Raw genomic sequence first — 71,016 nt, forward strand, 5'->3', positions numbered from 1 at the left:
CATATGACTGTAATTAGCGTATGCAGGAGCAAAGGTATTCAGAATGATTATCCGAACGAATGACGGATATATCAGTCATCGGTACGAACAAGGAACGAATTATTCGGTTAAGATGACGCGAGAAAGACGGAGTTGTTGGAACGTAGGTGAGGTTTTCGAGATGCTTGTATGAGTGTGCGAATGAATAAAAGGTGACTGAAGAATGAGGCAATTGGTCATAGAGTCGACAGTCGTAATGAAGAACAGTTGTAATAAATATATATTAGGATCTAGCGTTTCTTTCTTTCTGCCAATTTACATTCCCGACGTATATTTACTTATGTAGAGACGGATTGATTGGTATAAATATTTATTTAACCCTTTGCACTCGACGATTTTTTGGTTAAAGAGGAATAGGAGTTGAAGGATTTTCTGTTACAAAGTTGATCATATTTTTCTGAGCAGTGAATAAGAAGTTATATGATAATTAGCACGTAGAATTATTTGATTTCGATACCTTGCACACCGTTACATTATTTGAAATTTCACATATTAATGAATATCGAGCTTCGAAATTTTATCAAATTTGGAGGTGAGAGGCGCCTCTCGAGTCCAGAGGGTTAATAATAAATTAACAGTGGTAGAGTATGTGAGTAACGATAAAAATGCGAATTATTACAGCTTATCACAACGCACAACTCTCCTATTACAACTAAACAACAAAGACAGAAACAAAGCATTACGACGTGCGTGACACGTCTTTCCAGGGCAAGTGATTAAAGATCGGTAGTCCTAGCGTCAACGAGCAGATCATACATTCGATGATACAAATTCATTCATCGAAGCTATCAATGATCATACACAGGTGATCTCTCACGGAGATTCGAAAGTTGGCTGTTAGATAATGGTACCAGATTTCGATGATTCAAGTATACATGCAAAATTCCACGGGAATTGTCGGTTAATTTCATAATTAATCGGGAAATTCGATATTATGACCTGTTCACCCTTGCATAATCGACGTGTCCACGATACTCCGAATTTCAAATTACCTCAATAATCCCGCCACTGATTTTTCTTACTTCCTTCGTTGAATTCGAATTTCCATACCAAATTATGGCAAATAATAGCTGCTTGTTTGCAATTATTATTACGTATAAATTAACGTTTATTAACATTTCCTTATAGATTAACGTGTACAGTGATGTTCGAAACTCAGTTATTTTTCCGGTTCTTGGGTAAGTACGAGGTTAATGTTTCGCATGTCGACCCTAAAACTTCAATTATGTTCGCGTGTAACCAGGTCCACGCTTGATCGACTAATTTTTAAGCATAAACGTGTAATTATATACCACTTCGATTTTCTTAATTGCTCTTATTGCTGGTAAGACGGTATGTTAAATGGCGGTGATTATGAGAAATCTGTCACCGATCTATATATCCATCCTCGATTCTCCTTATGGGCAGAATTATTTTATAAAAATCGGTAAAAAATTCTCAAACTTTTTACTTCCTATTTTATTTTCTCCTATTTAAGTACAGTGAAAGAATACAATGAGCTATTCGATCCTATCTACATTCCAACTATTCCACAAATTCGTTGGATTTGAGAAGAGGAATCGGTAAAATAGGTACAGGTAGCCCTCCTATAACACGGTTTCACTATAACACGATTCATAAATTGCTGGAACCCTCCTACAACACGGCATCCTATAACACGGTTTCGCTTTAACACAATAAGAAAATTGCAAAAACCATTGTACAACACTGTACTTCCACATGAGCAGTGACGACGATGAAATTTATTAAACTAAAATAATATTTTTGTCTTTTTTTTGATTTTTGTTGTACATACATTTATATTTTTAATAAAAATTAAGCTGTTTATGTAGAATTAAAAAAAAATTTGTTTTTAGTAAATTTTCGGAACATAACCCTCTTTTTGTACTGGCTATGGGTCCCATGCAACACGGTTTCATACAACACGGCACTTTCTGGGAACCTATCTACCGTGTTATAGAAGGGTTACCTGTGCTCGCTTCTTTAGAAGGTCATGCGTGAAAATTTTTCGCGTGATACTTGTTTGGAGCAGTTAATGAGGGCAATTGGATTACTCTATTCGACGATTGGTCGCGAAGTGAGTCAAACAATAAAAAGACAATAGGGTTGCAATATTTGTCGATTGGTCGAGAAATGAGTCAAACGATAAAAAGAATTAAATTGCAATATTTGTCGATTGGTCGCAAAGTGAGTCAAACAATAAAAAGGCAAAGCCTATATACGAAATCGTCCAGATTTCGGGCCTTCGATCTCGAATTTTACGTGGTTCTCTCGAGTCAATCGGACAAGGTGGCAGCCCACTGCCTTTCACTTTTTCCTCTCTGTGACGTTATGAAATACCGCGAAATCTCGCTGAATGGCTGGATCAATTAAGTTACTTTCATTTTTTGAACGATCCGCGACGCCGATCGAGAACATTCGTTCCTGGAGGATCGAGGATCGAGGAAGAAACGAGAGGCGAAATTTATCCGATAACGATTGGAGGAAGGATCAATGGCGACGTTCCTTTCCTGGTACCGAGCAAACGACGTAACGACAACGACAATTAGTCCAGCTTTCACGATCGGCAAATCATCCTGTTAGCATTTAATAAATATACTTTGGAACGTCGTTGACGTATGGTTGGGTGGATGCACCGCGGACCAGAAAGAAAATACTGAAAAGTGCCACGCCGCTTTTTACTGCTCGAATGCGTCTGTTAGTACCTATCGGGACACTCGTGAACATCGATTTCTTTCATAAAGCCTGCATTCGTCATCGGTGACACGATCGTGATCCATGACGCGAGACGAAAACGAATTTCTCGTTAGACACGCGTGTTTCTTTGGTAGTTAGTATGGTTAGAATAGAATTGAGGTGAACAGATGAAATTGGACAAGATTACGTGGTAAGAAAATTGCAATGATCTCTATATAATATGATAATCATGTATATGTTTTCTCTGTTCACTCACTCATTTTAGGCATAGTATATTGTATTTTTTATCGGCTAACAACAACTCAGGATGACTCTGTATTATATTCTTATTTTTCTTGTTATTTTTCTTATCAGGGTGGAATTAAAGTGAGCAGATGAAATTGGACAAGATTACGTGGCAAGAAAATTGCAATGATCTCTATATAATATGGTAATCATGTATATGTTTTTTCTGTTCATCCACTCATTTTAAGCATAGTATATTGTATCTGTTATCGGCCAACAGCAACTCTAAATGATACTGTACTATATTATTATTTTTCTTGTTATTAAAGGGTTATTATCCGTTAAGATATGTAAATAAATAAATAAATAAATAAATAAATAAATAAATAAATATATTATAAAATGATCATGCGAATATTATAAAACGATTTTTACATAACCCAGTATCCCAGTACCTGGATCATCTACACGGTAGATTTCTTATTTAATGTACAACAGTACAATTATAATATATTCGCATGAACTTATACAATTTTCACGTTCCTCTCATTTTGGATTTAATGATTGGACTCTTAAAGTTGTACAAAGTATTTAAATATCAATTAATTTTTGTTACAGGACTCTACGAAAAGGCAATTTCAGTTTAACAAGGTACAGGAATTACAATTGTCTTTCTATAAAATATTTCACTCATTTTAGGCATAGTATATTGTAGCTTTTATCGACTAACAACAACTCTAGATGACTCTATACTATATTATTATTTTTCTTGTTACCAAGGAGTTATTATTCGTTAAGATAAATAAATAAATAAATAAATAAATATGTTATAACGTGATCATGCGAATATTATAAAACGATTTTTACATAACCCAGCATTCCAGCACCTGGATCATCTACACGGTAGATTTCTTATTTAATGTACAACAGTACAATTATAATATATTCGCATGAACTTATACAATTTTCACGTTCCTCTCATTTTGGATTTAATGATTGGACTCTTAAAGTTGTACAAAGTATTTAAATATCAATTAATTTTTGTTACAGAACTCTACGAAAAGACAATTTCAGTGTAACAAGGTCTTACGAATGTCTTTCTATAAAATATTCTTGTGAAACGGTTGCCATGTATAGCATAATTGCGAGTACCAGGTATCCTCGTACTGGACTGAGATAGCGTGAGATAATTAAACATACCGGGTAATTGGATTACATTTACATATGAAGCCATAAATATGAGGCATACGATTTGAAATATTTTCTTTGATAACATAGTAACACAATCTATCGATAAGAATGACATATGCAGAAGTAAAATGTATACACATAAATGTAGCTTTAGCATAAAATATTAGCATGGTTATACTTTAAAACATAGTGCGCGATTAGCTATTAGAAGTAAGTTGTGTAATTTGTAGAATGTAATGTTTCTTTGAGCCATTAATCAAGAAGCACTTCTTTTCGACGAAAAATATTGAAAATCGCTGCGATAACATGACGATAATAACGGTGATTCACGATGGTATCCTACCAACGGTGGTATCGTCCAATATTCCATTATTCAACAGTGCGTAATCTAACTCGTACACTCTGAGGAATTGAGCAATGACGAATTTAACGAGTTAATTAAAATCAAAATTAAAACCGAATAACAAGAAAATAGAATTGGGTTTCATTCGAATAAAACAATCGTCTAACAATTCGTTATTGTCCATGAACAGCCAAGGGGTAACGAAGAAGCGCATGAGAGCGATATTTGATTAGTATTGGTGGAAAAATTTGGCAAATCGATGAAAAATCGCATCGTCCTTAGCCAATTCCACGGAACATCGATTTCCGAACCATTTCATGCACAACGCGTTCACTTTTGTCGTTCTAAACATCAACTATTCGTCGAGTATCCATAGACAATGTTCTGTAACAAAGGCCGACAGACGCGTTCGACTTTCAACGCGAAAGGGAAACTACTACGAGAAAGACAAAGACGAAGAAGAAAGCCATTTATCGCCAGTCTACTTATTCGATTATCGAATAGAAACGAAGAAAAGTGAACGACAAAAAGAGGCATGAAAGAGTCGTTTCACAGCTCGTCGATCTAGTCGAGCTCATTTGAACCTACTTAATGAGCGACCAGATCTATACTTAACACGTCAATTAACACGATAAAATTTCCATTATTCTGAAAATATAATGAATTATCAAACGATATGACGAAAAAAAATAAAAAGGAAGAAATAAAAGGATTAAAATATCGCAATGTCTATTTCTCAATATACTCCATTTATTAACGTTGATTAAATTTTTAAGAAACGATTGGAATAAAAGAAATACGATAAAATTTCCGTTATTCTGAGAATATAATTAATTATCAAACGATAAAACGAAAAAAAAGAAATAATAGTAATAAAGAAATACAAATAGCATAATGTATATTTCTCTATATACTCCATCCATTAACGTTGACCAAATTTTCAAGAAATGATTGGAATAAAAGAAATATCTGAATTTAAGAAATCAGTACCATCGTGACAGTCAATGTGTTGAAGAAAAATGCCAAGAAATTTGTCGTTTCACAGCTCGTCGATGTAATCGAGCTAATTTGAACCTACTTAATGACAAAATATACTTAACACGTCCATTAACACGATAAAATTTCCATTATTCTGAGAATATAATGAATTATCAAACGATATGACGAAAAAAAGAAAAAAATAAGTAAAGAGATTAAAATAACGCAATGTATATTTCTCAATGTACTCCATTTATTAGTATTTGACAAATTTTCAAGAGCTGGTTCGAATAAAACGAATATATTGAATTTAAGAAACCAGTACAACCATGACAGTCATCGACGTGTTGAAACAAAATGGCAAGAACGTTGTCGTTTCACAGCTCGTTCGTCACCTGACGTAGGATCGAATCGAGTTAATTTGAACCTACTTAATCCAGAGCGACCGGGTCCATGGCTGAAAAATAGCCGGTAATCATGATCCATCGAAATCGGACGAAAGCTTGTCGCGATTGTGGCAAAAACTGGTTGCCGTGGAATTCGAACCAGAGAGACCAGGTCTCTGCTTAACACGTCCATTAACACAATAAAATTTCCATTATTCTGAGGATGTACAGAATTATCAAACGATATACGAAAAAAGAAATAAAAAGATAAAAATAGCGCAATGTATATCATTTTCTGAATGTGCTCCATTTATTAGCGTTAACCAAATTTTCAAAAAGTGAATTTAATAAAAGGAATATCGTGAATTTAAGACACCAGTATCTCCGATCACTGCTGATCACCGTGGCAGTCAACGTGTAAAAGAAGAATGGCACGAACGGTGTCGTTTCACAGTTCGTTCGTCACCTGATGCACGATCGAATCGAGTTAATTCGAACCTACTTAATCCAGAGCGACCGGGTCCATGGCTGAAAAATAGCCGGTAATCACGATCCATCGAAATCGGACGAAAGCTTGTCGCGATTGTGGCAAAAACTGGTTGCCGTGGAATTCGCGGGAAAATTTATCAGCTGCACGGTTCACAGCCGCGCACATATGCGCGTAAATGCAGGTAATTCACCTTTCATTCTCTGTCCGATCTGCGCCGAGGTTGTTACTCTACAGGTCATCGATCGCTACCGTACAAGCGACATTTGGAAGTTCGTAGTGCGTAAAAATCGGGAGGGGGTAAGGAAACAACGCGAAATTATCGTTGCGCAATTGTCGCCGTTATTACTATCACGGCGGCTTGCGAAACTCTGTTACCTTGCAGCGGCGCGTTAAATCAGTTCCTTGGCAGCTGCACGCGTCGAAATCGCGGAGCTGATCGATGGAGAATCGATATCGATCAAAGGGTAACAGACGTGTCTTCCTCTAGCGATCACGCAGAGAAGCAAGGATAATCGAGGGTTCTGGCGATCGATTCATCGATGCCCCCCTACGTCGTACAATAGGGTGCACCCAAATATACCAAAAAATATTTTTCAGCGGATATCATGTATATGCCCCTTATTTTTGTATTAGATAAATTTCAATATATATATATATTTAACCCTTTGTACAGTTAAAAATGGACGAATGTCCTGTTTAATTTGTTATTTTCGTTATAGAAATACATTGCTTTCTTGCTATTAACAAATAAATATATCAAACGTTTGATAATCTACATCGATGCTTTAGCACATGGCTGCTTCAAATATGAAGCATTTCCCGCGACAGCAACGCACAGCTCGCGCATGCGCAGCTAATATCAAGTAGTTGCCGAATCAAACATGCTGGTAACGCGCGTGGAAAGTCTTCGCGTGTAAAAGTAAAACTTTCAGGATTTGCACAAAACATTTCGAGATATAGTGTTATCACAAATAATGTACTAATAGTTGCAACCGACTAAATATATATTCGGAAACAATAACGTGTAGTATCGGTTATTACTTCGTAACATCGTGAGTTTAGGTTATATTTACAATATTGTCGTAATATTAACGAATGGACCACAGTCTGAATTTAAGAAATTGAGAGAACTTTACCAATATCTGGATATATCTGGATAACTGCCAATATTTGTTCGATGGTGATATAATATTCGTGAAACGAAGTGAGGTTACATACTGCGTATACAAAATAATAGTGCGTGTAAATAATAGGGAATATTGATTATAGATTCTAGACTTTGACTGCCAGATATAATATTTAATTAACATATCTGTAAAAAGGGAAATTTCGTATGATATTCCCAACTTTTATTCGACTTCAAAGTGACAAGTGCAAAATAAAGTGCCGAGAGTGTTAATCGTATAAACACAGTGCGTAGTTGATTAATATCGATTAGGGATTATAGAATTCGATTATCGACTGAGATATTTAGGTCATGTGGCTTTGAAAAGAGAAAGTTCTTTAACAGTTTTACCCATTTCTGTTCGATTTTGACGTATCATATGGGAAATAAAACGACAAGAATAAAAACGGTATAAAGATACTGCGTAATTAAATAATATCGAATATAGATTCTAGATTTCCATTATCCATTGCAATATTTCCTTATCATAGCTTTAGGAAGACAGTTTTTTAATAGTTTTTCCGATTTTTTTTGGATTTTGATGCGCCGTGCGTGAAGTCAAGCGACGGGAATGAAAACGGTATAACGATACTGCGTAATTACCTGATATCGAATATAAATTCTACATTTCTATTGTCCATTGCAATATTTTCTTATCATAGCTTTAAGAAGACAGTTTTTAAATAGTTTCTCCGATTTTTCTTGGTTTTTGACGTGTTGTATGTTATATAAAGTGACAGGTGTCCAAATGGTATATAGATACTGCGTAATTACCTAATATCGAATATAGATTTCTGATTTCCATTGTGCATTGTGATATTTCCATGTGATAGCTTAGGGAAGACAGTTTTTTAATAGTTTCTTCGATTTCTTTTGGAGTTTGACGTATCGTACGTGAAATAAAGTGACATTCTTCCAAACGGTATAAAGATACTGCGTAATTACCTAATATCGAATATAGATTTCTGATTTCCATTGTGCATTGTGATATTTCCATGTGATAGCTTAGGGAAGACAGTTTTTTAATAGTTTCTTCGATTTCTTTTGGAGTTTGACGTATCGTACGTGAAATAAAGTGACATTCTTCCAAACGGTATAAAGATACTGCGTAATTACCTAATATCGAATATAGATTTCTGATTTCCATTGTGCATTGTGATATTTCCATGTGATAGCTTAGGGAAGACAGTTTTTTAATAGTTTTTCCGATTTCTTTGGATTTTGATGCGCCGTGCGTGAAGTCAAGCGACGGGAATGAAAACGGTATAATGATACTGCGTAATTACCTGATATCGAATATAAATTCTACATTTCTATTGTCCATTGCAATATTTTCTTATCATAGCTTTAAGAAGACAGTTTTTAAATAGTTTCTCCGATTTTTCTTGGTTTTTGACGTGTTGTATGTGATATAAAGTGACAGGTGTCCAAATGGTATATAGATACTGCGTAATTACCTAATATCGAATATAGATTTCTGATTTCCATTGTGCATTGTGATATTTCCATGTGATAGCTTAGGGAAGACAGTTTTTTAATAGTTTTTCCGATTTCTTTTGGATTTTGACGCGCCGTGTGTGAAATCAAGCGACGGGAATGAAAACGGTAAAATGATACTGCGTAATTACCTGATATCGAATATAAATTCTACATTTCCATTGTGCATTGTGATATTTCCATGTGATAGCTTAGGGAAGACAGTTTTTTAATAGTTTCTTCGATTTCTTTTGGAGTTTGACGTATCGTACGTGAAATAAAGTGACATTCTTCCAAACGGTATAAAGATACTGCGTAATTACCTAATATCGAATATAGATTTCTGATTTCCATTGTGCATTGTGATATTTCCATGTGATAGCTTAGGGAAGACAGTTTTTTAATAGTTTTTCCGATTTCTTTGGATTTTGATGCGCCGTGCGTGAAGTCAAGCGACGGGAATGAAAACGGTATAATGATACTGCGTAATTACCTGATATCGAATATAAATTCTACATTTCTATTGTCCATTGCAATATTTTCTTATCATAGCTTTAAGAAGACAGTTTTTAAATAGTTTCTCCGATTTTTCTTGGTTTTTGACGTGTTGTATGTGATATAAAGTGACAGGTGTCCAAATGGTATAAAGATACTGCGTAATTACCTAATATCGAATATAGATTCTAGATTTTCATTGTCCATTAAGATATTTCCTTATCATAGTTTTGAGAAGGCAGTTTTTTAATAGTTTCTCCGATTTTTCTTGGATTTTGACGCGCCGGGTGTGAAATCAAGCGACGGGAATGAAAACGGTAAAATGATACTGCGTAATTACCTGATATCGAATATAAATTCTAGATTTCCATTGTCCATTGCGATATTTCCTCATTATAGTCTTGAGAAGACAGTTTTTTAATAGTTGCTTCTATTTCTTTTGGATTTTGACGTGCCGTGTGAGGAATCAAGCGACGGGAATGAAAACGATATAAAGATACTGCGTAATTACATAATATGGAATATAGATTCTTGATTTTCATTGCCCATTGCGATATTTCCTTATCATAGATTTGTGAAAACAGCTTTTTAATAGTTTCTCCGATTTCTTTTGGATTTTGACGTACCGTATGAGGAATAAAGTAATAGACGTCCAAAGGGTATAAAGATACTGCGTAATTACATAATATCGAATATAGATTCTAGATTTCGATTGTCCATTGCGATATTTTATTATCATAGATTTGAGAAAGCTGTTTTTTAATAGTTTCTTGTATTTCTTTTGGATTTTGACGTGCCGTGTGAGGAAATCAAGCGACGGGAATGAAAACGGTATAAAGATACTGCGTAATTACATAAGAATGAATATAGATTCTTGATTTCTATTATCCATTGCGATATTTTCTTATCATATTTTTGAGAAGACTGTTTTTTAATAGTTGTTCCCATTTCTTTTGGATTTTGACGTGTGGTATGTGGAATAAAGTGACAGATTTCCAAACGGTATAAGGATACTGCGTAATTACCTAATATCGAATATAGATTTTTGATTTCTATTGTCCATTGCGATATTTTCTTATCATAGCTTTGAAAAGACAGTTTTCTAATAGTTTCTTCGGTTTTTCTTGGATTTTGATGTGTCATATGTGAAATAAAGTGACATTCTTCCAAACGGTATAAAGATACTGCGTAATTACCTAATATCGAATATAGTTTTCTGATTTCGATTGTGCATTGTGATATTTCCATGTGATAGCTTTGGGAAGACAGTTTTTTAATAGTTTCTCCGATTTCTTTCGGATTTTGACGCGCCGGATGTGAAATCAAGCGGCGGGAATGAAAACGGTATAATGCTACTGCATAATTATCTAATATCGAATATAGATGCTAGATTTCGGTTGTTCGTTGTGATATTTGCTTATCATAGCTTCGAGGAGATAGTTTTTTAATAGTTTCTCCCACTTCTTTTGGATTTTGACGTGCCGTGTGTGGAGTAAAGTGATAGGTTTCCAATCGGTATTAAGATACTGCGTAATTACATAATATCGAACATAGATTTTTGATTTCTATTGTCCATTGCGATATTTTCTTATCATAGCTTTGAGAAGACAGTTTTCTAATAGTTTCTTCGGTTTTTCTTGGATTTTGTCGTGTCGTATGTGAAATAAAGTGACATTCTTCCAAACGGTATAAAGAGACTGCGTAATTACCTAATATCGGATATAGATTTCTGATTTCCATTGTGCATTGCGATATTTCCTTATCATAGCTTTGAGAAGAGAGTTTTTTAATAGATTTACCAATTTTTCTTTCATTTTGAATTGTTACGTGGGAAATAAAGTGACAGAAATGCAAACGGTATTATGATACTGCGTAGTTTCATAATATCGATTAGGAATTCCAGATTTCGTTTGTCGATTGCGATATTTAATTAACATAGGTTGGAAAAAACAGTTTTCTAATAGTTCTCCAAATTTTTCTCCAATTTTAGCGAGCCAGGTATGAAACCTAGTGCCAGGGGTGTCTATCACATAACGATAGTGCATAGTTACCTAATATCGACTGTAATGTCTAGATTTCAATTGTCGATCGCGATATTTAATTAACAAAACCAGGAATAGGCCTGTTTTCTAATAACTCTCCTAATTTCTCTTCGATTCTCATGTAACATATGCGAAATATTTAGTGTGACTGCAAGCGGTAGAATAGTACTGCCCAATTACCTAACATCAATTCTAGACTCGAAATTTCGATTTTCCATTACGACATTAAATTTTCATAGTTTTCAAAAGACAATGTATTAATAGTCCTCTCGATTTCTCTTCGATTTTGAAATATCCTGTTCGAAAATAATTTCCGCGAGTGCAAATCTTATAGTGGTACTACATACTTATCGTCTGGTGCCGGAGCAACTGTTTGTTCTCACACCTTCTGGAGTTGCAGCTGGTTGCAGTTAATTCTTTCTCCAAAACAAAGAAGGGGCTTTAATCTTGAAGACGTCATAAGAATGAACTCTGAATGACGCTGACAGTACAACGAAAAGGTACGATGAAAATGAAAAACAATAAAATCGATATATCTTAAGAAATATCCCAAAAACTATTTATGTTATAACATCAAAAAATATTATATTAATAATACAATATCCCAAAAAATTCGAAACTTTACTTTATTTAAAATTATACTTGTTATATTTCATTATGTAATTCACTCTTTAATTATAATAAACCTACCATTTGTAAACAGACTATGATAATTTTACGTAATTTGGAACTCGACTTCTTCAATGCCGTGTCATAAGATTAAAAATGGAAGAATGTTAAAGAAATTAACATTGCGTTACACGACCGAGTTTCTATCTTAATTATCTTACAGGCGCCATGCTTTCCTTTCAGTCACGTTTCCAATTCTTACCCTTCTACGAGAACGAAATATCATAAAATCGTTTCTAGCTCAACCTCCTCTTAATCATCGACAAGCCGCGATAAAGTCTGTGTAGACCTGCAGAATTTCGAGATAAATCGATCTGTGCGGCGAAATATCGACGTGGCTTTCGCAGAAACGCAAGTGTCCCGCAGTCGTCGGGGAACTCTGGCTGAAATAGAGAGCGATAACGGTTCCGAGTTTACGGGGTCGGTCTCATGCAAATCGCGAGACTGCAAGGTTAGCAACATTCGCGAGGCGACCAGTCCGCGTGTAATATCGATCCTCGATCCTAACGCGAATTTAGAAACCGATAATTGCCACGAAACCGCACCGCGTCGACTTTAGCCGTGTCTGCTGTCATTTCCATATGTTCCGTCAACTTCCCCGACTTTCTGCCGCCGGCTAGGTAATTGTCCGACGGTTAGCGAGATTATTAGCAGCGTAACGAGAGGTTGCACGCTCGAAGCGTGCCGTTCTCGCGCTGTTTGCCAAGCGATCCTCGCGCGGCGCAGGAAGCTAAATGGGAAACGTCCTGCTCGCGAATCCGTGGCTGGTTGTCGAAATTGCCGCGTTTACAGCGATTACACGGTAAAAGTGTAATTATAAGAGGCAATTGGGGAACACGAGCGTTCCGATAAGCGAATTTTTGGATAATAAAGTGGGTATTATGTCTACGAGCACGTAATAATAACAATCGCACGCAGCGGCATTAAAACACGGTGCTTGGCTTGCAGACTTGCTTCACTGCTATGTCACCTGTATTTTTAAATAAACTAAACTCGCGCGATTTATCCTCATGACCGAAAGTCTTTCCATCCTCGATGTATATTATTATTGTATTTATATTCCGAGTCATTATCGTTATTCAAGCCTAGCGCTAATACCGCGGGCAGTTAAGAAAATTTTATTACGTTAAAATCACTTTATCACCACAGAACACTATAATACCGTGATATAATTGCAGTTCGGTTACTATAATTTATGAATTACTTTTTGTTTATAATTAGTCCGGTACAAGTTTCCTACGTAACACTATGCTGCACCGTGATCAATTACGGTAATAAATTGCTACTTCCGTTATACATAAGCTAATTATTAAATTTTTGCGACACGCAAAAAAATACGATACATTTTCTGCCGATAAAAGGGAAGAAAAAGTGGTATAATTTTAAATCAGATCGGACGACTGGTATTCCGCTGAGTATTAGCATATTTCATCCGGTAATCTAGGGGAAAAGAGATCGGTATCTTCGACAAAAATAAATTTCCCATTGCGAAAATGTTTATTTCAAAAATTCCCTCAGCACGCCTGAAAATCATTGCGACACACCGGCGTTTCGCGAAACGCTGCTAAAAATCGCCGGATTACACTGCAGACGCGGCTATAAATTATTACCGATTTCTACGATGAATCGTACGGAATATGAATCGCTTTAAACCAAAATACTCGCAGCAACGTAATTTCGGATAACTAAAGATTCGAATATCAAAGAGTTCATGCACGAGAGATCCGCGGGATCGAGATCCTATCGTCCAATTAAAAACGCATGTACAATTCCCTGCTTTAACGAGCGAATCTTTAACGTATGAAACATCCAACTTTCCTCATCTTTTCTAACGGCATTCAACATTGCCATTTTCATGGGCATTAAGATGCGTCTCGTTGCTTCTAATTACAGAAGTCCATCCTCGATCAATCGCATATGCGTGACCGAGGGTACCGAGAAAACTGAATTTTCGCGGAAAAAAGTACACGGAATTGCGAGGCTGGAATTGCCACCGTGGAATTGCAAACGCGGAATTGCGCGCCTGGAATTTCGGGCCTGGAATTGCGAGCATGGAATTGCGAGTCTGGAATTGCGAATTTCTCACCGCGAGAAGTCCCCAAGAGAACTTGTTCGCAGGTACACGGAATTGCGAGGCTGGAATTGCCACCGTGGAATTGCAAACGCGGAATTGCACGCCTCGAATTTCGGGCCTGGAATTGCGAGCATGGAATTGCGGGCCTGGAATTGCGAGTCTGGAATTGCGAATTTCTCACCGCGAGAAGTCCCCAAGAGAACTTGTTCGCGGTGGTCGCGAGTCTCGGCTTTCTTCGAAGCGACCACACGTAGCTCTGTTCCCGTTTCATGTAAATCCCGACGTAATCGAGTTGCCAGGAAATTACGAGAGTTCTGTCGAAAGAGCGAAGCGTATGAATCACTGAGGAACCGTGGATCGTTCCTTCCGTTTCTTCTTCGAGAAGATTGGCCGCGGAGATAGCCGCTTTCTGTGACTACCGTGACGCTTTCACCGTGACAGGGTCCGTCTCAGGGCCCGCGGCATCTGCGTGAACCCCGTGATGCACGAGGAACGACGGGTACGTGGAAGGGTACAACGAAGACGTGTTTCGCGAAGAAAGTGCGACTGCCTATCGGATTCGTTGACGATCATCGGCGAATTATTGCCAAGTCGCTTGGAATTCGTAGAGGAATAGGTCAAGGAGTTCCTGTCGGTGTGCGTCGGAGTCGAAACCGGTCAGAATATTTTTTCCCTTTTTTTAGGGGCACGTGAAACGAATGTATTTTAGAGGATGAGGCTCGTGCCACGAAAACTTTCGTTACTTTCCTGGGAACCGTAATAAAATTTGTACGAAATTTTGATCACAATGTGTCACACTGGTTAGCACATTCACCTCTAATGATATTTGGACTTGCTCCTCTTCGTGACCAACTTTAAACGTCAAACGAAATGAAATTACTCATTTACTACTCTCAGGTTTCTAAAGAATCGTTACATGATATTTAGCAATGCAAATATTTCCTTCTGCTATTTTAGCTGTCATAACTATTGAACTGAGCTAGGAAACATGAATAGTCAAAGAGATTCGCGTAAATCGTGATTCTTTAAAATCTTTAGCCGCTTTATAACGTGAGAATGAAAATGGAAGGAATGCTTATGTCGGGGTGTCGATTGCTAGCGAGGGGTGAGTCTAGGAATGCAATTGAAGATTTAGGGTACAGGGTACACAGCGAATTGGGCTCGAAAGTGCGTGTCGTGCGTGTGAAGTGACTGATCGAGAGAGAGAGAATAAGATTGGAAGAAGAGAAAAGAGAACGCAAAGATGCAGGAAGAGGCAGTTGGGAAATCGAGTGAAGACGTGCAAGAAATTAAGCTTTCTCTATGGTACAATTACAATATTATAATAACTATACTTCGTGGAATGAGAACTGGTAGGAAGTATAAACGAGTATGTGCCAAGGGCACGTGATCAGAACAGAACTGGAGCACTTTACCTTGACCCTTGCATATAAAGGAAGAAGGTGGACTCGCCCTTGGCAAGGTTTCTTTATTATTCGTCCCTAAATATCGACGTCTGACAGCCATTCAGCTGCAGCCATAGCATTAATCACGTTTTGTTTATATTTCTGTCTTTTCTCGTCGAATGGAGCATAGAGATGCTTGATACTTGTCATCTTCCATACCTCCAACAAGTGGGATTTTAATCAAAATAATCCCCACAATAGTGTAGGATATTCGAGTGCTCAAGGGTCATAGTTATAAAAGAGTGTATGGGATTGATTGAGCTGTTCCCTGAAAACTAGTGACAATAAACAGCCTCCGATTTGTTCCGCGCATTTAGGCTAATACCTGTAAGTGCATACGGAAGGACGAGAGTGACTTGCAAGGATATTGTATGAGAAATTGCTGACAGATTGTACAGTGCAAGCGAAAAGGGTGTCTAGATATGATGTGGAAGGTTTAGGCTGCAAGGTACTATGGGGGACGGAAGCTGTGAGTTGGCGTTGGGAATAAATGACTGAGGAATTTTAGGTGAAAATGTCAAAACGAATCGAGTGAGAAAGGTCAAGAATTAGAATAAAAGCGAGTCAATACATGAGGGAATATAGAGTGCAAGAAAAATGCGTGGGGGACGAGTTCTGAGAGCTAGGCCAGTGACAGTCCTGAGAGTATCACGAACGATAGAGCTCTAAACCATTATTCACGGATTATTCCCTGCAATAGTAACACTTTTTACTTCACAATGTCACCCAATTACCGATATTATCAGAAATATATAAATTTTAATCACCGATATTCATTTCAATCGTTGTAAACAGAAATTTCTCAAACTAACCCCTCCCCCATTTTCTGTAAATCCACCAAAAATTAAAATTCGTACAAAATACATAGAGGTATCCGTATTATAGCATTCCTTATTTGTATATATCTAATATATATAAGAGTTCTCACATAATCCAAAATATCTAGCGTTGGACCTCCATTATGGTACCCTTGCAGCCCTCTGGTCCCTGGTGTCCTGATGACCAAGCTCCTATTACGGTTGTCCGATATGACAGTCAACCTGAGAATGCAAACAGACCTAATAAGAATATTACTTACATCCGAATTTCTTCTTACAATCGATCTTCGTCCTCGATCGGTTGGAAGCTAGCTTAGACAAGGGTGTTCGCGATGTAACGCGGTAAAGCGTGAAATCATTTCCGTCATTAACACGCACGGGAACGATGTCAAAATCGTAACGCGAAACGATCGTAATCGAAAGCGATAAATATTAGCTTTGCATAACGCGAAATTTATAGTTCGTACAGCACGGTAATCGCGCGTGTCTCGCGGCAGCTATCAGCCGTTATTACCGTGTCGAGCTAATGACGGTAATAAAAATTTTCATAAATTCCCTGACAATTATTCCGATAAACAGCAATAGTTATCATTACAGTTAATCGGCGAAGAACTGTGAACTCTGTAATTAGGTTTCGGTATATAAATTCTAGCACGAGGTTCGCACTTCGGTCGGGATATGCATATTAGACTTTGGACCAACCTTCGCTGTCTCGTCCCTTCACGATCTTCTAGGAGCAACTTCATCGAGCCATCCTTGTCTCGCTGTGCCGGCCATGGATTCTAAAGTTAGCAGACTTTTCATTTTAAATTTTAATGTAACGTTGGTGCCGAGTACTTTTCTGACACAGCAAACGACACGAAGTACGTTAATTATTCCAGTGACAGAGATTATTGGAAAGTTCGATCGAAAAGTACAAGGATCAGGCAGTGAGATCGCGTTTGGATGTTATACTATGACGGTATGCTGTAATAGGAACGATAGCAAGAATTTGTATAATAAACTCGTCGAAAATATGCTGTGAAAATTATCCAGGAAATACATCTTTCTATATAAGACCCAGTTGTACTTCTAATTAACATAATTATACACAGGGGTCGATTTTCATATGTATTTTTCAATTACACACAGTGATTCTGTTACAAGGGATGATTCAGGAGCCATTTTCTCTTAAAACCTTTCAAAATTTCCTTAAACCTTCCATCTAATATTATATTTTAACTGGAGTTCATCCATGTTGATAATGAAGTAATTGCTATTTATGATACAGTTATCCGTGTGCCATTTATTTTGTATTCCATTGTTTCATTAATACCTTATTCTTGTTTATAATCTTCTTGACAAGAGATAATCTTTTAATCTCTTATTGTATTTCTTTTCGTAATAAATTCTTTATTCGTACTAATCACTTCGCAATTTCTATATGTATTTGTAACCACTAAAATAACAATCCTGGGAGTTACAAAATAAAATTCTATACATTAGAAAAATTCGGGATAATTATACTACGCGAAATAATTAATTTAAAAATAAAATAATTTCCCATAAATTTCCTCGAAACGAAATATCGGCAATCTTTTCTAATCCAATTGAAATGTATAGTAGCAAACGTATTAGCGATTCAGCCAGAGGTTCCGTGACATCGGCTCGGCACTGCAAGCCGTTAACCGAAGAAATCTGAATGCCAATTTCCAATTGCCAACGACCGACTTGCAATTTCAAAGCGAGATTCCGTCGACGTATTGTCTTCCGGCATCATAACCAGTTGTTCAAGTCATCGTCAACGAATCGTGAATTAGCATACAATCGCGAGCACGAGAGGTTTAGCAACGTCGCGCTGGATCTAGCGTCATCGTCGAAAGCGGCCTGGTGCACAGAAATATGAAGAAAAATGTGACTCAGTCTTGTTTTGTAAGATACCGAGAATAGTCCTTGGCCTGCCCACGAACCTGTGGAGTGGAAACGAGGAACTCGTCGTTTAACTTTTGGTTTAACTTTTATTCCAGCTTCGAGCCCTCTTGGCATCGACTCAAGCACGTAGACGTTATTTCAAATAGCGTATCGTCGGTCTTTATCGATAGATCTTTAGCCAGCATGAGAAACTCTTCCTGTCAACTTCTATGACACCCTTAGACCATAGTTGCATCAAAAATAATGATCCTTATTTTAAATTAAATAAATGCCAGATTATTATTTATTTAGAGGGCTGTGTACCCTTTACTACGAGCCTTCTAATGTATAAATCTTTAGCCAGCATAAGAAACTCTTCCTGTCAACTTCTATGACACCCTTAGACCATAGTTGCATCAAAAATAATGATCCTTATTTTAAATTAAATAAATGCCAGATTATTATTTATCTAGAGGGCTGTGTACCCTTTATTACGAGCCTTCTAACGTATAAATTTTTAGCCAGCATGAGAAACTCTTCCTGTCAACTTCTATGACACCCTTAAACCATAGTTGCATCAAAAATCATGATCCTTATTTTAACTTAAATAAATTCCAGATCGTTATTTGCGTAGAGGGCTATGTACCCTTTACTATGAGTTTTCTAATGTATAAACCTTTAGCTAGCATGAGAAATTCTTCCTGTCAACTTTTATGACATCCTTAGACCATAGTTGCATCAAAAATAATGATCCTTATTTTAACTTAAATAAATTCCAGATCGTTATTTGCGTAGAGGGCTATGTACCCTTTACTATGAGTTTTCTAATGTATAAACCTTTAGCTAGCATGAGAAACTCTTCCTGTCAACTTTTATGACATCCTTAGACCATAGCTACATCAAAAATCATGATCCTTATTTTAAATTAAATAAATTCCAGATCGTTATTTGCGTAGAGGGCTATGTACCCTTTACTATGAGTTTTCTAATGTATAAAATTTTCCTGTATAAAACTTTACCTTCGAATCCTCGTCACATCGGATCAAGGATACAAATAGATCATCTAATTATTTCTGAAATATCGTGTATTTCTGAGTATTCGAATTTGGACTTATTGTTAGTCCGTCTTAAGATCATCCTCACATCGACTCGATAGCTTAACCATTATTTTTCCCCTTAACATTATTAATTATTTATCAAGAGAACTATGTACCCTTTACTACGAGTTTTCTGATGTATAAAACTTTCCTAGTTTACCTTTGAATTCTCGTCATATTAGATCAAAAATGCAAATAGACCATGTAATTATTTTTTAAAATATCGTGTATTTCTGCTAAGTATTCGAATTTGGACTTATCTCAAGATCATCCTCAACCTAACTCGAAACCGTGACCATTATTTTTCCCCCAACATCGTCGATTATTTATCGAAGTTGTATTCCATCGATAACAATTATTTAGCATGATCTCTACTCTTCATCCTCCTTTCATCTTTGAGCCTCCCTACAAATTTATCGACCAAAGTCCTAACCTATCAACAAGACACGTAGCCATGATCCGCTCATTTTAATCGGTTCGAACTTCTAAATCGGAAAATTTCATTTATCCGAGAATTCATTTACCTAATTTACCTAGAGCTTCATTTACCTACTCTCCATTGAATATCGTCGATTATTCATCGAAAGCTCTCGACTATGGAACGCGTCTTCGCGATAGTTCACGGTCTAATCTTTGCCATCGTTCCCCCGACACATCGTCGCCATTATTACAAACATCGTTTATTCGTTTCTTCGAATAAAACATCACGCGGATTATCTATCGAGAGCTCGCGTGTTCGCTACCAGTTTTCAGCGGAAAACGCGCGTCCCTGAAAAATTCATTAGAAACGAACCGCCTCGCAAGGTTGCGTCGTTCCATCGGAATCGACAAGACTCCTGGAATACCCGTGACAGGAATAACGAACACGAGTAGGCGTGTTCTACAGCGAATAGCTTTAGAAACCACACGTAGTACTGCAACGGTTGTACAAACGATCATACGAATTTCCCTAGGAAACGTAGCTGTCGTAATTCACTCGACTTGGTCCGACCGATGGGATAGCCGAGTAATGACAAACCTGTAATTCCTCGTGGAATTACACCTTGCGTTGCACCCGGCTCTGGTCCACGTTTCGTTTATTTTCAACGGCGGTTTCCCCGGGTAACCGGTACCGGAACCATCATCGAACACGAGACGTGCGTTGTCCCGGACCGGATCCTGGAAATCGTTACGTGAGCAACTGTTGCTCGTGTTACAATACGCGATTGAAAATAGACGATCGAACACGCGTTTCCGTGTCACCGAATTACATAAATCAATTAAAGGTCCATTGAGAAGAACGTATCCTTGAGTCGCTCGAGGGACGTCTTGTTTCTGTTATCCGTTACAAGGAGGATCTCTGGTAATCCTATTGCATATTGCTAACGATCGGTGAACAATCTGCCTGCACCTCTGCGTGACAGGATCGATACGATACCGATACCGATACTCCATCGGAGGATGTAGGAAATGAATCGATCGGATCGGAATAATTCGCAAATTATACGGAGACAAGAGTGCTCGAGTGTGAGGAATGCGGGTAAATGAAACGAGCGATTATCCCGCTGAAAGATCGATGAAAGCGAAATCACATCGTGCATGAAAGTCGAGGTTGCGTAACGTCGAAAGTTCCTCCGGGGTAATTTTTGATAAAATTCGAACGAGCTATTAACGACGCGGCATCGAAGGGACACTTTATTGGAAAGTCGACCATTACGGATCGATAAGAGTGGAAGAGACTCCCGATTCCTCGATTTACGAGCACCTGTGCGTCATCGGTGTCGGATCGTGGGCAAAATGAAACGAAACGATTAGGAGACTTTTACGTCTTCCGATGTTCGATTTTTGGAAGAAAGATGAAACGCGTTTGTCACTTTCGCAAATCGAAATTCGCGTAATGACTCGATCGGAAGATTACCAGTTTCGTCATTGAATAATGATCGCTGTTCCTTTCATTTCTGTCGTTCGAATCGCTGACAAGTAATAAGCGGAAACGTCGTAACAGGACAAACTCCAACAAAGACGCGTATAATTCTCAGGATCGTAAGTCGTTGGCAATGTTTACAATGAAAACGATCGCGAATTGCGCGGAATTCCTTTATGCTATTCTAGAAAATGGCTGCCCGAGACGCAGAAGCTGGGCTCGTCTCGCACGATCGTTAGGACGATCGCAAACGAGACACGCGACGATTAAAAAGAAAAGGAAATAACTAGGTTAAATAGTATCAATTTCGTTAATTACTCGAACCGTAATTTATTTGCGTGAAATAATACTAAGGGTACAATTTCATTTTTCTTAATTCTAGTGTGGTGGTGTAATAGCGGAATTCACGTGTGGGCCTTTTTTCTGGGAAACGAGTGTTTCGCCATTCGGATAATTTACGATTGATTTTCCTTTACTCTTAGAGAACAATGGGCGAATTTGTGTACTTCATTTTTGTCTATTAAAATAGCTGTACGTCATAGAGACTGTCTATTCATTGTAAAATAATTTGGGCTACGCGATATCGACTTAATTAAGCCGCTGCAATTTATCTACTGGTAATAATAATTAAATCCAAGCACGTGATTTAATTCTTCCCAGTTTTGAAGCACCGTGGTAACATTCGTACTACGGTAACAATAGCACCCGATTCTTCTTATTGTTACTTTTATAGTTTGGCTAACACGGTATTTACTGTTCAATTATTGAGACAATTGGTTATTAACGCACAGCGATATTCATTGCATACATTTGCATCGAATGTTCTCCCTATTCATATTTTTATATAATAACATTAAAAACAAAGGAGTTGTAAAATTTCTCTTCAGCTCGACTATCATAAGCGAACAAGTTTATATTGCTTTACGTAATACTAACATAACGCTATATAATTTCCTACTTATACTGACTTATGTTAAGACATAACTTCTTCCATAAATTAATTAACTCCACGCGGTAAAAGGTAGGAATTTACTTCAAACTTTAAATAGAAATAAATCACCGATGAATAATTTAGCAGGATAATTTACAAAAGTTCCAAAAATAATTTGCCAAGCCTTACCTTACCTCCCGATGGCGCGTGCCATAGTCAACAGCAAGGTCGGTCGACCGATTTCGTGCGAACGCGGCGAAGAATAACACGCAACTGAGACAAGGAAATATTTGCGAAAATGAACCAGAGTCTGTTCGCACCTGGTTATGTTTTCATACAGTGGATCCTGTCCACAAACTACGCCTGTCTACGTCATAATCCTCGTGTTTGGCTCGACTTCCTTACCCTGAGTCTCATATTCTAGGGAACATATAGACGCGTGTATAGCTACAGACGAATCACAGTGTTCTAAAAATTTGGAAATTTATTATACTCTGTCAAGCCAGTCCAAGAAAACCCACTGCTTTTTGACACACGAATCTCCACTGGAAAAGGTTAATTAAACTCGCGATGGAGGACGACGAAGAGTTCAAGCTGGCTTCTAATTTCCTTACCGACCTCGCGTTTAACGAGTTCGTCGAACTCACGGAAACGCCTGAAAAATTTCGAAACGAGGGGAATCCGAGTTTCAAAAGTCGTATCCTCGCCGACAGGAACTAACAGGCGAGCTCCGTAATTTGTTTCTTTCAATAACAAAACACTCGTTAACCGATGTAACAGCGAATTAAATTCACTGAGACATCGTTGGGAAACCGGTGACAACTGGCGCAAGAGTGACTTTCGATACCGGTTACCAAATTTTTGACAAACGATCGGGGAACACACGGCGAGAGATATCGTTCGCTGGACTCGATCGCTCGTGACGATTTCTTCGTCGATAGTTACCGATCCGTGTCCCGATCTCTTTCTTCCTTCCGTTCGGTTTCCGATGAAAAAGCAATCGGCCGATCGAATGCAGCGACTCGCCGAATTCCCGATGCTCGAGAGTGGTAAAATCGGCGGTGCCGATTCGCGTATCCGAGGCGAGGCGATATGAAATTTAAATCGGCAGAGAACGGCCAGCAGAGTTTCACGGATTCTGCGAATTCTCTCTACTCGAGCAAACAAACCGGCGATAATCCGGAACGAGAGTTTCGCGGAGAGTCGTAGGAGAGCCTCGATGCAGATCGGCGCGATCTGTTCGGCTTTTTAATGGGATTTTCACTGGATGCGACGTGCAACAAGGTCGGTGAAACAGGCGAACGAAGCTGGAAATGTTTCACGGAGAAAGCACTGGCTGTGGGTTATCGAGATAAATCCGATTTATCCGGCCACTGCGAATTGTGCGGCTGCCAAATAATTACTGGAAAGTTTCTTTTGGGAATGAGTAATTAGGGGCTGTCATTGTCTCGGTAGTAGTTCGCACGAGCGACAATAGGGAACGCGTGCGTGTCTGACCACGCACGGGCTGCATCTACTGGCGTTCGTTCCCGCTCCGCCTTTTTGTTTCACCACGGTATTTATTAACCCTTTGCGGTCGGCAGATTTCAGCACAGCAAATTTACCGTTTCGCAGTTACTTTTCTGTACAGGATTTAACACTGGATTGCCGGAGCGAGTCAATTTGACTCGTTTACGATTTTATTGCTATGTATACAGAAAAATTAAAATAATTTTTTTAAAACATATGTTGGTTTCTCGTAGAATTATAAAATGTGTACAAATACTAATTCCTTCCCCTCTCCGCTCCTTAGTTCCAAAAATCCATATGTGTTATACCTATTTTGACGGACGTGAGTTAAATTGACTCAAATATTTTTAAAGTTGGTCGTTTTACATACGTGTAACTTATTTCTTACGCACAAAATTTTTTTGTAAACAATCTTATGCGAGAGTTTTCATGTTCAAACTTGTCAAGTTACTAGTTTATGGCCCCTTAGCCCATCGAGGTCCAAGGGCACCACGCGTGCGGGCTTACTTTGAGACAGGCCCCTTGTTAGCCGAATCCCAAGTACCGTCACCCAACCCTGTCAAACGAGGGTCGTATTGCCTCGCAAAAATCTGCGGAAAATGTATTTTAAAAACGGAATATATATTTAAAAATTGTTTTGAATGAAGTTCCTTTAAAATAAAATTTTATTTGTTTTAAAAAACTTCAGTTTTGATGTTTCAATCGAATTGACTCATTCCAGGCAAAATAGGAATACCTAACCTCCGGCAATCTAGTGTTAAAGTCATATCTATGTGACGAGTTTTCCAATTTTCTTTTTTCCAATTTAACATGCTGTTACGAGATCATATCCACCCGGTATTCGGTCAAGAAAAGCGGATCGTAACGTCAGTGCAGAACAATCCAGCACATTTCAGAATGTTCGGTTTAAATAAAAGGAACGTCTTTCATCGAAGTTCAGAGAGTGCTGTCAACCTTTTCAGTAGGGAAAATCTATTTTGACGTTTTAAAATTCTTCGACAATCCAGCGATCGAACTTGAAGAATAAGAATTACACTCGCGATTTGTAACATACGTTTAATGCGCCAGAAACAATAATATACATATAAAAGGAAGAACCAAAACGTACAAAAGAGTTACAAATGAATACTAAGACTGTGAGATCGATGGCTCCAGCGTGAAGCACTCGCGATCTAGAATCTAACTTAATCTACCGCGCTTATCGTTATAGGGTAATATAAATTTAAGAACTACTTTATATTAGAATGCGGGTTTGCCTATGTATAGAAAAGGAACGAGAACTATACAGCTTTTGGATCTGGGTGACGAGTATGCTTCCGTGGGGGCCCTGTCACCCAAATATGGGTGACGCTCTTTGTGTTCAAGTTAAATAGGATTTTTAAAAGAAATAAACACTGAAATATAAATATAGGATATGCAACATAAAAATATTAAAATATAGGATATATTTAACATAGAAATATGAAAAATATACACATTATACTATACTTTTTATTAATTTATATTTAGGATAAAATATTACGTTATACTATGTCGCATGGTATTCGTTGAAACAGTTTAACCCTTTGCACTCGACCATCTTTCGGCTACAGATGAGTAGGAGTTCAAAGATTTTCTGCTATAAAGCTGGCGATATTTCTTTTAGTAATAAATAAGAAATCGTGTAATAATTAACACGTAGAATTATTTGATTTCGATAGCTCGCACACCGTTATATTATCTTAAATTTCACATATTAATTAATATCGATCTTCGAAATTTTATCTAATGGTGACTGACGGTCACCTCTCGAGTGCAAAGGGTTAAACACATTTGAGGTGATTTTGGACAATTGGAACAATAGGTCGTAGTTTTCTTACATTTTCCGTAATTGTCTGTCAATATGTTTATGACTGGTAAAACTGTACCAAGTCTGCTACTCTGTTCTATCGTTTCGTTATTTGCAAGATGCAAGTTTGCTGATAGTAATTCAAAACGATTACAGGAAATGGAAAATTATAAATAGGGTCCGTTGATCAACATCTAACGAGCGGTGTCTGTACTAGGTGCATCTAAATCATCAGTTCGATAACGTTCAGTCTGGCGTTTCGACAGTCGGATTTGGGCCCTGTGAGAAACTGAACCGAATCGTGTTGGGTCACGAACGTGTTAATACTACTTATAATACATAAATATAGCAAATTTTTAATTTGTCTAATTTTCTGTATTTTTCGACTTGTGAATGTTCCCGTTGCGAGGTCTTCGACCGCAAAGGGTTAACCCTTTCGCTATTACAGGTGACTATAGTCACCTGCCACGAGACATCTACCCACGACGAGTGACTATAGTCACCGGCCACAGAAATTGAGTAAAAAATTAAGAAAAATGCTCTTAGCTCTCTTCGCAAAGAATTGCAAGCTCTATTGTGACGCTCAGTTCTTCTTTTTCTTTTCTTCTTCAAAAAATTTGCGTTAAAAGACCGAATGCTGAAGATTGCATGATCGTAATGTTACCATCTTTGACACATCGTTGACTGTCAGCTACGAGATATCTCGTAGATTGTTTACCTTACTTATGCTCGTAGAATACGACGTGGAATGCTTGAAGCTTGAGCGCAAAATGGCTGAAAATTGTTCACATCGTAATTACTATTTATAGAGAGGAAATAGGAAATTCCAAACACACGTATCCCCTATTTTTACACGACTTATAGATAAGGTGTATTAATTTACGTGAATATGAATTGACACTTAGTGTAAGAAACGATAAAGATGATTAATTTTTCATGAAAATTTCTACATGGTTATATTCCCCATGTAAAAAGGTATAGTTTCTCGAGATATTCTGAGAAATACGCTTTTGACCACTACCTCTGAAGGCTGTTTTCGCCTAATTTTCACCGTTAATTTGGACGATGACCGATCAAGGAAATACCTGTGAAATATATTTTTAGAACTGTCTTTCACACGAATTTCATTCAACTCGTATTGACTCGCACACGGTATAGTAAATGATAGTAATGTGGTACGATGGAGGTAAATGAGCATGCATTTATTAAGCACGTTTTTATAATACATTTTTATCGGAATAAAAATCGGAATTAATTTTGCTAATAGGAGCTGTACGTGCTCGATGGTTATTTACTAAAGAATGTGAAACAAGTCATTGTGACTTGTTTAGTTGCTCTAATATTCGAGCGTATTTTAATGCGTGTTTCAATGCGTATTTTAATATTATGCTTAATATTATGCATCGTTTTGTGCGTGCAATTTTAGAAAGCGAGGTATATAAAAGCGGAGTTAATATTTTAAACGAGGAACGACCCGTATCTGCCGAGGCTCGCGGATGAAATAAACGTCTTCGTCGAATTCTGTCGGGTCCTTATATAGGTTTTCGTTAAGACAGGACGGGGAGCACGGGAGAACCAGTTTTATAATCAGAAATAAGAGTGAAAATAAAAACCGTCCGTTCGGTGTAACACATATGCATCCATTTTGGAAAGAAAACGAGCCTCGAGTTTCTAGTGACATAATTGACGAACACTTCCTGTAAAAAGATACGTAAGTAATCGTGATCGATAATCGAACGTAAATATGCAACTCCCCTTCACGAAAAAGTTTCGAACGGAGACCGTTACGAAACCCGCGTTCTTGTCAAAAAGAGACTAATGAAATATATCAATTACCGCGGACATAATCGATCTTCTCAATACCTGATGATATCAAAATCTATGATTCATATTTTTGCAACGCGCTTTTTAAATAATTGATACTACACACTTTGGAAAGTTAGGTAATCGAAGAATAGGAAGATTCCAAAGTTAATGGGCTCGATAATTGGAAAATTGGTAAACTCCTAGATTGGAAAGTTGAAGGATACAAAAATTGGAAAATTAAAAATTTCAAAAACAATTCGAAAGTTCAAATATTTAAAGGTTTAAATATTTGGAAATTCAACGCTTAATATTCGATATTCAAATATTTAAAAATTCGAATATTCAAATATTTGAAAATTCAAAGATTGAAGAATTCGAATATTTAAAAATTCGAACGTTTGAAAATTTAACGCTTTCGAAATTCAAATATTTAAAAATTCAGCGATATCGAAGTTCAAATATTAAAAAATTTGAAAATTCCAAGATTAAAAAATTCGAATATTTAAAGATTCGAACGTTTGGAAATTTAGCGATTTCGAGGTTCAAATATTAAAAAATTCGAATATTCAAATATTTGAATATTCGAATTTTTAAATATTTGAATATTTAAAAATTTTAACGTTTGGAAATTCAACGCTTTCGAAATTCAAATATTCAAAAATTCGAATATTTCTAAATTCAGCGATTTCCAAGTTCAAATATTTAAAAATTCGAGCATTAAAAAATTAAAAAATTCCAAGATTTAAAAATTTAAACATTCAAAAATCTAAAAATTCGAAAACTTGGAAATTGAAAGATTTGGAAGATGAAAAAATGCGGAAGCTTAAAGATCGATCAATTCTGACACCTGGAACCTAGTGACCCCAGATCTCCCGGAATCCCCCGAATAGAAATGCCATTGAGGGCTTATCTATCCTAGAGTTTCGACGTTATCTAAGATTGGAATTCACGATAACGATCGATGCATCGAACAAGCGTTTCCGCGCCGTTCATCTTCACGGTCGCATCGAGGATCTTTCATCGACAGCGGCCACGCTCGGCGATCCCTTCTTCAGGATCTCGGCGAGGCAGCCAGTAGAGAAAGACGAACAGAGAGGACAGAGACTGAAGTGTAGCGTGGAGGTGGCGCCAGACCCCTCCTTCTAATAAAAGCCGCTCACTAAGCTCCGTTACACAGACAGTCACAGAAAAGTCGAAGAGAGCAGGAGCTGCAAACAGCTCCTTTTGGGTTCACTTCAGAAGCGGACAGTTCAAAAGTTCTACCGTGTCATATCGAATCGGTGTGTGGTGAGTTCCCTCATACGGAACGCTAATTCGATCGCGAAAATCGTGATTTTCGTCCTATCGTTCAGTGATGACAAACGGTCCATGTGACGTTCTCTGTGGCCTGTGAGCAAACTAACGAGTACCTTCCAAATTCCATTCATCGCGGAAAAAATCGGTAGAGCCTTCCTTTCGTACCACTTGATCTATCCGCGACAAAATTTTACCGATCTCGTCGAATTTTCTCGAGCTACGTTGCAAAATTTTCCATCTCTCGCCATCTCTTTCGCAATTAACATCCTCCCGATAGTCTGCCAGGTGTTTCGAGCTTCCTCCTCGAGTCGCCTCTATCTATAGTGATTACCGGGGCTAGGACCACGCGTGCACAGGAACTACCGGAGTGAAAATCTTCGTGAAGTGATCGGAACAATCTCGAAGAGAAAATCGAAACTCGTGAGCCCCGTTCGACTAACGTTCGAGGAAATCGCGGGTTCTACCGATCTAGGACGCTGAACAGTCTCGCGGAACGCACGTGTTTATCCTCGTAGCTTCAGCTGCTCATCCAGCAGCGTGGAATCGTGCAGGCTTTGACAATCGTCACAGCTCGCTCGCTTTCGTCGCGATTTTCATTCGCGAAATCGTTCTTGTACCTCGGTTCGAAAATAATTCGAGCCTAATTTCGACAACGATCGCGAATTATTAACGATACTTGCTAATACCCGACCTCGAGTGCTCGCTGTTGCACCATCACCTGGGACAGCATGCGTGCTGAATCTAGATTGCCTCGACGTGTGGCCAGCATTGTATTCCGGCTGTTCGCTATTGCAATTATAGACTCGTTTGGCTGCTGAAACGCGCAGCAATTGCATTTAAATTTCTAGTTTATTCTTCGCGTTGCTCGTCACGGGTTAAAATAACAAGCTTCCAGGGGGGACAGTAAAGGCGCGTTTACAGAGAATTTCGTTGCCCTGGGATAAACGAAACGACGATACTCTTTGGTATTTTTCATCTCGTTTCTCATCCCCTGTCGTTCCTTTACGTTTTCATTTTTATTATTTAGCGAAGATTGATTCTTGAAACGAACGATAAGTCGTATTAGGCCATCCTTCCTTGAGAATCTCGGCGTTGAGGTAGCCAACGGCGTTCTCGACTTTCATTCGGTCGAAAGTGATAGTTTCGAACGTATCCATGCTCGAGAAAGGAGAGCCATTGCGCTCCCCTCCTCGCCAAGATCGCGAGGCTCCTTCACCTTCTCATCTTTTTCTCCAGAATCTTACCCAAACGTTTCCGGTCCATGCTGGCGGATCATGTGGGGGACACGTACAACATAATATATTCGTTCGTAAATGTCACGAGTCAAAGTCCAACGAGTATCCGAGGAAACGAAACGAATTAGTAACGCGAGAATTTCTCATTTATTATTAACTTCCGCTTTCTTTTGCAGATTCACAAACCCCGAAGCTACGAAAAATGAAGTCCATCGTTATTTTGGCGACAGTGTTCTGCGCGGCATTAGTCAGCTCGTACCCACTTCCCGAAGGAGACCGACTTCAGTCCGAGGTGAGTGGCTTTGGAAAATCTACGAAAAATAAGCTTAACTCCGGTTTTAACTCGCCTCAGGCGACCCGCGAAGCTATATTACAGAGTTCTGCCAAGCCATTGGATAACCTTCGAATTCGATCCTGCACCTCGTTGTCGCTCGTGGTCCACCACGTAAGAGACCATATATCGAAGAGTACAGAAAAGTATTCCGTTCGTCGACATTCGTATTTCGTCTCGGAAAATTCGCCCGACCCCCGAAACCATCTCCGAGCCGGTCTTCCTCGATCCAGAGGTTACGTAACAGGTGTTACGATAGCTTTCTCCGTGTCACTGTGTCAGCGAGATGCTCGCTGTCGGTCCATCCGCTGCAATCGTTTGTCCATCGCTTATCCCGAGGAGGAAACGAAACACAAGGAAGGAACCGGAGAAAGCTCCCGTTCGCAAAATTGGCCGATCGCGAAACCCGGCGACCGGTTAATCGGCGAGATAACCGCCGATGGAAACGCCGAGTGTCGCTCGTTGCGAAAGTTCTCGGCCGGATTTCGTCGAGCGGCTAAACGCTCGATCGTTGGACCGAGTCGGTCGATTCGGTGATCAGAGATGATGTTTCACTTTCAACGGGGCCTCTTTCACTCCGACCGAGTGCTACGACCTCGCGCGGAGAACGCGCGGCATCCTGGGACCACGTCACGTGGCATCCTTTGGTTTAACAACATCAGGTGAACCGCGTTAGCTCTTCGCTTCTATGAATTTCATGCAGAATAAGTCCGCTTAGACGACCTTCGAACGATCAATTGGCTGTGCGAATATTTTAATCGATCTTCGATTCGTGATCGGTGACATTGCTGTCAGTCACAGTCCAATGTACCGTTTCTCACGCGGATATTCTTGTTAGCTGTGGACGCTAATCGCTCGAGTGGACGGTTGCCCAAACGACCTAGGAACCGACGAGACGAAGGTACGGGGAAGAAGGTCAGAGTCGAGATTCCGTGCGTCACAGTCGAAAGTGATCTCGCGAGGACGTGGAAGGTTAGGCAAGTTTGGTAGGAGGCGAGCGAATGTCGTTTCACGAGCGATGAAATACACGGTCCGACGAAAAGCCAGAACGTCCGGCCGGCTCTCTTCTTCGGCCCGACACTTTCACTGGCCGCGAACACTTACTTACCGAGTTACACTGGACACTTTCTTCGCTCGATCGATGCCCAATGGAAAGCGCGTGCGTAAACGTACACGCGCTCACGTGCACGCGTGTCTCTGCCTCTCGACAGTGGTTCGCAAACCTTTCTTCTCTTATTGCTGGCTAATTTATTACGATTATAATCTTCCTCCTCTTTCCTCCCGATCTCTGTATCTGGACGTAATCACTTCGTGTGTGTGTGTGTGTGTGTTACCATGAATTACTCGTGGAGCGTCTCATTCGTGTCAATGTCGATGGGCATGCGTACATGTGACTGGTGTTAGGTAAACGTGGGCCGATTTCTTATTTGCCGCGTAATTCCAGCTGCGGGCATAACGATCGGTGTTTACTTTATTTGTTGCTCTCTCTGTATCTCTACTAGTTAGTATTGGGTCTGTGTACTTGTTCATAAGATAGAAAGGAATATGATTTTAATTGGATGAAATTGCAAGAGACTTCGTAGGGGAATAGACTCGCCACTTTCGGAGACTTCGACGCGCGAGCAAGCGCGATCTCGGGTTGATCGCTGATCGATTCGAGCCAGTTTCGAAACTTCCACCAAAATCGGCGAAATCGTGAAGCGGGCTTACTATGTCGGAGATTGTGACTAGTTGCGAGTATAGATAACGCTGAGGGACGAATCGCAGAGGCGATTCGAGCGCGAGTCTAGGGGAAAGTGACCATGGTAACCAGGTTGAGCAATTTCGTAGTCCGATGACGGTCCGAGTGTCGGAACCGGGGAATTATTTATCGAATATTTTGTCTAGGCTGTTGCAACACAGCGACAGGTTTCCTCGTTCACGGGAAAAGCGGTACTAAACGAATCTAACCTCGACTGAACTAGCTGCTCGGCTATACCGATCTGTTTATTTGCTTCGCCTCGTGCGTGCCAGGATCGTGAAGGAAAATCGCGAACGGTTAGTCACGAGTTCTTCCTTATCGTAACAGAAAATTGTAACAACGCTGATGTGACTGTCGTAACAGTACGCAATCGCGTTAAACGTTGCAATTCCGTTTGAACGATCGCAACGTTGCAGTTGCGATTTCTCGTGTCTAAACTATAATCCCGTTAAACTAAAACCGATTGTGTAATTCGAAAATTGCCGTCGAAGAATAAAACAAACGTTCGAGGAGTTATAGACGAGATCCTTTCGATGCTTGTGTTTTATGTTTCTCCGCCATTGCGCAACGATATTACTTAAACACTCGCAGGCACCGGCGATCAGCTTCCTGACAGTAAACTAGCTCTTTATCCCCGTGGATAATAAGGAGAATCGAATAGAGGAGAATTTGGTTGGAGAATCGTAAGGAGAGAGGAGAGTGGAGGTCGAGGTGAATTAGGATCAAAGGGAATTGAGAAGAAGAGACTCGGGCAGAGTATAAGCATCGAGGAGATTGAAAAACTTTGTAGGGACACAGGGAAAAATGTTTTCAGGCACTGAATCGGCTGGTGATGATCGAAGCCGACAACGAGACCGCCCTCAGGAGCAAACGGACGATCGGTATCCTGCGAGAACTGTTCCCCGAAGCTTCTCAGGTGAGCAGCTGTTGAACGAAACGCAGCGAAATCCTGCAGACGGCCAGGACCGATTTACGAACCGAGCTTCCAATATCCTCGTAGTCACTCTCGGGATCCTCTGAGTAGTATTTGGCCGGTTGTGGTCGTTGGACGCCTTGTCTCGTTTAATTGGCCGCTTTCCCGTATTAACGGATAATTGAGAAATTATATCGCCGACGAAAACGTTTCATTAGTAATCCCCCAAGTCGGTTCAAAGCGGAGGAGAAATTGTTCGCAGTGAATCGGCAAAGTTTCCTCGTTTCCCGTACGTCCTGCCGCCCGATTGCGCAACTACGTGTTCGTTTATTCAATTACCTCCGCGAATTAAGATACGATCTCGAATTAAAACTGAAAGTCGCCATCGGAACGATTCCAGCCGCGTACAACATCCTTCCCGCCGCGCGATCGGAATTTCCCCGATTGTTGCATCCGGCCGCCATTGCCGCGTTCATCAAACCGTCCTGCTAGTACGATAACACCTTCCATCGTCATTTCGACACGACACGTTTACCCGCCACTCGTTCTAACGTCCTCGACTGCAACGAGGGCTGACGAATCCGTCTCTCGCCATTCATCCAGCACCATCAACGAGCCCTGGATCGTGACTCGTACGGTAACGTTGCTCGAAACGCAACCACGTGGACGGACAACACTTGCACGACGCGAACCCTAGCATCGCAACTGGTCGAGCGATCGAAAAATACGACGACTCGACGTAAATCATTCGACACGAAACGAAAAATAAGAAAAAAAAAAAAAATGTAAAGAGGGAAAGACAAATTGAAAGCAAACCGCGCGACCACCCTATCAGGAGCCACGACTCGAGAGCAGCTAAGAGCTATTGTTTTCTAGATGATCGAGAAAAAGGTGAACGCGATTGTCGCGCAATTCATCCGAGTGCTCGGTCCGACCTTACTCCAGGGTGCCCTCGGAAATTCCGGAAGCTCGTCGGACAGTGATTCGGGCGCGACCGCCGCGTCATCCTCCAATGACGATGATGACGACGACTTCAATTCGACCAGCAGTGACGGTTCGAAGGTGTCGATATCTTTGCCGACTTACCCGCCTGACGTGGAGAACGTGGCGGAAACGCTTGTCTCGACAAGCACGGAAGACAACGTGACGACGACCGGTGGCGGCCAGGACAGGACCACCGACATGGTCAACACGGTCGTGTGACCGTGCAGTGGTGGCCAGATCGGTAACACGTTGGAGGTCAATGAAAGACGAAGAGTAATCGATTGCTCCGGAAGGGATGATCACCGCGCAATTGGGACTGCTGCGGGAGCCAATACTTTGTCCACGTTCTTTGTTGTTGCTAACCGTGCCTCTTTATCTGTGTGCGTTTGCGTGTGTATACCATTCGTATAGTCTTCTATTATTCGCTTCTTTGTCTCTCTCTCTATCTGTCTACCCACGTTATGTTTGTCTTCATTCTCTCTTCTTTCGTCTCGACATCAACTCCCATTCTCCATGTACGTTTCGAGGCGAGGTACTTGGTGGTTTGTTTCAACATTAATCGCTCTCTTCTGGCTTCCATCTTCTCGTCGATCATCGAGCAAGTTTGCTTTCTCTCGATCTTACGTTTCGAGTGGTCATCCCGATGATCATCCTCGTGATCGGTGAGCAGCTTCAAGGCCGCTAGATCTCGCGGACGTCGATGAGCTTTTGGTTCTCTACTCTGTATTTATCTTCCACTCCGTGTCATTCATCTCCTCGATCATCTCCTCTGATCGTAAAGTTTAACTTTTCCGTCCCTCGATGCAACGTCGCTCAATCGTCATGGTCGTTCGACGTTGCATTTGCTCATGTTCGAGATCAGCTGGGTCCTCACTGTGTGAACGTCCTCTGTGGTGTCGTATCCCTGCTACACACCGCTGACTGTCCAACCTGGCTGGAACGAGTCACGACGAGGTCCACGGGGACTCGTAACGCATCTAGTACCCAGCTTTTTTGGAGGTGTGAACGAACCACGATCTATCGATTCGACTTCCCAATGATGCACGACGATCTCCAATAGCGATTCAGAGGTGGAACGCTGATTGGAAATCGTCGATTAGTTGAGTAACCATGACCCATCGTCAATATAGTGCTTCCACTTGCGTCTGTCTGCGTTGCTTACCGAGTGTAATCGCCACTCAGCCACCGATCGCTCACGATCGGCGCGCGTTCCGATCACGAGACACCTCGAGAACGCGTACGCACGCTTCGTCTCCTTCGATCCGAATAACCACATTTTTGCTTCAGCGTCGCTCGATCGCCATCGAATTCGATCTAGGCGATCTCTATGAATAATTCATCGTCGGTCCATCGATTAAACGGCGACCTAAACACGCTTTGCAGTCCTTGACTGACATCCACCTGTTCCGACCAACGTCCATCCGAGTTCCACAGCGATCGATCGACGATTCTCGCAGAAACAATGGAAGAGGTCGACCGTGAACCTTCTGTTTTGCAGGATGTGAACCCGGAAGCGGAGGACAGAGCGAACGAGGTGGCAGCCGAGTCGCAGAACAACGAGGTCAAAGTGCAGTTCGCGGACGAACAGGGCCACGAGAACGCGGCCGCGCCATTGACGCCTCTCGACGAAGCTGAGAGCGAGGACGACGAGAACAGGAACAAAAGGTACCTCAACTTCGGCTTCGGTTTGGGCGGTTCCGGTAGCGGCGGCTCTGGCAACTTCCTCTTCGACATAATCAGGGTGAGTTTACCGCAGCCTCGGGAAGTATTTCCTTTACTACCACGATTCTCGTGTGTCGGGTGAAAAATGGAGGAAAAATGATGCCTTTTGCACATGTCAACCTTGATCGATGTCTCTATTAAGAACGATACGCAGATGTAAACAAACGAGGTTGAGGATTCCATCCGTTCCGTTTCACGCTATTCAAGATAGAGTAATGTCGTTTGAAGAAGCATAGATTCGTGTCCGAAACGCGGGGATCGGTAATAACATTGCGCGAACCGGTACACCGTTGAATGGGATTGAGAACTCGGTTTGTCGCTATTAGAATAAGAGTAACGCGTCTCTCAGACTAGAATTTCAATTGTCAAGGTGTTCGCTATCGTTTCTATACGAAAGAAACAGGGATCAAGGAGACAAACATTTATCTCGATGGTAATAATCGTGCACGAGCCGATAGATCGTTTAACGAGTATCGATGTCTACTAAGATCCCAGCATCGCATCTATCCAACGATAATTAATTTTTATAATTTCTCTGGATGAATTTGGCACGTGTTGTCACTTAATCGCGACGACTGTCCGAATAAAACGCGATTTTACAGAAATTCGCGGAATCGGTTACGTGCAATTGCGAGCGTGTTAATATTCAAGTAAGAGGCGAGGAGAACAAGGGCGCCTAGCTCTGGTACCGGTGAAAGTTTTCCACCGAATTGCTATGTCGTCTGGTTACTATTCCAAGGTTCCTGACCTAGGCACGACCCAACCTCGCGGTCAATTAGACGAGATCGGTACGTCCTCGACGCTCGTGCACAAGTGGGAAGAAATCAGGAATTCAGCGCGTCGCGAGAGTCACGTTATAGAAGAAGATATCCATGACTTTATTTTTTCTCTACCACGATCGAGGATTAGTTACGAAATTGTTTGGAAACCACGGTTGCGTTGATTCGTTGCGTAAGTGGTTATTGATTTTGGTTTTCGGGTCGGCGTTGGGCGGGAAGAATTTTAATGGACGACTTAAATATCGTGTTACTCCGGAATAGAAATTGCAAAATGACATTAACGGATTGGGTTCAAGAACTCGCGCAACTCGGGTAACGATTAGGAAGTGTAGTCGAGGATCGTTTTGCTCGTCTAGCAGAAGCTTGTCCTATCTCGCGAGGTTCCTGGACACCAATGACAGTCATTGGTCCATTGTCCGCGTTGGTCAAAGCTCCTACGTGTTCACTCGTAACACGCACGACCGTTCGAAACTAGTCGATAGACTGGCCTCCTTTTACGGCGACGAAAGACTGCCGTTCGTTTCCTTGTAAGCCTGACACGAAGGATCGGATCGAACCGGTATGCGTGTGTGTAACAGCCTCGAAAATGCATCCTCTTAGACTAGTCTGATCTCAACCCTCCACTCTTCGCCCGATAACGAAACGCAATAACGATCTCCCGAGAAACCTATGTGGACCCAGGCGAACGATTGAAGGGACGTAGAACAAAAGCAGAGACATCGGCGAACATGGCAGGAAATTGCGAGGAACAGGCTCGCCTCGATCGAAACCGCTCGCTAAAGAAACATTTCAGCCGCTTTACAGGCCAGCTACCCGTCGACCACGAATACGAATCTACTACTAGCGCGCAGGAGAGGAGAGAAAAGAATCGGTTGGTCGTCGAAACGGCGTGAGAACCGTGACCGAAAGAAAGCAAAAGAATGAATAAATAGACAGGCGTACACCCGAGGAGCGGATCAGTAAACGAAAGTTCTCGTCTCTGTTCTCGTTTAGCAAGCGGCCGACGGGGCGGCAAGAGCGGCGGGCACGGTGTACCGCGTGGTGGCAGGTACGCAGAGCCTAGGGCTCGGCTTAAGCGCCTCTCGGGACTTGGGCCCGGTTCCCCAAGGTGCCGCCCCTGCTGCCGCTCCAGCTGGTTCCTCGACCACGGCGGGATCCTCGACCAGCGCACCGGCCGCGTCAGGAGCCGGCAACCTACCACCGGTACGCCAATCCTTCCGAGCAGAGCCGAACGGACACTGCCAACTGCACTCTCTCTCTCTCTCTCTCTCTCTCTCTATCTCTCTCTTTCTCTGCCTGTCTCACTCACTCTCTCTCTCTTTCTGTCTGTCTCTGAGTCTACTACTACTGTTTCTCTTTTACTCTTTGTGTCTCACACTCACTTGTCCACTCGGTGAACGGATACCACAGGTTTCTTAATGACAATTTTCAGTGGTTTCGCTGAATGTTGGCCTGTTGGAACCTGGTCGGCTTTCTGTTTGCTCTCGCTTCCACTCACTGTCTGTTTCTCTTTGCCGATGGCGCTTCGTGGATGGCGCTTTCCCTTCAGTCACGCGTTAATTCTTTGGGGTTTCGGGATCTTTGTGGTCACGCACTCTTTCGGGCGAGTATTCCTTTCGAGGGTATGGTCCCTGCCGATCACGACGCGGTACGTACCACGGCTACCGTGTGACCAGTTCCAGCTCGGAATGACACGCGTTTAAAGTAACAGCGATGACTCGCTCGACTCGTCGAATGTTTGTCAACCCTCTCGAAAGAAGTACTTTGCTCGTCTGCGAGCAGCCAGCCGCGTGTTTAACAGTACAGTCCTCTGTACACCGACATAACGCACCCAACTGTGTTTGATCTGCATGCCATACTCCTCGCACGTGACTAATCGCACGTTGCTCGTCCCACGTGTTCCACGTTTGTTCTTCGTCTTCCGTTTACTTAACTACTCGGACCTAGCTCGTCTGGTCTCTCTGTCCTCTCTTCTCTCTTCGTAGCTTGTCTTCTCCGAGCCTCTTCTTCTTCGCCGATCCTCCCCGCCTCGATCGTGCCAGGATCGCGCCAGGATCTTCGTTTTGTCAACAACGATGATCAGCCACGAGGATAATTGCAGGAGCCTGGCGTGCTATCCTTGCGACGATCGGCGGTTTCTCATGGTTTTAGATGTAATGCATCATCGTTGTCACTAACCAACCCCTACTTCAATTCATCCTGTGTCCACGTTTCGAGCGACCGAAAGGTGACCGTCCGTATTCTTCGAAGCTAGTTGGAGATACGATAAATTTCACTAGTATAGCAGAAATTTGAGGTACGATACGGAAGACTATCTCACCTAGAGTCCCTCACCTTTCAGTCCCTCGTAGCAGGCCATCTAACACTTACCATCGACACATCTTCCCATTAACAGCATCGTCGTCGTTCATCGAACCTTCCCTCTGATTCGGGACAAGTATCGAGTGGCCCTGTGAATACCTCGTTCTGTCATCTTCCAAACACCCTCTTCTATCCAATCGTTCCACCCGGCCAACGGTCCCGACGCGACACCGACAACCAGCGACTAAAGACTTTCGGCGAAGCAACTGGCTGATGGACATCCCGACCCGGAATCTCAGGGCAGCCATTGATCGATTGCCGATTCTCTCGTTGTTGTGATCTCGTACTCGTCCATTGCACATTATACCGTATATCGTTAGCGACGTAGCTGTAGCTCGTTCGTTGCTGCTGGAACGCACCGAGAGCAGCGAGCCGCCAGACGAGTCCGCTTCGCGTCGTCTAGGAGTCTAGGATCCTCCCTCGGATCCTCTTGATTCGACGAAGACGTAATTTGACGAAGACGTAAGACGAGGACGAGGATCCTCGCGCGGCTGAGTCGTCTGGCCTCGTATACACGAATTCTTCTAGTAGTGAATTGATAGCACGGTGCGTGACGTACGATTCCTCGAGGACCAGGCTGGAGAGTGAGTATAGGATCGAGCGTGCGTCATGCTGCCTGTAATTATCACTGTAATGTTATTGTCTCTTTGGGTCCTGGTGAATATGTTTCTAGTTTTGATGCACCTGTAGGTTGTCCATACAGCGACAGTGTCTGCACACGTAGCGAAGCAACGATGTTATCATTTGAGTAGACATAGCAGGCATTCTGAGCACCCTGTATGGACACCCTATAAAGTTACCCGAAACAATGTCACGAGCCGAAGGAGCGCACGTAAGGATCGTAGCAGCAAGATCGATGGATCGTAGCCGCAAGTAGGATTCAGGATGTAAAAGCACCGTAGTGTCGGGAGCGCTGAAGCTGGACGTGGAGCTGCTACACACTGCAACTATCTCATTAGAAAACAAAAAAAAATATGACAGCGATTCACGCGATGATCGATGACAATGAACGATCTACGCAATTCGTCTATCATTCACCTTCTCTCGTGCTCTCCCCGAGAAAGATCTCCGTCTCGACGAGAGTTTCACTAACGTTTGTCTCGACTATTTGCAGCTGGTGGCTGGTAGCGGAAGCCATGGAAACTCCTCCGGTCACGTGGCTGGAAAAGTCGATGAAACTCAAGAGACGATTCCCGGACCAGTGACTAGGCTCTTCGTCATAGCGAACAAGGGAATTTCGAATCTCATACAGGACCTCATTCTTGTGAGTACACTTCTTTGTTAGAAGAAAGACATAAGCTATAAAGACAAAGTGACAGTTCATAGGTCGATGGAAACGGGAAATTCGTAATTAAAATTCGAATAAATCGCGTTTCGCGGGTATTTCATAGCGCCATGTTAGCACACGAAGGTCTCCGACCGTACCGCAATACCTAATTAACGTTACGACACGAAAACAGAGTGACTAGGAACGAAAGCACAAAAGAGGTGAATAACGACTCTTGAAAAGACGCGAGGTTTAAAGATGGCGTAGTCTACGATACAAACGAGCCGGCATGTTAGAGTAATTCAATTTGCAAATCGGCACTACGTCTCCTTGCACAACGATCGTAAAGGAACGTTTCACAAAGACAGTTTCTCCGCGAAGAAACGGGCGGCATGAATGAAAACCGAGCGTTGCGATCGCGTTGCGGTAACCACCGATCATACTTCGCGATTAGAAATCGATTATGCTTAACGAAGCAGGGAAGAGACGAGGCGAAATGCATTTAAAACGGGGCTGACCGAAACGCGGTTACGACACGTTCGACGAAGCCAATGCATGTGACTTTCCTTGAAATTTTCCGGTTAACCAGCGTGACGGGTCGATCGAAATCGGTATCAACCTGTTGCAAATTATTCGCAGTCCTGTTTTTTTTTTACTACCGACTTAAACTCTGCCTCGCAGAGCGGCGCTCTTTACGCGTAGTATTACATAACCGATTAGTTCGTGAAGGGAAATTGCGATATCGTCATCGAGATCGGTCTGCTCGCTAGCGATTTGTTGATATTAACTCTTTCTCTCGTTCGGATAAATATAACGCGTCGAGTTAATGCGGTTTATCGGCGGTCGGGATCGTAATTATAGCAAGGCTACTGGATCGATGCAGAAAGACCGATCGATTCACGATTATTATCCACGCTCCACACAGTCCGAAGTCGAGCGCGGAACAGGTTGAGCCACGTGGCAAGATCGGTGCACGGCGATGAAAATATCGCGACGGCGTGGTTACAAAGTACCAATTAAACAATTTGCTCGCTCTGATCTAACGTTCAATGACTTCTGCGTTAACCGATCGCGATGGAAATATCCGCGCGATAGATTACGCGGTTTCAAAGGCCGATTCGAATCGGGCAACGTTGCCGTAAGAATCTCGAACGATCGTGGAAGAGATTGGAATTTTGCAATTTCACGGGAGAACCGCAAGAGAAATTGCGAATTCGTCGTGGTCCCATTCTCCGTGTGAAGATTTTGCCGAAAGTCGCGCGAGCGTGACGCGTTGTCGTTCCAGATATAAAACCGGCCGATTACGTAAGCATCCCCGTCAGGATCGATGGAAAGCAAAAATGTAAGCGACTTTCTCTATGAAATAGCTCGTCCATTTGCCGGCTGACTTATGCAAGCAGCTGCTACGTGGCTCCTGGCACGCGATACTGCCAGGGGCACGGTTATCCAGCTCCTGCGATCGCCATCTTTTCTGATCCTTCGGCCTACCAACGACCTTCCGATCGCGGGATCCATTCACTGACGCTTCGACTTTGGTAGAAAATCGCGATCGTGACGGTAGTAGCGACAATGCGGTTCTAAAGTACCCTGTGTTACGTTCCCTTTAATATGGTCCCAAAATTGGTATCGAGGTCGCGATCTTAATTATAATTGAATAATTATTAATTAAATTAATCCTCTCCGAACGAGATTGTCATCGCGTGAAAATACAACAACGTGTTATTCGAAGAAAATTGAAATCCGAGTTCGGAATCAACGATCTGTAGATACACAATGGGAATTGTCATGAGCGGCTGGTAAACACGCGTTCGCGGAAAGTTAACAAGGAGAATACTCGTATTTAAGTAATACCGCATCATTTCGTGACAACAGTCTAGCCTAAATAGGTCGATAATCGCGGTCGTTAGTCAAGATTCAAGCGTTCCGCTTGCGACTCACGCTTCGCTCTCGCGCGCGATGCACTCTCGAACGAAAGCGAAACCGATCGACGAGAGAACACCGGAAAACCTGCTGGCTAGAGGCCATTGATCGCGCTTCGAAACCTTCGCAACTCGCCTATCACTGCTACATCTCTCGCGATGAAGTTCAATTCTCTCGCAAGAAATGGTCCATGTTAGAAGGAACGTCGTCCCCCCGTCTAAGAATCGCGAAATTTTGTCTAATTAATCGCTCCTTGATACCTCGAAGCGTGAAGAGGAAACGCAGCCGAGCGTGGCGAGATGTTTGCGCGAATTGCAGACTCGAGCGGGAAGAAAATGGTGGAAAAAGAAGGCGCAAAGAATTCGCGTGAAAACGAATCCGCCGGCGTTCCGTTCCGCGTTTTTCTCGGCGGGCCCCGCGCGGAATTGAGGAACCATGTCTTTATTATGGCGTACAGAGGCGACAGAACGTTAGCCAGGCGAGAAACCAGAGAAAGCAACGGCGCGAACGGAAAAACATGGATCGGGTATCGCGGCGGCGGGTGTTATTAAACTTAATCGCGCTTATTATGCGCAACCTTCGTGGAGCGTGTTAGCCGGCAAGAAGCGGGCATCGGCTCGAAAGCGTTCACGCTTCGTACATCGCGCGGAATTCGTCCGCTTCTCCCGGAGCCGGGAAATCGGAAACTCCGTTAGAGACTGCGGAGATCGCGCCGGAGGATCGAGGGGGCGAACGTGCAATGGTCCCCGCGAACGATCTTGAACCGATCGATGACCGTTTCTTTGGTTCGTCACGGTGAAACCGTGGTCGCTAGAATAAGAAGTGTCGAAAGCGGAGCTGAATCGTGTCTCCTCGAAAGCGTTGCGAACGTTGTCTTTCTGGCCGAACAATCGAGGGGTTACGCCGGGGAAAAAGAATCGGGATAATTGAAATGGAGATTTGTATCGTTTGCAGTAATCGGGCGTTGATTTCTTTGCCCAAAATCTAACTTTCCGGTCGGCTGCTCGGGGAATGTCTACGAACTGTTGCGAGATCGAAAAGTCGGTCGAGATTCGAAAGAAATTTCTTTTTTCCTGTTTATGCATCGACACTTCCGCTTAATTCTAACCTAGATTATTTTATAATTAAAGTCAAAACGCTTGGCGAATCGAATGAAACCGTAACACGTTCTTGCTCCGAGACCTAATAGGTTATGTTCCATGTTGCAGCGCCTGGCAGCGACGAGCGAACGCATCGTCAACTTCAAGGCAAGACTGATCACTTCCATTATCTAGAGGAGGATAATGCACGATAGCGATGGGGTGTGGAAGTATAAGAAAGAATCCGATGGTCCTGAAACGCTCGGGAGCCACGTGAGAGCCATTGCTGAGCCGTGATTGTCGAACAGGAACACGGGTACGACGTTGGCAACGTGACCAGCGTTGCCCCCTTGTCCCCGAGGTCCGAAGCGTCACGTCGATGCTACCGAATTGTCCTCGTTAAACTAAATAGACCAACCTCGCGTCTTCGAGTTCGTACTTCGCGTCATACCCACGCCGCGATATCTGCCTTCGCACTCTGTCATGCTTCGCTCTTCTCGTTCCTCTCTTCGTTTCCTGCCTCACATTCTCCAATGTCTATTTCTCTATATTTTGTACGTAGTATATTCTTCTTGTTAGTTTACGGTTACTTGCGTAGCGACGAGGAAGTTCGCATTATCGAGACTCATTTCGGTTTTGAACTTTCCTCGAAAATTGTATATCTTATACGGGTAGAATTCATCATTTTTGTCAGTTGGTAACCCCTCCATGTAACTCTTAACGATACCTTTCAATTTAGCCTTGCAAAATATGGCGTGACGCCGAGTAGAATCTCGCATGAACTAATGTATATAGATGTTTCCGGAATGCAACGGTGCCAAGCATTGATTGTTTTGTTTTTCTTCCTTCCCGATCGATTTACACGTAAATAGGTTTTCCTATTCGTTCAGCGGCCCGCGTTTCCTTGTCCGTCGCTTCTCCAAGGGCTGCCATCCCACTGCGGCGATTACTGTGACCATCTGGTAAACTGAAAGAATCCCATGACCCTTGTATAAAACAGAGCATACATTGATATTATTTTAATTGGTACTCGACACTATTTATTCGACCATTTGTACGCCGCATACGAGATAAAACGTTATCATTCTCTTTTCTAATTGCCCCAGAAGAGGCTGGATAAGGGAATGGTCATCGTTGAGTAATACCCATAAAAGTGTGTCGATCTTCGAATTGGACGTAATATCTCTTTTATTGTAAATCGTCCCTGTTGTTTTGGTAGTGTAAATAAATAAATATTATTGTCGTAAAAACTAGATCATTCTTGCCACTCTTTCCTCCCCCGTGAATTTCAAAACAAATTTCCCTACTACTCGTTTATTCCTTACGATTATATACTCGATACAAGTATGATCGAACAGCAAATGCGTTTTATATGTATAACAGTCTTTTAGGACCTGTACAACCATCTACACGCGATTTTAAGCTCAAGGCTACGAATCCTCACTGCTTGTCAAATCCGTTGACAAAGTGTCCCGCTTCAATGATCACTTGATTAATTCGTAGTTCAACATATGGTCATCCAACTGAGTAAACCACCGTCGCGAGGCATGCGAGAATGACTGATCATCGGATACACCAACGTAAACCGGATCCCCTAATCGCACGCTGCCGTTAGGACTTCTCAATCCTAGATGAATCCCCATTACTGGACTCTCACCGACCAATGGACGAATAACTGGATCCGTTATTTGTCTGTAACTGTAATAAAAAATTCTATACCGTGATTTTCGTCCCGAGATGGAACAGCATGGCCGATAAAGTATTATTTATCACGATGCTGACTGTAAATTTTAATTGAACCAATTTTTAAGGCCAAACCTTTTTAGAGTCTTCAAAGGCTCCGTTTTCGGATTCTTCGTTCCAGTCTCCGGATCTATGGTAGTAAAGATACATCTGGTACACGGCATGACATTTTTGAAGATCACGTCTCCGATCTTCACCCACTCCCAGGTATCCTCTTCGTACGGGGCGGCGACTTTAATGACAAAGTTCCCTCGAAAATAATCCGGAGTGATCGTGTCGCCTACTCGAGAGGCTAGATCAGCTACTGAACCTTCGTTTATCAAAGAGTAGCTGGTGGCGTCTGGATAAGCACCCTGTTGGACAAACAAATCATTGGGTAATGTACGGATATGACCAATTCTTCAGAGATATACACTCTGCGTGACTGAATCGTAAAACTTACGGTATCTTCAGATGTCAAGAAGAATTTCTTGTTCTTCTCTCTGACCTTCCTCGAGGGATAATCCAAAGGATAATAGACCAGTCTGAATCCAGTGTCCTCCTGAAGAATAAACCGGGACAGCCACTTGGCAGCTTCCTCGCCGCAATCGCAGCCAGCTACGGATTGTCCCCAAACTGCCACGCGAAATCCTTTACTTTGGAATCGCGACAAGTCAACCGACACGGACATCATCCCCGGAGCAGACAAGGTGAGGATCGATCCGGAAATGCTGGGCATCACCTTCAAGATCACAATCACTGTTTCATTAACGATTCAAGAGGATTCGAAACGAAGAACGTTTCCATCCAATTGAAAGTACGAAAACCTGTTCAATCAGAGCGGAAACAGCTCGCTAAACGGAGACTACACAGAATAGGAAAATGCACGGTGGGGCGAAATAATTACTCGCATCCGATTCTAACAGTTAATTCCGGGAGTTTTCGCGTCGATAAAACGGCTCGTTAATCCCGATTATAAAAGTTTCGCGTTTCCTCAGTCATATGGAAGAAATGGCGGCTCGGTTCTTCGAGCTCGAGGAGGAAACTTAGGCAGATCGTGTTCGACAGCTGCCAGGATAGCGTAAATGAGGAAACTTAACGATTCGTGAAGAGTACAAGAGGGAATAGAAAAAGGTGATCGTGATTATCGCTCATCGATTCGTTTCTAATCCATTCGCTAGCTTTCACGGTGATTCCTCCTCGAGATTCCTTCTCCTTCGTGATTCCATGCGAGCCAAACGTGTGTTTCCTTGGAAAAATCAAGAATTTCTCCCCTCGTGAGAGATTCGCTAACCAGATTAGGTAATTTACCAACTGCCTGATCGTAAGCTTATCTAATATCATCTGTTAGCATGTCGAGGTGCCTGGAAGAGGTAATTGTGCTTCGCATTATCGTCACTATCGCGTGCAGCGCAAATAAAAGTGGTATTTTTAGAGGCTCTCTAATTTCCATCCGCTTTACCTCTCGAGGTATCGAGTATACCGTTCAGAAGAGCCGCTAAAGCAGATAGCATTGAAGATAGCATCGATTAGCTTCGAATCTCTTACCTGGACCATTTTTGGCCACTGCCTGGCAGTAACGAAGTGTCCATTCAGGTCGATGACCATAAGAGTTCGGTCCCGCAGCCAGCCAGACTTCAGACCCAGCTTCGTGCACTCCATCTTGTTCATCCGAACAGGTCCAAGCGATTTAACCGGATAGGTGACCAAGTCGCTCAACTCGCCGACCTTTCTCCATTGAGTTGGCAGTCGGTCCTTCTGCCTCTTGGTCCACCACCACCAGACGAAGACGACCACGGTACCGGCGCCAACAACAGCCGCAGACACGTACGTCAGCCGTGTTCTATCTGCTCGTGAAACGTCCAGAGATTAATTCTCAACGGTTAAGTGGCCATGCAAAACGTTCCGTTGTAAAATCGTCGACTCGCAGCAACGATCTAACGTGCAGATAAGCCGTTGATAGAGCTCGAACAGTGGTTGAATTTGAATTAACTACACCCGGTATTCATTGTCTGCGCTATTTATACGAAGATCATCTGAATCTGAAGCTGCTTAAATACCAAATTAGCCAGAGCTGTGAAAGGAGCCTGGATTCCTCTTTTTTTTTAGACTTTTACGATACCTTGGTCCGTGTATACGTTACAGTGAGGACATCGAGGGAATATCCGCGCGAACGAGAAGCCTTTGCATTTGCAATGCAAAACGCCAGCGAAGCGGATGGTTTCGGGGCGAAACAAAGACAAAAGGAGACTCCCGGGGAGATTCACGTCGCCGAATGGTGTGCGTGAGCCTTTCGTCACTACCTAAACCTGCGTCAAACAGAGCACGAAATTTTTTGCGTCTACGTTCCTCGAAACTATCGCCAGTAAACAAGAGTAAACAAGATCATCGGTGTGACTACTACGAAGTGCATTCGAACGATGTGGAATCACCCGTGTGGTCGGAAGATCTTTCTGCATGGAAATCCTCAAGGCGTGTACCGTGTCTTTCTCTTATTTGCATTCCAAAGAAATTTATAACAGGCAGCCTCGAACGATGCAAATTGAACGTTAATGTACATGGTACGATTAACGGTACTCGTAAGAACAGAAACCAGCGTTCTCCTCAGCCAACCGGAAACAGATGAAATAACGTTGCAGTATAGATAGTTGAAATTCGAAATGACATCCTTTCGATCGCGAGAAATCGGAACGGATCTAACGGAATATATCGCATCATCATGCGCTGAACGATTTGCACAATTTGTTCGCGGCTAAAATGTCCCGTGTCGCTGATAGCGCCGCGGGAAAGTAGGCTGCAGAGACCTCTACACGCTTTCGAAAATATACATCGAACGTCGCGAATTACGTTTCCGCCTTTCATCGTTCTTACAACTGCCCTGTATATCGTTTTATACACCTTTGCAGCCGGTTATCGATAATTCCTCATCTTTGTTTGCTTAATGATAGGAATAGATTCCTTATCCTAACCTCGTCTAGTGTTGATGCTGCGTAGTAATCAAAACAGTGTGTTATATAAGTGTCACGTGATAAATTGATGAAAGGAATGTACGTATACTCACTCAGTTCACTGTGACGGACGTGAAACATCAATTTTTCAATTTCATCCGCCATTTTTGTATTCGGTGCAACGTATTTACTCGTTATATCTAATCGTACACATAACGTGTCGCATTTTATTCGACAGTATCGATTTGCCTTTTATCGTAGAGTCACGCAAAGAAGGGAAATCACACGAGCCCTTTGCCGAAATCAATACCAAGGGCGTTGCTCGCCGGCACATGGTTCACTGTACAAATAACACTAACGACAATTCTAAATAACGAATCTGGAATGTCGATGATTTCGTTTAAAAGAGTTGCATAACAGGCTATGTAAAGACGAAAGACAAGTCTAGAAAACAATTTTTGTTTTACAACCTTATCTGCAGTAAACAATTTCGAAGGATCATTGAGATAACCCGGACTAAATATACACAAGTGTAAAGACGAAAGACAAGTCTAGAAAACAATTTTTGTTTTACGACAACCTTATCTGCAGTAAACAATTTCGAAGGATCATTGAGATAACCCGGACTAAATATACACATCAAAAACTGAACAATGGAACTGCATGGAAAAATCACAACGAAACGCATCGTAAGAAATATTTTCTTCCATTTACTCGCGTCTTCTCGCACCAATCACGATTCCATCTCTCTATCCTTATTATTAGTACCCAATCGAGATCGAAGAAAAGCAAACACAGTAGACCGGTTTCATCGAAGGTCATAAATCTCTGTCAACCGAAATTTAATGAATTTAAAACGAAATATCATTTTTCGCAGTCAACAATATATTTCTACGACGAAATCAATAACCGACACAAGACTGAAATCCACGCGGGACATGGATACCCGTGCAGGTTAAAGTATAATGTAATACCACAAGGTAATAGTACGATTTATTTACCCAATATCATTGCCAATGTCACAGGAATCCCACAACGAATGACGACTGACGAAACGGCAACAATCGTGGATAATGGGTCACAAGAGGATCGAAACTAGTCTTATGTCTGCCGGTCGACAACGAACTGAACTGATGTAGGTCCCGCGTGCTCGCGTCGCGTCTCTTCTACCCGACGAAGACACCGTTATTTATCCACGCTTACATTCTGCTATCTTCTTTCCCCATTATAGTAAACAGCATCGATGCACGGGGCATACGCGACTGAGAAACTCGGAGAAACTGGCACGCCACGGTTTCTCAACGTTGCTGACATGCGCCTCTGGAACCAACCACGTGCCTGTTCCGAACATTTGAAACTGAACACGAGCTTCTCACGCTTGTATCATTTTCTGGAGCAAAATTCGACTAAGAAATAAATGAATAGAAGTTCTCTATATGTAGGTTCTCAAGTAATTTTCTTTTGTAACTTTTTATTGGTTTAAATTGTTAATAACGATAAACCTAACGATAAGTTATGTAGAATGTGTCAGTACAGAATCATGAATAAGGGAAGACTTTAATTTTCAACAGTATTTGAATGAGTTTTATTCCTCTTATTGATCTTTTCCGTGTCGAGGATAAAATCATCTTCAAAAATAAAAGCTTGATATTTCTTTGCAAGAAAAATCGAGCGAAGAAAAATAAGTTCTTTCAAAATTCGCGCCACAAGTAATACGCATGACTGTACACCAGTGGATGACAACGCTGGTAGTAATCAACTGTCATGTGTTATAGATAGTCTTGGACGTTGTCGATGGATCAAAGGACAATTGTGTTTTCATTTCTGTGGATTGTTTCTTATGAAATGACAGATCATTGATATATCGTATTACTCATAAATGCAAGTATAATAAAAAAAGTAGTAATCATCTGGCAGTTAACGTCGAAAAAAGTGTATAATCATTTTCTCTATTTGCGTCACCTCAGTAATTCAGGTAGGTGAAAAAAATAGCTGATTGTTAATTTTGTTGAATTCGAATATTGTCATTAGATAAATTCATTTCACTTTTTGTTCGCTTTGGTCGTGTTCTCCAGACAGCAACGCGAAATTATTCGTGAATGCGTTACAGCTTATAGGTTAGAAATTATGACGTTTTACTTTCTGATCTATATGAGTAATTCCTTTTCCTTATTGTTTCTTTTATTATGCTTGTTTCATTTTTCCAATAATTTTAACAATTTATCCCTATATCGTTTATGTGTCGATATGTTACTATCGTTTGTAATCTTTTTTGTTTTTAGTATTACTCAGCATGATAACAGATAAGAAAAGTCAATTCCCAACAAAATTTTATCATTTATTGACTAGATTTCTATGAATTAACGACATTATATTTATTAACTTGTCAAGCAAAGAAACTATAATTTAACGTAATATTTGTATGTTATTTCAGGATCCATCATGCCATTCTTATATAGCGCAGTGTCTCGTGGAACAATCGTGTTAGCAAAATATGCTACTTGTGTTGGAAATTTTGACGAAGTAACAGAGAATCTCCTAGCAAAAGTGAAACCTGAAGATCACAAGTTTACATATTCACAAGGACAATATCTTTTTCACTATATATGTGAAAACAACATTATTTATATGTGTATCACAGACAATGTAAATAATCAGAAAAATCCAGTAATGTTTGCGGCGCATCATCGTATAATTCATCAGTAGCTAATATTTTTATATTACAGGATTTCCAAAAGTCTAAAGCATTTTTGTATTTAGTAGAAATTCAAAGAAGATTTTTGGCTGTTTATGGCGAAGATGCTCAAACCGCAGTACCGTATGCAATGAATACAGATTTTGCTAGAACCTTAGCTAGTGCAATGGTAAAAAGCATAAATTTATTTCACTTTATTCTTTGATGTTTTTACATATATGTTTTGTTTAGAAACATTACAGCGAATCCAATAAAGAAATTGATACGTTAGTTAACGTTCTTGATGACCTCGACGAATTAAAAGATATAATGAGCAAAAATGTGGATAATGTGGCAAAGCGTGGAGAACGGTTAGAATTGCTTGTAAACAAGACTGAAAATTTAACTGCCAATGTAAGTAAAATTACAATTGGTATGAATGGTGGGGAATTCAGAAGTAATTGTTTTGCATATTTTTAGTCGGTTACGTTTAGGAAAACTAGCAGAAATTTGGCACGCTCATTGTTTTGGAAAAACGTAAAAATTTACGTCATTGTCGGTGTCGTCCTAATTGTAAGTAATCGATACTTAGTACGATATTCGATCGATAAAATAATATATATTAATATATCCATCGAGTGCAAACAATTTTATAAATCTCGTAGGTTCTCGTATATGTTATTGTATCTATATCTTGCGGAGGCTTGGCTTGGCAAAAATGCGTTGGAAATTAATTCACCTTTGTAACATTCAGACCAATACGTTGTGTCTCTAAAATGTGATCTAAAAGATACTTTGAACAAACGAAAAAACATTCACGGTGCGTATTTTATTTCTTGGTTTCTGTTAAGCGTGAATAACTGAGGAATACAATTCGTTTCTACGGCTTTAACGAAGCAAAAATAATGTAGGATTAAAGAAGATACTTTTAGGAAATGTATAGATATAATTGTGTATAATGATTATATTATTTTTATTACCTTACCAAAAATAATATACACGTCGTTGATTTCCCAAGCAACGTCACTTCAATATTCTGTACGATATCTTCACGTTCTGTTAACAAAAAAAAAAAGGAAAAAAAAAAGAAAACGAAAACTAATAAACAAATAAAATGATTCCAATATATAAATTAATGACTCATTTATGCGTTTCCGAGACCATACTCTTGCGTGCAACAAGTGAAGGTCACGCGCATTACGCGTATTTCTTCATTTTCAAGAGTGATTCCATTGGACTTGTGCCATCTGATCGAGACATTTTACTTTCACCCTGGTCAAACCTACGACAAAATTCACCACCTACACAATCTCTTCCGGACCATTGAACGCGGGACATTTTTTTCACGCGGAAGTCTCCAAACGACGTACTATAGTTTTTCTACGATCCCAGCGCATGCTCCGATACACATTCGTTCCTCCAATAGCCTGTGTCTACAACGAAGGACACCCTGCGCAAATCCGATTCGAATAATTACACTTAATCGAAAGCACATTTCAATATCGAAAGTTGTCAATCTGGATCGTCGTAATGAGAAATTAACGGACAAAAGCACCCTTACAGCTTCATAAAACGTATTCCACAGAAACGTTATCCGTCCAAATAAAAACAATCTCACGGTCCTCCAAAATCGTTCATCAGCTATGACAAGCGGAAGAAACGAATGAGCGAAATCCGGAAGTGGAAAAAAATCGCGACGAAACAGGATCCCTGCCTGATCGATTGGAAAGAAATTGCTCGGGATAGATACGGTCCTGGAGTAGCTGCAACGACGTCGCCAGCGTGGGACGGGTGGCGGCGTCGCAGGCGCTGTGATCGCGACGCCCGGGCCATCGCAGCAGCCCGGCAGCTCTGGCAGCAGGATGTCGATGGCTCGCGTGGCGCGCCCTTCGGGGGGTGCCAAAGAGTGTCGTCTCGGTGGCTGGTCTCGACGCCACGATTGATCGTACGTCGTCCCTGAACCCGCGTTTCGAAAACACTTTCGATTACGGGCGCAAGGTCGTATCAACAAGTTCCGGCCGTGTTTGCGGCCGCGGCGGGGCCGGTCGGGCCGCTTGCAAATTAATACCAAAGGGAAAACAAACCTCGCGCGTGCGGCACGCGCGACTACGTTGAAAAATAGACGCGTGGTGAATCGCGCGTGTAGCGATCGGTCTGGGTCACGGTGCGTGGCCGGTCCGCGCTCCGGCAATCGGCCGCGTCAGTCCTCTTCCCGCGATTGTCGACCAATCGGTTCGGTGTTCCGTTGCGTGTGTCAGTGGTGTGGGTGGTTTCGTGTGGTTGGACACCGTTTCGCGGCCGGCCATGGAACCGCGGAGGTTCCGGATACCGGAGGCTAGCTGACAGGTTCGTGGCGCGATCGGATGTCCGCGTGGGAGGGTAGGAGGTACTACGAGCCGCTGGATGAAAGTGAAAACGAATCGGACCGCGACACGGGGGGATGAACGAATGAGGATACGCTGCGTGGAGAACGTCCGATCGTGTGAGATACAAACCCCGTAAGTGGATTTCCTGTATATCTCTTCTATCTCTCTTCCTCTTTTCATTTATACGTATATACATAAGGAGCCTTCTTTGTCTCTTTTCCTTTCTTCTTTGACAGAGAATATTCGCTTTTTGGGGGTTAACAAGGAGGGTAGATATGTAAAATTATTAGACTTTGTTAGATATCGTAGATTTATTAGACATCGTAACATATCTACCAAAGGGAAGGTTTACTTCCGCGTTCATGCGTAATTGCGTGGACAGATTCGATCGTATCTCGACCTAATTAAGTTTGTTTCCCGTGGATATCGGCCGGTGGCAAGAACGTTTGCCGATAGCGAATAAAGGTCGCCGGAAAGTGGCAAATCGGTTGCGTGCACGTCCCGCAGGCCTGTTTTCGCGGCACGCGTTAGATAAAGCAACGAAACGAGCTATCGACGCAAAAAGCCAATGAACTGCCGGCGAGCATGAACGCGGATGGAAATACCTGCCTTTCCCGGCACGCGATACAAGTGACGGAAAATCGTTGCTGCGGATCGCTGGGAAACGTACGCTCGAACAATTGCACCACAGCCTATGGAATCTCCCTATCGATTCTCGGACTCGTACCTTTCTTGAAATCGCTTCGCCTAACGCCACGCTGTGTCCCTATTCACCGCCGATAAAATTCCCTCTAGCCTCCTAGACAATTTCATTTTCCCTGCTTCTCTAGCCTCCGCGATTCCCGCGCGATTTACCGACGCACTTTTCCCCCGTCCAAGACTCGGTTCGTAGAGGAAATCGTGAAAAACGGTGCAACAGTGGCGCAAACTCGCAGCAGATCCGCGCGACGATCCTCCTAGCCCCCGACGGACCTTCCCCGTCGGGACGACACGACACAGCCAGCATCTTACCCCAAGTTATTTCTCCCATGGCCCGTAGTAATGCCGTGACGTGTACGGGGAGCCATTTGATGGAGAAATATTCCACGCCACGCACCCTGGCCATAAAACCTACGCGGAACGAGAGGGTCCTACGCTGCATGGCGTTCACAGGCTGATCCCGAACAGGAAGAATGCTCATTGACGCTCAGGCTTACGAGATCCTGGCGAAGTGGCGTCTCACAGGCCCGCGACTAGATCGCGCACGGAAAGACAAATGTTCCCTGAAGGTACGACCCGCTTCACGTTTTCGATCCGCTATCCAGCAATTTTACTTGCAAAGCACTTCCCCTACGCAGCAGACGTCCGTTTCCGATGCTTCCACGGAGAAGGTTCGCGACCAAGGCCCCCCCCGGAATATTCGTAGCCGACGAAATTCGCCGTTTACCAACGTCGAGAATTCGAATAGTCGGGATAACCGCGTAATCGCAGCGAATACGATAGCGCGAGCTGACGGAAGTCCCCGGGGACTGGAGTTCGGTCGAAAGGGGAGTACGGTTTCGCGCACTTGCAAGGTGTATCGAGCACCGCGTTTCGCCAGGCTAGACGTGGGTCCAGGCTACCGTATACGGCGCAAGGAAGTTGCTCGAGGAATATCTTGTTACCCCGTCAGCTAGACGACGTCGCGCTAAGCCCTCGCCTAACATTTCGGAAGGAACGGGACTAAGCTGCCGAGCGGAGGAGTTTCGACCGGCAGCGGGTTTCACGATCGGGTCGATCAAGTCGAACTTAATTAACGGCGGCAGGGAAAGAAGCAGCTCGTTGGCGCGAATGAGATTTTTCCGAGCGTCCGTTCCCGTGGGGAGCCGCGAGACCGACATCTCGTAGTTTTAATTAAAGCGAGCCAGTGGATGTCGCGGCGCGGGGCAATTAAGTCGAAGACAAACGGGTGGCTCCATTGAATTTCCTAGCTTTCGTAATTAGTTTCGACGTAACCGAATCCAGTTACCAGCCGCCCGATAATCACGCCTATCCGCGACGCCTTCTCCGTCGAGACCTCGAAGGCCACCCTTCCGAGTCGTGGAGGATCAATCGGTGTAAAGACAGAGAGAGAGAGAGAGAGAGTGGCTGAGCGCGGAGCACGAGCGTTTACCCCTTTCGAGGTTGAAAAACTAACGGAACGACGAGTCCACATGGAAACACGCCTGACAACCCCTCTTGTTTTCAAGTACAACGGCAACTCCAAGTTTGTTTCCGTTCGCTCTCTCCGCGGAGCAGCGACGACCGGGCGAGTCCCTTTTCACTCGGGGGGATGGTTTCGCTGTCCCCGAATCGCGTGGCCGAGTCGTTTACAAGCGAAAGTAGCACGGCCGGAGGAGGGTTGAAATTTTAATTCGCGCGGACGTTTGATATTCAGAGATCCGGAATTCGGTATTCACGGTCTCACGTACGACCACTCGGCAGCCCTTCTTTCACCGGCTGCATTTTCCTTTCGCGCCAACGACCAACGAACTCTTGTTCTCCGGCGTGCTCGTTCCGCGAAACGAACGGCCGACAGAGAGGCACAGAGGCAGGGGATGGCGTCGGATAGGAGGAGAGGGTGGGGGCGGGAAAAAAGCGCGGGAAGGGCGGAAGATGATAGAACGAGACGACGATCTGTCATTCAAGGACGATTCTTTCAGGCTGCAAACTCGCTGGATTGTGTGTGCAGGGCCACCCTCTTTAGAATTCCCCGTCCGTGGAGCAAGAAGCTCGTAAAAGACAAAGGGGGTTGGTAGCGCAGGGGTGGAGAGAAGGCGCCGCGCAAGGGAGGCTCGCGGAGAGGAGACAGGAGTAGGAAGGAGGAGGAACGAGAAAGGAAATAAGAAAGATGGGAGAGAGCTCACCGGATCTCAGCCTCCGGCTCCGCCGGGGCAGCTCCGACTCCAGGGACTCCTTCTACATGGACTTTGCTCAGGTACCGATTCCACGATACATCGATAATCCTCGATAGATGGCCGCCTCAGCTTCTAGCGAAGGCGGAAAATTTCTATTAATAAGCGTTCGCTGTCTCTTTGTCGGTGAGGCCCTCTCCAACGAGCTCTTTTCGCCCGCTCGATCCGCGATGATCGACTGGTGCTCGGTAAGGAGCAGATGAGAGATAAGATAAACGAAAGCGGCGGGGGGAGATGAAATTTTAACGAGCTCGCTTTCTCATCGATACGGGGTGACTTTGAAAGGAAATCGCGCAGCGTATAGACCAACGTGCCTCCCCGAATGTATTATACCTCCTCTGGATACTTAACCTGGCTCTCGTGCACAGGCTTGCTGCCTCGCGAATCGAGTACCAAAGTTATCGGTAAATAATCGCTGGAGGAAGAGCATTCGTATGTACGTTGACAATTAATACGTACGAGCTAGTCGTTTGCCAAATCGATCAACTCCATTAAGCAGGAAGTATCGGCTTATTGCAGCCCTTCAAGGATATTATTTCCGATTCCCTGCTCGGTGTTTTGCATAGTATAATAGGTTTGCAAGAACGTAGCTTTCACGTATTTACATATTTCTCGAGTACGTCTAATTTGCAAATCTTGACGACATCTTTACGCACTATAGCGTAATAAACGTTGAAATTTTTCTGTGAAAAATTGGAACTCGCGAGAGTCATTACGATACACAAACGTCGTCATCGAGAAGTTTAATCCTGTATCTTGATACAACGAGGAGGTACCCAATTAACCCTTTGCACTCGACGATTTTTTGGCTAAAGAAGAGTAGAAATTCAAAGATTCTCTGCTAAAAAACTGACGATCCTTTTTTCAGCAGTAAATAAAGAATTGTAGAATTATTTGATTTCGATACCTCGCACACTGTTACATTACGATTAAATTTGATATATTAATTAATATCGATCTCTCAAATTTTATGAAATGTTGACTGAAGCTCGCCTCTCGAGCGCAAAGGGTTAATACTTAATTTTCTATATTCGAAATGGCGCTCTACTGTTTAACACTAAACCTGCTACGACCGGTCAAATTGATCGGTAGATGCAAAAGAGGGAGGAAGAAAAATTTGCAAAGAATGAAACAAGAGAAAATATTGCAAAATTGATTTCAGTTATACTAAAGAACAAGTCACGCTGTCAAGTGGCCAAAACGATAGCACTGAATGAGAAGTTATGAAACAAAGGTTTCAAAATTGTCATTTAGGTCGTGGTGGGTTCAGTGTTGAAGCTATCACTCCTTTCAAAGTAACCCCTAAAATTCGACGCAATATTCCAATATTCCGTTGATGGAGAAATACCGTCATTCCTGTGTCAATATACGCGATAAGAATTGAGGATTGATTTGAACAGGGCATCGACTCGGACATCGAGGAGGTGACGCGTCCGGGTGAGAACTCGGACCCGATGATGGAGGGTCATTTGGAGGAGAACGGGAACGAGCTGCCACCGATAGAGGACATCACGACGATTCCGGAAGAGGCATCGGAGGAGCTGCGCGAGGAGGAGGAGGCCGCGGCGATGGAGGCCGCGCTGAGAACACCCGAGGGCCCAATAATTAACACGGAAGCGGAGAAACCCGCGCGGCAACCCCCGTCCCAGCTCTCCACGCTCGCGCCGCAAGAGTGAGTACGCGCTGGAAATCCTGCGGAATAAAATTCCCCGCGTTTCTTCGCGCGATAATTTAATCCGCCGCGCGGAGATCTCCGTTTTAATTGGAATTTCTTGTTTTTCCTTCCGAGCCGTCCCTCTTTCTACCTGGCAGGCGCGATTCCGATTGTCCGGCGACGCTGCAACCTCCAGGGTATTTGCGGTTACGGATTCGAGGGTGTTCGGTTTCGTAACCTGAGACGGAAAGGCAAGTGGGTGGTTCGGGCAAATATTAGCGAAGGAAACCGGCGGTTTCGAGCTGGAGGTGTAAAAGTCAGTCCAAGGTCTTCTTTGCTTCTGTTTTTCTAATTAGACCTCGAAATTTCTCAGGCGACTTGCATGAACTCTTTCTTCCCCTTCCGAATTTCTTTGAAATTCTACCTCGTGGATTCGTATTCGAGCTTTCGCATTGGAAAATATATAAATTTCTTCGTTTCGTGTTATTTAACACGCTTCGTGGACTTGTACAGTGATCCATTATTGATCCAGTATTTCATTCAGTGATCTATCGAGACTTGTGACTGGATGTTGCTGGGGGTGTACTAGGGGTGGATTGTGCTTCCTTCTTGAGAAAAGATAGGAAGCTGTATTTCTTTTATAAATATCCTTCTCCGAATTGTGTTATCCGTTCTCCCAGAATTTTTCAGGAAACTTTCCAATTTTCCTCTTTTAAGACACTCTTTATGGGACTTGGATGTATTCAAAACAGAACTGGATACAGTCAAACCTCGATAACTCGAATCTCTTTAATTCAAAATCTCGTGGACGACGAAAATTTCCTCTCATTTTTCCTATTTTATAGAGGAAGATATTTAGAAATCGTTTAGAAATGGAACTTACCGTAATTCGAATTATTTGCCACATATTTAGATGCATTCTTTAATAAACTAAACCTATCATGACCTGTCGAGTGACAGGCAGACGGAGAAATAAAATAAGAAAAATTTAAATACAAATGGAACACGAGGAGGTATCAAAAAATTGGTTCTAATGCGTAGATCAATTACCGCTAGATCTACCTAGCCAGTGAATAGATCAATTACTACTAGATCTACCATTGCGTCACAACAGTAGCCAACGCATATCAATAGAAAAATCGCAAAAAGACAATTGACCAAAGCAACAGCATTGAATGCAATAATTTCTAATTAAAAATTTGAAAACCTCCATTTGTACCATGTATATTTAATATTATTTTATTTCATCGTGTCATAATTCCTCCAATCACGATACCTTCTGTCGTCACAAGCTTACTACCCAAAGAAACCTTTCACTCACATCGAATTTTTGATTTTTAATCCTTGTGTACCCAGAAGAAATGAAATAAGGAAAATTTAAACACAAATGGAACACGAGGAGGTATCAAAAAGTTGGTTCTAACGCGTAGATCAATTACTACTAGATCTACCATTGCGTCACAACAGTAGTCAACGCATATCAAAAGGAAAATCGCAAAAAGACAAGTGACTAAAGCAACAAAATTCAATGCAAAAATTTTTAATTAAAATTTTAGGAACCTCCATTTGTCACCATGTATATTTAACCCTTTGCGCTCGACGACTTTTTCATTACAGAAGAATAGTAATTCGAAGACCTTCTATCATACAGTCGACGATATTTTTAAAATGGTACATACGAAATCATATGCAAATTAAGACGTAGAATTATTTTTCTTCGACATTCCTCACATCGTTAGGTAATTATAAATTTAATATATTAATTAACGTCGATCTTTAGAATCTGATTAAACGGTGACTGAGGGTCACCTCTCGAATGCAAAGGGTTAATATTATTTTATTTCATCATGTCATAGTTCCTCCAATCGCGATACCTTCTGTCGTCACAAGCTTAGTACCCCAACAAACCTTCCACTCGCATCGAATTTTCGATTTTTAATCCTAGTGTACCCAGAAGAAATAAAATAAGGAAAATTTAAACACAAATGGAACACGAGGAGGTATCAAAAAATTGGTTCTAATGCGTAGATCAATTACCGCTAGATCTACCTAGCCAGTGAATAGATCAATTACTACTAGATCCACCATTGCGTCACAACATTAGCCAACGCATATCAAAAGGAAAATCGCAAAAAGACAAGTGACTAAAGCAACAAAATTCAATGCAAAAATTTCTAATTAAAAATTTGAAAACCTCCGTTTGTACCATGTATATTTAATATTATTTTATTTCATCGTGTCATAATTCCTCCAATCACGATACCTTCTGTCGTCACAAGCTTAGTACCCAAAGAAACCTTCCACTCACATCGAATTTTTGATTTTTAATCCTAGTGTACCCAGAAGAAATGAAATAAGGAAAATTTAAACACAAATGGAACACGAGGAGGTATCAAAAAGTTGGTTCTAACGCGTAGATCAATTACTACTAGATCTACCATTGCGTCACAACAGTAGCCAACGCATATCAAAAGGAAAATCGCAAAAAGACAAGTGACTAAAGCAACAAAATTCAATGCAAAAATTTCTAATTAAAAATTTGAAAACCTCCATTTGTACCATGTATATTTAATATTATTTTATTTCATCGTGTCATAATTCCTCCAATCACGATACCTTCTGTCGTCACAAGCTTAGTACCCAAAGAAACCTTCCACTCACATCGAATTTTTGATTTTTAATCCTTGTGTACCCAGAAGAAATGAAATAAGGAAAATTTAAACACAAATGGAACACGAGGAGGTATCAAAAAATTGGTTCTAACGCGTAGATCAATTACTACTAGATCTACCATTGCGTCACAACAGTAGTCAACGCATATCAAAAGGAAAATCGCAAAAAGACAAGTGACTAAAGCAACAAAATTCAATGCAAAAATTTCTAATTAAAAATTTGAAAACCTCCATTTGTACCATGTATATTTAATATTATTTTATTTCATCGTGTCATAATTCCTCCAATCACGATACCTTCTGTCGTCACAAGCTTACTACCCAAAGAAACCTTTCACTCACATCGAATTTTTGATTTTTAATCCTTGTGTACCCAGAAGAAATGAAATAAGGAAAATTTAAACACAAATGGAACACGAGGAGGTATCAAAAAATTGGTTCTAACGCGTAGATCAATTACTACTAGATCTACCATTGCGTCACAACAGTAGCCAACGCATATCAAAAGGAAAATCGCAAAAAGACAAGTGACTAAAGCAACAAAATTCAATGCAAAAATTTCTAATTAAAAATTTGAAAACCTCCATTTGTACCATGTATATTTAATATTATTTTATTTCATCGTGTCATAATTCCTCCAATCACGATACCTTCTGTCGTCACAAGCTTAGTACCCCAAAGAAACCTTCCACTCACATCGAATTTTCGATTTTTAATCCTAGTGTACCCAAAAATCTCGCTTACTCCAAGTCTCTATATACGTCTCCAAGATTTTAGCTCTTCTTTCAAGTTATCAAGCTTCGAGTTGTCAAAATTCGACTGCATATTCGCGGTCGTTTATGCGATTTTATCCACTCTCTTTTCTTCCATCATCCACAGAAGCGACGTCGGTACTCGCGCGCGTTTCGAGCAATATTCAGACGACGTCGGGACGTCGTTAAAACGCAGTATGAAAACATCTTGAACGGGAAGATGGTCGGAAAGAAACCGCGAGGAATGACCGGGCGACGATTAACGCCAGCCCCTACTGTTAAGCGTCTTCCGCCTCCGCGTTCCTTGCCGGCGATATTCCCGCCCATTAACGATTCCCCATACGTCTCGCTCAGACGACCTCCCCGCAGATTTTCTCAGACGCTCGAGTGAAAAAGAAGGGGGAAAAGGGGAAGAAAACGTGGTCGGTTAAGTAGGTACACAGAGTGACGGCGTCCCGGTGAACAAAGCGCGAGGAACGCGAGGGAAAATATTTCCTACGCGTGTGCAAACTCGCGAGGTACAGCCTCATTGCGGGAACTCGTAAAGAAACGGCGACGAGCGTGACAACCGATGATAATATTAACGCGATGACGCGACCACCTATCGCTAGCAGGAAGTCCGAATTGAGATTCGTCTTCGACGATTCGACCGGCTCCAGCCGAGAGAACAGCGCCGTTTCTGAATCCTATGACGCTTTAGGGAGGGTCAAAAGTGTCCAATATCTTGGAAATACGAAGTTTCTTAAGAAAAGATTCGAGCAGATGGTCGATCACCTGGTTTTGTGTCAGGAAATGATCATACTTGATCAATATCAACGATTAACCCTTTGCACTCGACGATTTTTTGGCTAGAGAAGAGTAGAAATTCAAAGATTCTCTACTAAAAAACTGACGATACTTTTTTGAGCAGTAAAGAAAGAATTGAATAATAATAGAATTGTAGAATTATTTGGTTTCGATACCTCGCACACTGTTATATTATATTAAATTTGATATATTAATTAATCTTCCAAATTTTATGAAATGGTGACTGAAGGTGGCCTATCGAGTGTAAAGGGTTAAGTTAGATAGACAGTAGCTCCAGAAATTATTCGAACGTTTCTCAAAGAATTTTCTGATCCAAAAATTCTGATTTTAATAGAGGTTTGTGTGCATCTGAAGTATAACGAGTTACAGAGGAAGTCATTTTTCTTTCCGTAGAAAATGACTCTGAGGGGGTGAAATCAACGATTAAACTTTTGACAATTCTTTGGTTTTTTAAATGAAATTTCACAGGGTGCCATTGTACAATTATATTGAAAATAAAAACAGAGATTGGACTGCATCTTTGAACAATGATTTCACCCTCACAAAGATCGTGAAGTAACATCTGCGAATAAATATTATATACAATATAATATAAATTGATAAATATTAACCCTTTACTCTCGAGACGTAAGCTTCAGCCATCGTTTCATAAAATTTGGAAGATCGATATTAATTAATATATCAAATTTAATATAATGTAACAGTGTGCGAGGTATCGAAATCAAATAATTTTACAATTCTGCTATTATATAATTCTTTATTTACTGCTCAAAAGAGTATCGTCAATTTTGTAGTACAGAATCATTGAAGTTCTACTCTTCTCTAGCCAAAAAATCGTCGAGTGCAAAGGGTTAAAAATTATATAACAAGAATTAATGACTATAAATTGATCCATGTGTAACTCGTTGTGCTTTGCATACGCATATACTTCCATTAAAATCCGAATTTTTCATTTATAGTATTTCCTTGAAATATGTATGGAGTTCGAATATTTATTTATTCACATTCTTGGCCATTCTCATGCTCAGTGATGAGGACATGGAACAAAATTTACAACGTGGTATCGAAAGAGAAATTAATATCGTACAGTTATTTACGTGCATGATATCTAAATAGCGAAGAAATAAAGGGGAATGTCTTGGATGCTTTATTTTTCTAATAAAAGAATATTCAGATGAGGGGGTAACAGGTTTAGGACGCAAAATGACCCTCCATAAGCCGATTTATTCGAAGCTTGGAAGCCCTCGAGCGTCTCAGGGTTAAACAGAGATTCTTCCTAGGTCCAGATCCCCGTTCGTTTACAAGATCTTGGAAGCTTTTAGACGAAACTCGCTTTTAGACGAATCCCTTCGCGTACTCGTTCGTTATTTCTCGCTTTGCAGGTCCGTACGTAACGTCACGACGTGAATTACCGTTCCCCCTAAACGGCCACGTTCCTGCTTGTCTCTTCATTCGAATGACCACCGCCACTATTCACAGCCATGGAACATTAGTCACTGTCCACGATTAACGCGCATCCCTCTGCTCCCTTGTATCCAGCAGGGAAGCGTCTGGCAGCGGTTTGTACATCGTCGACGATTGAACTTGATCGTGAAAAATAGTATCGCGAGGATCTCCGTTTCGCTCCATCAATTCCTACTCGAGTTCTCGGCCGACCGGAAGTGCCGTCGCGAACTGGTTCCCGGAGCGTGGTCAGGACCAAACTCGTGGTCGACCGTACGAAAAAGGGGCGAATCGCAAACGAAACGAAGCTTCGACCCAAGCGAAACACTGACCCCGATCCGCGAAATTGCCTCTTCTCTCGGATTTAACGCGCAAAGGAACGAGAAGAGACGCGTATCGCGATGGACTAGGCGTGCTTCTCCGCCGACGTTAATCGCGGTGTCACGCCAATCGTTTCGCGATTTCCGCTTCTATCATCCGAAACGCGAATCCATTGTTTGCTCGTTCCTCGACGCGACGAATCGGCCGATTAATCGCCGCTGCTACGGCAATTTCCATCGACCCAGGGCACCCGATCCGTGGCCAGCCTCCACCGCCTCCATTTCGCACCCAACTCGATTACTTCCGCCGGATATCGAACGCGAATTCGCGAACGCACGAGTGGCCAGCGCCGTCGAAGATAATATTGACCTGTCGCTTCGTTATGGCCAACGGACGACCTTCGTGCCGCCTCTATCTCGCTTCCCTCTCCCGACTGTCTCTCCTCTCCTCTCATCCAACAGCTCCCCCAGTCCCCCTTCGCGCTCCGCAGCTCGTCCCTTTTTCTCCCTCTCGCACCACGCGACCAGCTCTCTCCTTTCCCGTTTCACCGGAACCCCCGGTGGACCGTCCTCTCCTTCGCCCCGAACGAGAGCAGGAAGACTGGCCTATTCCGTCGATTTACATGCAGATTTCATCAGGGTACACGCGCACTCGACGCCCGAATCCTTTGAAGCAAACCCACGCAGGGGTGAGGAGGGAGCAGCAGCGAAGGAAACCGTCTCCCCTTCCTCTCCTCCATCCTCTTCTTTTCGCAGCTTCTTTCACAGCGCGAGGCTCCCGGAAGTTCGCGATCCGAGTATCCCCCGTTCTTCTTTGCGACCGAGGAACGATCGAGAGACAGGGGTGCGAAAGTGCCCCCCGTGTAGGAGAAAAAATTTTCGAATTCCAGTCCAGTTCAGGGGTTCCGTCGAACCCCCGATTTCCCATTCGACCTTCGTCTCCGGGCTTCCGCGACGTTGATTTCACGACGAAATGAACCGGTCACCCACCGGTCGCGTCTGTCCATCCAGGTGATGCCTGGTCCATGGATGGCCTCGTGGCGTAGAATCTCGGACCTCGGTCCTTCCGCGAGCGTTACGCCACTGCGAATCTCATTCGGGTAACGAGCTCGCTATCAAACGGCCGCGTATCCAGAGACGATGGACAGCCGGCGAGTAGGATGGGGAGAGAAAAAGAGGGACAAGGAGAGAGAAGATTAGCCGAGAGAGAGCGGCTAGTCGCGAGAGTGCAGGGCTTCAGTTTGTGATGCGGGGTCCGAGAGTGCCGTGACACGAGCCGCAGGGCCGTGACTGTGCGATCCGCTGGGTGAGTTCAGCAGCTAACATTCCGCCGAGACGGTCGAGGAAACCGCCAGCCAAGGTCACGGATATGCTCATCAAGACCTCCCTCAGGTAGTACGATTCCACCCTGCCGAGACCGCGAATCGATCCGGTCGCTCCTCTCTCGCTCTTTCTCTCGCCGTTTCTCGCCCCAGACGACTCGTCGGGAATCCTGAAATCGCGCACGCACACCGACGCACCGCGTCCGTCTACGATTTCCGATGGCACGACGGCGACGAGGACGTCGTCCTCGTGTGCCACGAATGCTTTCCCGCGAGGGAGGGTGGATGGGGGCCGTTGGAACGCTAGGAAACGGTCTAGTTGGAAGTTGTTTCGCGGACGGGGTGGGAATTTCGCTCGCCTCGGGTAAGGCTGATCGATGGATGCTTCGGGTAGCTCGGGAAAAATCGAGGATCGACGAATCGACCGGCGATTAACGGGCGTTGGGAAATCCTCTGGACCAGGGTGCAGCGATCGTTTTGGGAACGGAAGGTAACGCGATCGAGAATAAATCCAAGATGAAACAGATTCGCCGTATCGAACGGAGCCAGGCTCACCCCCGGGGCAGGATGGGACGCCAAAAGCGTAATCCCCGGCGGGTCGAGAGTGCGCGATAATCGAGGAAACGAAAACGCGTGGCCCCGCTGTCTGCACGCAAAAACCGGCGGGAAAGAGGGTGGAAGGGTGGAAAACGTTTAGCGAGTATTTACGTGGCGGAAGTTTGGCTGGAGAAACGATTAAAAGGAGGTCTCTCCGGCGGCGCGAGTCCGAGCACGTAAAGAGGAGGAAGGGCGGAGGGCGGGACAGAGGGAGGGAAGAAGGAAGACGCGGAATAGATTCCTTCGGGATACCCCGAAGGGGTGGCGGAGTGGCGAAGCCACCGAAACAAGGGTGAGCCAGGCCCCGAGTCCTTGAGCCACGGATACACTCGTGCCACAATGAGGGAACGGCACTCAGCCACTGAATCAACCCCTCAGTGCCCTCTTGCACCCCTCCACGGGCTCCCTCTCGTCCGGCAACACCCTCTCGCGCTCTTCTGCTTCTTCAACGCTACGTGATTATTTCAAAAAGCTCGAAGCCAAGAGACCAGCCGTCCCCTATCTCCCTTTCTCTTTCTCTCTCTCTCTCTCTCTCTCTCTTATCCGCCGTATCTCCTCCACGGTCGACTACCTCTTTCCTCTAGCGATTCTCTTTCGCGCTGCGTGGAAACGCGCGCATCTACCCTCGCATCGCCCCTGCGTGGACGAAACTTATCCACGTCCCTCTCGACGCGTGCTATCGGCCTCGTAGGGGTAGGTCGCTTTACGCGGCGCCTCGTTTACCTTCTTAAACGCGCGGAACAACCATCTCCCGATTTCGCTTGTATTCAGAGACAGGGATCGCACGAAGCTTCCGTGGATAGGTGCCTTTCAGCGAGCTCGCCTCGCGATCGCGTTTATCCCGCGAGCTTAATTCCTCGCTGGATACGTGCCACCAAGTCTACTGGAATATTAAACGAGACTCGGAGGATCTCGCTCGTCACCGAGGGCACCCGAACTCAACGGCGAGCTCCGGATACGGGAATAGAAATTGACCCGTTTCCGAAAGGGAACGTATGCCAAATTCACGTTCGCGAATTGGAGATTAACTCGATCAGTCGGCGTCGATCGAGTCGGCGAGGAAGAAATTAGTCGGTTCGGCGCGAACATTTGCGAATTTGCCGCGTGGCTCCGGGAATTCGGGAATGGAGAAAATTCTTCTTCGCGACGGGTGGCACCACCCTTCGGTGGTCGGGGGTGAACGGTGCCTGCGGTAAATTGAAATTTCGCCCCGATACGTCGACGCAATATCGCGGCTGCGACGTCGGCGACGCCGGTGGTGAAAATAATTTACGTTCCTCTTGCCGTTCGACCGCGGCGCGGATAAGTTGTCGCGGCGAATTCCATGGTAACCGGCGACTCGCTCCGGCTCCGGAGGAGCGAACGGGGGCGAATTCTCGAGGCACGTGTGTGAGAAACGGGCTCGGTCGTGTTTCGCCGACCACCGGATCGGAGGAGGGATTATCATTAGATAAACGTCCACCGGTTCGAAAGTCGTCGGATTAATGACGCTCGCGAAACCGTCCGCGCTCTATAGTAGGTCTCTTCCTGCAGCCAGTGTCAATGTGACGTGTATCAAACGTTACGGCACCACGTTGACCTTAAATTAGACGCGCGAGACCGTTTACGGAGCTCCCCTTTGAATTCCTCGAAACTTTTAGTTGGCAGCCGTTGTTGCCGAGCTACGAGCTGCGGCCGTGCACGCACGCCGCTCGACATTCATCCTATTAACGTTACCAACCCGTTAATTGTCCTCGTTTCCCTTCACCCCTTTTTTAACGAATAATAAGGGAAAACGAAATTTCCACCGGGCAGCGGCGTGGCTGGTGGGAAACGGGGTGAAAAACGGGGAGCGCGATCGAGCAAATGCGAGAAGTCACGCCCTCTTTAATTACTGGCGTTCGCGGCTCGAGAAGAGGGAAAAAGGTGGAAAAGGGGGGCGAAAGGGAGGAAAAAGAGGAAACTAGCGGAACTAGAGTGGCGTAACACGACGGATCCCTGTTTCATTAAGCGAACCGCGCGGGGAAAACCGGTGGGGAAATATTTTTCCCCGGCAACGCGCTTAATTACTCCTTGCCCTGTCCGCGCGGCCGCCTTTCAGCCGCGAGTAACGAATACTCGTAGCGTATTGCCGCGGTTCTTACAATGGCGGCCGCGAGTGGAAATTCCGCTGTCCTGCAAACTTTTCCGGCCATTTGTCGGGCGCAGTTTAACGAGTTCCGATTGACGGCGAGTAACGACAGCCAGTTTCGCCATGTTCGCCAAGTTCGGGCCACGCGCGCGCCGTTCCAGCCGAAGGCCGACGGGCCCGGCACTCGGGGAAACTAGCTTAAACGAATTACGGGGGCAGGCCGCGGTAACGCGAGTTCGTTCGAGAGCGATAAGCCCGGCCGCTGAACGCTTTCCGGATAAATTGCTTCGCGCCGGGAAAATTCCCGTGGAACGTGGGCGAAAATTGCTACGCGGGGATTAGCACGGGTCGCGAGAAGATCGATCGATGCGGATTCGCGCGATCCTAATGCCGGCGCTGCGAACCGATTCCAAGTGTCTCCGAGCGATCGGTACCTAACCTAACCTAACCAGCATCCGGGAATGGCGCGTTCGATACGACGCGTAGTATCACGTCGCGTAGGCAATCACGGCGAGTTAGAGCACTCCGACGAGGACGATAAAAAGGACGTTAAAGTCGCGCGCATTAGGAGAACGACGGGACGAATCGGTTTATCGGTCTAGCTCGGGCCCCCCCGAGCCGGTAATTATCCCCGGTAATCGAGCCGTCGATACCGACGAATCGATCGGCCAAGGACAGGGTAGAAATAACGAGGAAACACGGTCTGTTCAGCTGGCCAAGATTGCCGGCTGCGCTGCCGTCCGCTACGCTACCGGCTTCACTGTCCGCGGTAATCGTTTCACCGGAAACGCTGTCCAAACACAGCAGCAGCTCACCCTCCCGCGCTCACCGGCCGCCAAAGTTCGACCTGGCCCGATGCTCCTCGCAGCCGATTTCAGCGGGATGCTACCCGGCACCGGCCTTCCTCGACGTCTCCGACGACCGGAAGTGGAAGAAGCTCGGATGGTGAGTCCTCTGTTTTTCAGCTCCTCTCTCGATCTCTCTCCAATTAAATTGCGTCGCGAGTTCCATCCTACGGGGTGACTCGATATCTCTCGAATGCATATAGAAGCGAAGGAAAAACGCAGTGATTTCGTTCGCGTTTCGATCGAGTCGCTCTGTGTACGTATAGAAAAGCAGCCGGACACGAGCGAGGAAGAAACGATGGATATATGGGCGAGTAAATCGGGTCGTATTCACGGTTCGACGTTTAAACGCGCCATTAGCGCGCGCGCACTGATCGACCGAAAGATTTCATCTCGAATGATTTCCATCCCGAGCGAATTAACGCGAAGAGGGGGGCATATATGCCGGTCACCACGGAAATTTCACGTGATCCTCCGGGTTATCCTGACCGACGTCTGCACCGCAATTACCGGTACTTTATGAATCAAACACACACGCGCACGGTCGAGCACACGATTACCCGTAATTGAGCCAATTCTTACGGGGGTGGATGTATTTGCGGCCAATGGTATCTCCACTGACGCTTCCCGACGCTTCATTCCGGGGCCGCGTCGTTTCTTTTTCATCCGGCAAACGTTCGTTTCTCGCTCGCGTGTTCCGATCGATCCGGCCACGTCCTGCGAGAGAACGGCCGGAATAAATAAATAATTACTCGCACGTGTTACTTCTCGCCACGTCTCGCTACGTCGAAAGATGAACGTCGATGGCGGCGGCGACGGCCACGGGGTGGTGGTGCTGCGAGTCGAAGAAAGCGACAACAGGTAGGGCCGGAAATAGCGCAATTTCCCTGCTGGAGAGAAATCGAACGTATGGACTCGCACGAGAGTCGACCGCTCTCTCGTTCAAGCACAATTTCCGTTTGTTGCACAGCGACGCCCTGGCCACGACTTTTAGCGCTCTCTACGGAAAGCTGCTGGTCGTCATGGGAATCGCTTTCCCCATGGCAGAAGTAATATCCACCTACATACCGCCGTCGTTCTACGAAGGATTCTACCTTTACCTCTACTTCGGCAGCATGATCTTCCTCGTCTACATGTACGCCACTTTGCTTCGCGATGGCAAGCCGAAGTCAAGTAAGTCGATCGTCCTGGTCGCGGGAAATTCTTTCTCCTGCCCATTTCTTCTTTTCTTTTCTTTCTTTTTTTTTCTTCCTCATTTTACCGACACTCGCGATCAACGACTATGAACACGATAGAATGAATACATTTAACTTGACGTTTCAGGAACGTCCGCAGCGTGTTGTTTTACGAGTAGGTAATTCCTTTCTGCACAAAACCGTAGTCACGCTAACTCGCTGAAATCGCTTCGTTTCTTACATAATCACACATTGTTCTTTTACTTTTTCCGTAACCTGTTCCTCACCCTTACTCGCCATTAACCAACCTCTTAACCCCTTGCTTTATACCATCGAGTCACACCGGTATCAGAGATCGTAGCTTCCAGTCCAGCTCTAGCTTTAGCCTCGGCTCGTCGTGCATACTCGTATCAGCTAAATCGAGTAATTTCGAGGGAAATCTAAAATCTAAAGAAATTTCTGGAGAAATGAGGCAAGGGGTTAACGCAGCTCTGATTATTTATTATTTCAACCCCTTGCACTGTGCAATTTTTCCCGTCACAGGGACACAGAGAAATAGCAGTTGGAGGACTTTCTGCTACGAAATCTGCGATATTTTTAAAAATAGATCAAATAAAATTAATATCGACCTTTGGGATTTTATTGAATTACAGCGAGCGAGGGTCGCCTCCCCAGTGCAAGGGGTTAATTATATCAGAAATTAGTGGAAAACGCGTAACGGGAAATGCGTAACAGCACGTAATACAACCGCATGCACGAATACTCAGACACCTAACCTAACCTAACCTCCGTAGCCGAATAGAAATAGAAAAATACGCGTACGCCCGCGAACGAGAAGACCATGAGAGCCTGGTATAAAAGGGTTAAGTCTCGTTGCATAGCAATGGCGAAGCGGGCAGCTCGCGCACTAGCTTTCAATCCGCTTCCGACGACGGAAGCGGCGAGCTCGGCCCCGTTAAAATCGCATTAATCTTAACCGGCCGATTACCATAAATTTGCATGAGAAGAGAAGCGAAAGGACGTGTGCGACCTGGACTCGTCGCGATCGTCGAGCGGCGCCGGTGGCGACAGCGACGCCGCGGACGCTGCTTGCCCGCACGTGACTGCCGTCAGACCGGCCCAGCATTATGGCAGTTTCTATCTACGCATGGGTGCTGTGGCGTTCGGAATCGGCTCGATGATCTACTCCGGCCTAGAGTTCGGCCAGTACTTCGAGCTGGAACGAAACACCAAGTGCCACAACATCATGCTTGCCCTCACTCCGGCCACGAGGATGGCGTTCATCTTTATACAGATGTACTTTATATTTCTGAACAACGAGGTTAGTATTCCAATCTTTACCCATTCAATGTCCACTCTTATCCCTGCTGATCCTAGGAATTCGCGGATCTCGGACCCATGGAGTAGAACCTAATGGAGCGGAGGACCTAATTTGTTGTTGATAGGTATCTATACAGGGACACGTTAGGCCACGTTCAGGATAAGATCCTGTCAGAATAAAGGAATTTTTGTATTCAAAGGTATTGAAGTTAAGGTACGTTTAGGTTAATATCCTGTCAGAATAAAGGCATT

At 43.3% G+C, this 71,016-nt stretch overlaps 4 protein-coding genes and 1 long non-coding RNA gene across 11 annotated transcripts in view; 4 read left to right on the top strand and 1 right to left on the bottom strand.

Annotated features, from left to right (window-relative positions):
* Window positions 1-28,687: 28,687 nt before the first annotated feature.
* LOC108555357 (uncharacterized) lies at window positions 28,688-43,350 on the top strand. 4 transcript variants are annotated; one of them, XM_017910977.1, is made up of 7 exons: window positions 28,688-28,784; window positions 30,205-30,320; window positions 32,915-33,016; window positions 35,496-35,738; window positions 37,492-37,701; window positions 39,974-40,123; window positions 43,255-43,350. In XM_017910977.1, the coding sequence occupies exons 2-7, from the start codon at window positions 30,231-30,233 to the stop codon at window positions 43,318-43,320; spliced, it is 861 nt and encodes a 286-aa protein (XP_017766466.1). In that variant the 5' UTR covers window positions 28,688-28,784; window positions 30,205-30,230; the 3' UTR covers window positions 43,321-43,350. The 4 variants fall into 4 exon arrangements, with proteins under 4 accessions (XP_017766466.1, XP_017766463.1, XP_017766464.1 ...); XM_017910974.1 differs by lacking the exon at window positions 32,915-33,016; XM_017910975.1 differs by lacking the exon at window positions 32,915-33,016 and having other exon boundaries at window positions 28,688-28,777; window positions 43,255-43,339.
* Window positions 43,351-44,326: 976 nt separating this feature from the next.
* LOC108555356 (Mitochondrial amidoxime reducing component) lies at window positions 44,327-48,866 on the bottom strand. Of its 2 annotated transcripts, XM_017910972.1 has the most exons (6): window positions 48,266-48,283; window positions 47,909-48,174; window positions 46,396-46,694; window positions 45,311-45,589; window positions 44,944-45,221; window positions 44,327-44,823 (listed from the first exon to the last, which is right to left on the bottom strand). In XM_017910972.1, exons 2-6 carry the CDS (start codon window positions 47,958-47,960, stop codon window positions 44,610-44,612), a joined length of 1,122 nt encoding a protein of 373 aa, XP_017766461.1. In that variant the 5' UTR covers window positions 47,961-48,174; window positions 48,266-48,283; the 3' UTR covers window positions 44,327-44,609. The 2 variants fall into 2 exon arrangements, with proteins under 2 accessions (XP_017766461.1, XP_017766462.1); XM_017910973.1 differs by lacking the exons at window positions 47,909-48,174; window positions 48,266-48,283 and adding an exon at window positions 48,797-48,866 and having other exon boundaries at window positions 44,329-44,823.
* Window positions 48,334-49,099, top strand: LOC108555358 (uncharacterized). The gene is made up of 4 exons (XR_001890775.1): window positions 48,334-48,484; window positions 48,561-48,749; window positions 48,821-48,930; window positions 49,027-49,099. It is a non-coding gene; the product is annotated as an uncharacterized LOC108555358 (long non-coding RNA).
* Window positions 49,100-49,555: 456 nt separating this feature from the next.
* Vamp7 (vesicle-associated membrane protein 7) lies at window positions 49,556-51,381 on the top strand. The gene is made up of 6 exons (XM_017910896.1): window positions 49,556-49,770; window positions 50,230-50,441; window positions 50,522-50,659; window positions 50,722-50,883; window positions 50,950-51,042; window positions 51,135-51,381. The coding sequence occupies exons 2-6, from the start codon at window positions 50,238-50,240 to the stop codon at window positions 51,201-51,203; spliced, it is 666 nt and encodes a 221-aa protein (XP_017766385.1). The 5' UTR covers window positions 49,556-49,770; window positions 50,230-50,237; the 3' UTR covers window positions 51,204-51,381.
* Window positions 51,382-64,648: 13,267 nt separating this feature from the next.
* Window positions 64,649-71,016, top strand: part of LOC108555368 (otopetrin-2) — an 11,459-nt gene continuing 5,091 nt past the window's right edge. The window contains exons 1-5 of one of the 3 annotated variants that reach the window (XM_017910995.1): window positions 64,649-64,787; window positions 68,136-68,369; window positions 69,240-69,442; window positions 69,593-69,619; window positions 70,452-70,765. In XM_017910995.1, the coding sequence (XP_017766484.1) occupies window positions 64,765-64,787; window positions 68,136-68,369; window positions 69,240-69,442; window positions 69,593-69,619; window positions 70,452-70,765 (801 nt within the window). In that variant the 5' untranslated portion in view covers window positions 64,649-64,764. The remainder of the gene's footprint in view (window positions 64,788-68,135; window positions 68,370-69,239; window positions 69,443-69,592; window positions 69,620-70,451; window positions 70,766-71,016) is intronic. The other 2 variants (XM_017910998.1, XM_017910996.1) reach the window with 2 other exon arrangements.

This window comes from Eufriesea mexicana, unplaced genomic scaffold (assembly GCF_001483705.2).
Source record: "Eufriesea mexicana isolate 0111107269 unplaced genomic scaffold, ASM148370v2 scaffold107, whole genome shotgun sequence".
In the NCBI taxonomy this organism is placed as follows: domain Eukaryota; kingdom Metazoa; phylum Arthropoda; class Insecta; order Hymenoptera; family Apidae; genus Eufriesea; species Eufriesea mexicana.

What these genes read in the sequence shown, in the direction of transcription:
- LOC108555357 (XM_017910977.1), top strand. Translation starts at nt 30,231, where the DNA reads ATGAAGTCCATCGTTATTTTGGCGACAGTGTTCTGCGCGGCATTAGTC. An exon ending in GAGACCGACTTCAGTCCGAG is followed by an intron (nt 30,321 to 32,914) that starts GTGAGTGGCTTT and finishes AAATGTTTTCAG; the next exon opens with GCACTGAATCGGCTGGTGAT. An exon ending in TCATACAGGACCTCATTCTT is followed by an intron (nt 40,124 to 43,254) that starts GTGAGTACACTT and finishes TCCATGTTGCAG; the next exon opens with CGCCTGGCAGCGACGAGCGA.
- LOC108555356 (XM_017910972.1), bottom strand. Translation starts at nt 47,960, where the DNA reads ATGGCGGATGAAATTGAAAAATTGATGTTTCACGTCCGTCACAGTGAA. An exon ending in CGTCCGTCACAGTGAACTGA is followed by an intron (nt 46,695 to 47,908) that starts GTGAGTATACGT and finishes TTTCACGAGCAG; the next exon opens with ATAGAACACGGCTGACGTAC. An exon ending in CCTTTGAAGACTCTAAAAAG is followed by an intron (nt 44,824 to 44,943) that starts GTTTGGCCTTAA and finishes TTTTTATTACAG; the next exon opens with TTACAGACAAATAACGGATC.
- Vamp7 (XM_017910896.1), top strand. Translation starts at nt 50,238, where the DNA reads ATGCCATTCTTATATAGCGCAGTGTCTCGTGGAACAATCGTGTTAGCA. An exon ending in ATATGTGTATCACAGACAAT is followed by an intron (nt 50,442 to 50,521) that starts GTAAATAATCAG and finishes TTTATATTACAG; the next exon opens with GATTTCCAAAAGTCTAAAGC. An exon ending in CTGAAAATTTAACTGCCAAT is followed by an intron (nt 50,884 to 50,949) that starts GTAAGTAAAATT and finishes GCATATTTTTAG; the next exon opens with TCGGTTACGTTTAGGAAAAC.